This window comes from Zootoca vivipara, chromosome 6 (assembly GCF_963506605.1).
Source record: "Zootoca vivipara chromosome 6, rZooViv1.1, whole genome shotgun sequence".
NCBI lineage: Eukaryota > Metazoa > Chordata > Lepidosauria > Squamata > Lacertidae > Zootoca > Zootoca vivipara.
In genome coordinates, this window is record NC_083281.1 from 76,921,889 (window position 1) to 76,992,785 (window position 70,897).

General features: G+C 46.4%; 3 protein-coding genes across 3 annotated transcripts; all 3 read right to left on the reverse strand.

Moving 5' to 3' along the window:
• Window positions 1-20,218: 20,218 nt before the first annotated feature.
• C1QB (complement C1q B chain) lies at window positions 20,219-25,883 on the reverse strand. Its single transcript, XM_035119156.2, has 3 exons — window positions 25,730-25,883; window positions 24,149-24,321; window positions 20,219-22,239 (listed from the first exon to the last, which is right to left on the reverse strand). The coding sequence occupies exons 2-3, from the start codon at window positions 24,318-24,320 to the stop codon at window positions 21,668-21,670; spliced, it is 744 nt and encodes a 247-aa protein (XP_034975047.1). The 5' UTR covers window position 24,321; window positions 25,730-25,883; the 3' UTR covers window positions 20,219-21,667.
• A 3,481-nt stretch (window positions 25,884-29,364) lies between these two features.
• On the reverse strand, window positions 29,365-33,843 carry C1QC (complement C1q C chain). Its single transcript, XM_035119180.2, has 3 exons — window positions 33,691-33,843; window positions 31,850-32,034; window positions 29,365-30,341 (listed from the first exon to the last, which is right to left on the reverse strand). Exons 1-3 carry the CDS (start codon window positions 33,693-33,695, stop codon window positions 29,785-29,787), a joined length of 747 nt encoding a protein of 248 aa, XP_034975071.1. The 5' UTR covers window positions 33,696-33,843; the 3' UTR covers window positions 29,365-29,784.
• Window positions 33,844-38,379: 4,536 nt separating this feature from the next.
• On the reverse strand, window positions 38,380-43,565 carry C1QA (complement C1q A chain). The gene is made up of 3 exons (XM_035121086.2): window positions 43,437-43,565; window positions 42,106-42,275; window positions 38,380-39,937 (listed from the first exon to the last, which is right to left on the reverse strand). Exons 2-3 carry the CDS (start codon window positions 42,266-42,268, stop codon window positions 39,369-39,371), a joined length of 732 nt encoding a protein of 243 aa, XP_034976977.1. The 5' UTR covers window positions 42,269-42,275; window positions 43,437-43,565; the 3' UTR covers window positions 38,380-39,368.
• Between the last annotated feature and the right edge of the window lie 27,332 nt (window positions 43,566-70,897).

The window sequence follows — 70,897 nt, forward strand, 5'->3', positions numbered from 1 at the left end:
TTGTTGAGAAGAAGAAGAAGAAGAAGAAGAAGAAGAAGAAGAAGAAGAAGAAGAAGAAGAAGAAGAAGAACAACAACAACAACAACAACAACAACAACAACAACAACATAGCTCCCTTCATCACAATCTCTCAGGGCAGTTCACAGTATACCTTCTTATAGAAATTGGTTGTACCACTTGTATTGGAAAAGGAAAGGACACCTTCGGCGGTTGGTTCCCCTTGGGACTAATAGGCAGAAGAAGGCAGGAAGCCCAACAGTGGACAAAGGCATTGCCACCCCCTGATTGGTTATAAGTAAGAAGATAGTTTGCTGGGGTCTTCCAGAAGACAGATGGAGATGGGTGGGGCATTGCCCCATTCACCTCAATGGCTCTCCCTTCTGTCAGTCATCTTCTTGCACCCTCCAAACATTTGTTTAGAGCTTTGTTTCCAGAAGAACTGTGAGTAGGTGAAAGAGTCTGGGTTGCCCCCAACAGTGTTTTGCCCAGAGCAGACCCACTGCAGTTAATAGACAGAAGTGAGCCATGGCCATTCATTTCAATGGGTATACTCTGAGTAGGAGCAGCACTGGGTACACCCCCTCTGTGTTTGCCAGCAGTTTCCTCCTTCCTGCCCTGAAAACCCTTCACAAACGAACCGCTTCCAAAATATCTCCCAAAGTGGGTTTTCTGGCTTTTGAGGGTTGAGAATAAAATTTTGAAGGGGGCGGGGTGTTACTAGGTGGTAATGTCACCCACTTGGGGGCTTCATTTTGCTGAGAAGTTATTGGGTTGTATTTTTACCTGAGCTTTCTGCTCAGTTAAATCTTTGGTGTGTTAAATGAATGGTTCATTGTGGGTGTCTTACAGTGTTATATTGACACTGTACATGCATTTGATTCAGTTTATGAATTACTTCCTACAAAACAGCACAAGGCAATTTAATAATAAACAGACACATGTAGTACACACACACACACACACACACACACAGAGTGTCGTATAAAAACACAACTAAAACAATTTCAATATATATATATATATAATAACAAATCAAGTATAGAAATAGAATGGATTTGAGGTTTTTTAAGAAAAAAAATTCTCCACTTAAAAGGCTTGTTGAAAAAGTAGCCATGAGAAAATAAATTATACTCAGAGTAGGCCCATTGAAATTGATGAGCCTAAGTTAGTCATGTCCATTAACATCAGTGAGTCTACTCTAAGTAGAAATAGTATTGGATAGAACCCACGTTTTCAATAGGTGACATTTATATTAGTATTAGTAAAGGTAAAGGATCCCTGGACGGTTAAGTCCAGTCCAAGGCAACTGTGGGGTTGCGGTGCTCATCTTGCTTTCAGGCCAAGGGAGTCAACGTTTGTCCACAAAAAGCTTTCTGGGTCATGTGGCCAGCATGACTAAACTGCTTCTGGCACAATGGAACACTGTGACAGAAGCCAGAGCGCACGGAAACGCTGTTTACTTCCCGCCGGAGTAGTACCTACCAGTATTTATCTATTTGCACAGGTGTGTTTTCGAACTGCTAGGTTGGCAAGAGCTGGGACAGAGCAACGGGAGCTCACTCCATCGCAAGGATTCGAACCGCCGACTTTCCGATTGGGAAGCCCAAGAGGCTCAGTACTTTAGACCACAGTGCCACCCATGTGAGCTCTCTGACAACCCATTCATGGGCCTGTGTTGTCTAAGCATGCTCAGTAAGCCTTAGTTCCCAAAACCAATCTTTGGGATGGGGGGGGGGTTGGCTGGGCCACTGAAAGAAGCATAATTCCTTGACAGTGTGAACAACCTGCTAAGTGTCTGGCGACAGCAGTTGACATTTGTCCATTGCAAAGGCAGAGTCTCATCTCTTCCCCTGCCACATGCCCTCCAAGACTTTGCCGGGGTAGGCCCCCTTCTTGCACAGGGAGGGGTGCCCAAGGCTCCCCCATGGCATTCTTACACATTGCTGAAGGCTCTGCTCTGCCTGCTTTTATTCACTTGCTCCCCAATCTCCGCTCCTCTGGCAAATCGAAAGCCAAGAGAGTCTAATTGTTTCTCTGGGTTAAAGACATACTACAAGCAGACGGACAGGCAGACAGGCACAACATGTCTGATTCCAAACAAACAAACATAATATGCCTCGGCATATGTTTCTCACAGTTCAGAATGAAACGCACCAGCTCCGGGGTGTTCATTCTTGTGTATTTCTATGCGAATCTCGCTAAAGACAAGATGTGTTTCAGGTAGAGAGAGAGAGAGAGAGAGAGAGAGAGAGAGAGAGAGAGAGAGAGAGAGAGAGAGAGAGAGAGAAAGAGAGAGAGAGAGAGAGAGAGAGAGAGAGAGAGAGAGAGAGAGAGAGAGAGAGAGAGAGAGAGAGAGAGAGAGAGAGAAGGAGGCTCCTTCAGATTATCTGTTCTTAAGCATTCATCCTGATTTGCTTACCATACTTTTCCGTGTATAAGAGTAGGATTTTTTATTTAAAAATTATGTTCAAAATTGTGGGTCGTCTTATGCACAGATACAATTCCCCCCCCCACCATTTTCTCAATTTGGAGTCCCCCAAAATAGGGGGCGTCTTATACATGGGGACATGTTATACACAGAAATGAATGAAGCTAAGTTTGTTGTGGTCATTAAGTTTCAGTGAGTCTACCCTGAGTAAGGCTAAAATTGGCTACAACCCCCATGGTCTAAACACCGCATAAGCTTTGTGCAAGCAAATCAGGATGAACCCTCAAGCTTGTTTTTGGCATCTTCAGAGGGTAGAACCCAGATGAATGGATTCAAATTACAAGCAAGGAGATTCAGACCTAATGCTGGGAAGAGCTTTCTGGTGGTAAGAGCTGTTGGGCAGTGGAATGAACTCCTTCGGAAGGTGATAAACCTTCCATCTAAAGAGAAGCTGGATGGCCATTTACCAGGGACTTTTTTGGGCTCTGATTTCTGCATTGCTGGGGGTTGACCCTTGGTGCAACTTTCACCTCTAAAATTCAATGATTCTATGACCTGTGATCAAATAACTAAGAATTGAGTAAGCAAATTAGAATGAATGCTCATTAAAGACCAGGCATAGGATTGTATTCAACAAAGGTTTACAGTGGTACCTCGGGTTACAGACGCTTCAGGTTACAGACTCCGCTAACCCAGAAATAGTACCTCGGTTAAGAACTTTGCTTCCGGATGAGAACAGAAATTGTGTGGCAGCGGTGTGGCGGCGGCAGGAGGCTCCATTAGCTAAAGTGGTACCTCAGGTTAAGAACAGTTTCAGGTTAAGAACGGACCTCCAGAACGAATTAAGTTCTTAACCCGAGGTACCACTGTACTCAGAATAGATTCAATAAAATTAATGAACTTGTGTAGTAATGGAAGAATCTGTCCATTTTGGCCCTCTCACAATAAAATAAAAAACATAATTTTATCAATCTGGATTTCCAAGGTAGCCTACAAAAGAGAACCATAAAACAAATATAAAACAGTTCAAGAACACCAGACACAAAAACAGTTATCGTAGCAATAGTAAAAATACAAAAAAGCAATAGATATAAAATCAGTTAAATTCAGTTATCCACATTTTGCAGCATAAAAAAATCCCAATCAAAATCCATTAGCATTTTTGTGTGAATTTCTCCTATTAAACACATTTTTGTATGCACTTTTGATGTGTGATGCATTTTAACGCATTGGTTTTTTTTAACCGACATGCTCAATTTTATGCACATTTCTCCCGATTTTATGCCTTTAATAATTGTTGGGTTGGTGAACTGCATAGCAGAATTTGAATTTTGCTGTATGGATTTTGCGTTATAGCTGTGTTTCCGGTTTGAGTATTCTTTTGAAAAGTGTGAATTCGATAGATTGGGTTTTAAGTGAGTCCTGAATTGGATTTCATCCCTACCTCTGAGTAAAAACTTAGATACAACTAAATCTTCATTCAGTTAGATACCAAGTCCAGACTTCACTCAGCATCCATCCTAATTCAATTGTGGGGAGTTACTTTTCATTAATCCTTCTCTGAACCCACATTTTCCATTGCATTTCCCTACCACTTTCCAAACAAAAAAAGAGTCTACTTTTATAATGAACTCTTTCCAGACCACACCCCTCACCTGCCCTGCTTTGCAATGACCCCTGAGCATTTTTGCTTAGCTGGAATGTGTCCTTGAACTCTGATAGACTCTTGCTTGGCTGGAAAGGTAACATTTGTTTTCATTGCCCCGCCCACCTTTGCCTTTGATCCTGCCCATCATTGGCATGTGGCTCTTGAGAGGTTTCCCAGAAGGGAATCCGGCCCTCAGGCTGAAAGGGGTTCCCCACTCCTGGGCTGGAGTATTTTGACCTGGTCTAAGGCAATATCCTATATATTCATCTTGTACGGTATCTCCATCCTACAGGATTTCATGGGCCATTTCTCCCATTCCCTCCCGCGGAGCCACTTTAGCAAGGAGTGAACAGAATCACCTCTTCACGCAGAGGCCATCAATAATTACTGCGCTGACATCTTTAGGCACCTGCATTCTATCCTCCCTCATCTTACCGCCCCCCCTCACCCCTGTGAATGGTGCAAACTTGCCTGGAGCTTGGATCCAGTTCTGAGTGAGTGCACACAGCAAATCTTTTCAGCCAGAGGGAACAGTCTTAAGGAATTCCTCCTGCCTCCCCCACCCCCACCCCCGGTGCTCCCTGCATTCAATTGCCCAGAGGAAACTTACACAGAGACATGCACACATACACACTGAGAGAGAGAAAGGAAGATGGGGTGGGTGTTTGGTGACAGATCTCAGCTTAGCAGTGATCTGTGGCTGCTGCTTCTCAGCTGCTGTTAAGAATGTATGGAAACGAGGAATCTGCCTGACACCGCGTCAGACCATTCCAACATTCACAGTCCTACATGAAGATGTTGGGAATTAAACAACCTCCCACGGGAGGTTGTGGACTCTCCTCCTTTGGAAGTTTTTAAGCAGAGGTTGTTTGGCCATCTGTCATGGATGCTGTAGCTGAGATTCCTGCATTGCAGGGGGTTGGACTAAATGGTCTTTGGAGTCCCTTCCAACTCTACAAGTCTGCAAATCCATTGGTCCATCCAACTCAGCAATTCAGGCCAGGACAATCCCCATCCCCCAATGGAGATGCCAGGGATTAAACCTGGGACCTTCTGCAGATCCTCTGCCACTGAGTTACTTACTCACTGGTGTCTCCAGGTAGGGCTGGGAATGCCCAAAACATTGGTCAGCATAGTAGTAAATCATGCTGGAAATGTAAGGATAAAGATGGTGAATTTTATCATATGTGGTGCACATGCGGAAAAGTAAAAAAGATTTTGGGAAATGATATATCATGAACTGAAAAAGATTTTCAAGTATACCTTTCCCAAAAAAACATGAGGCTTTTCTATTGGGACTAATAGGAGAGGAGATTGCAAAAGGAGATCAAAAATTATTCATGTATGCTACAACCGCGGCTAGGACTTTATTAGCCCAAACATGGAAATTACAGGAGTTACCGACGATTGAGGAGTGGCAGACGAAAATGATTGACTATGGAACGTTAGCAAAGTTGACCCGTGGACTATATGGAGAAGAACTGTAGAAGCTTAAAGATACTTGCAGGACGGAAATAAATCCTATGAATTGATTAGGACTAAAAGGAACTGCGAGATAAGAGGGGGAAAGAAAACCGAATGATGGGAGGGAGGGAAGTCAAAGCTCGGCAGAGCAAAGTGAATTAAAATAGGTGAATAGAAGAGAAAATGGGAAAAAAATTGTTTGTTGTTTGCTGTTGTTATTTGTTGTTTTCATTGTTGTTTGATGTTGTTTATTTGAAAACTTAATAAAAATTATCTTTAAAAAAACAAAACATTGGTCAGCATAGACCAGGGGTCAGCAAACTTTTTCAGCAGGGGGCCGGTCCACTGTCCCTCAGACCTTGTGGGAGACCGGACTATATTAAAAAAAAGAAAAAAAAAGAATGAATTCCTATGCCCTACAAATAACCCAGAGATGCATTTTTAATAAAAGCACACATTCTACTCATGTAAAAACACCAGGCAGGCCCCACAAATAACCCAGAGATGCATTTTAAATAAAAAGACACATTCTACTCATGTCAAAACACGTTGATTCCCGGACCGTCTGTGGGCCGGATTTAGACGACGATTGGGCCGGATCCAGCCCCCGGGCCTTAGTTTGCCTACCCATGGCATAGACATTACTGAGGTAGAGGGACCAGTGGTTTGATTCATGAAGGCAACTTCCAACCCTCCTTTGTTAAGGGGGAGCTCTGTTACTTTCCCCACCGCCACCCAATACACACTAATTCACTTAGATCAGAGAACCTGCACCATTCTGATATTCAACATGGGAAGTTCGAGAGACAACGACTTTTTGTAATTGGCACCCATTGTAAGGAATGCCTGCCCCAGGGAAGCCCACCTGGCTCCATCACTGGTCACGGTTACCAGTCCCCTGGAATGCTGGGATAAATGGGTCTCAAATGAGTTCAGGATGACCTACCTGGCTCTCCCTCTGTATCCTCACAACTACCTTGTAGGGGAGATTAGTCTGGGAGGTAATAGTGACTGGCCCAAGTTTACCCTATGAACTTAAAGGTAGAGCAGGGATTTGAACCCAAGTTGCCTCAATCCAACACACCGCCACCATCATATTTTATTCCTAACTCTCTCCATATCAATTATCTCGGTGCCTGGAGTAAGGACTGATGAATCTGTCATTGTCAGCTTCTCCCAATTTCTCATCATCCCAGTCTTAAATTCCGGTCACCACATGCCTGCAAATGTCTGCAATTTCACAAAAAAATGATCAACATTTCAGTGTGCTTTTCTCTTAACAGGCAAGTGCTTTTGTCTACTACGTGCATTTTCCCCCCTTTTTTGCACACTTTCCCCTAATTATACGCAATTTGGTGCACCTTATCTGGCTGGAGAAATGCACTGCAAAAATCAGAGGACTGTGGATTTCAAAGAATAGCTGGTTCTTGCATTGTTTCTTCTCTTTTTCTTTTAAATAATTTTTATTAATTTTCTTTTCTCAAAACAAATATCCAGTATCATTGCTAAACATACATTTTCCAATTTCCCCCCTCCCTGTTGACTTCCCTCAACTACCATTTCTGGTTTATCATGTCAGATGATACATTTTGCTGTTTATATACAATATTATGTTATCACTTAGTTGTACTTCTTGTTCTCTGTAAATAAAATTGTAAATGTTTATTTAAATCCTGCCAGCGAAACCACTTCTTTCTGTTGTCTCTGCAAATATATTGTCAAGGGTTCCCATTCTTTTTTTCAAAGTCGCTATTGTCCTTTTCATGCAGTTTGTCCGTTATCTTTGCTAACTTTGCATAGTTCATCCACTTTTCTCGCCATTGTGCTTTCTATGGTACTTCTCCGGCCTTCCAATTTTGAGCTATTAAGATTCTTGCCGCTCTTATAGCATACATGATGGGTTCTTGCATTGTTTCAGGAAGTCCAACCTGGGTTGGTTCACCTTAAATTGTGAACCAGATCCTCCAGCCTGAGCCCACGATCCCTATGTCAGGAGTATGGGCAGGAGTCAGGCTCTGGGGCCTGTAGTGCTTTGCAGGACTGGGGCCTGTCTCAGCTTGTGCTGGAGAAGCAAGGAGGGGCCACTCAGATGAAGACCTCAGCTTGTGCTGGAGAGGCAAGGAGTGGTCACTCAGGTGAGGCCACTTGATACCTCACTGCACCTGGTGGCAGGAGCTGGGAGGGATAAAAGCTCAGTATTTCCCTTCAGCTCTTGGCCACAGCAACACTACCCCTGCCTGGTTGCCTCGGGCCTCTCACTCCTTGGACCCTTGCCTTGCCGATGCCTTGATCCTCGACCCTTGGACCTTGACCCTTGGACCTTTGCCTTCGCCTCTGCCTTGCTCCTTGACCCTGCGACTGCCTGCTGCTGGACCCTCAGCCCTGCACCTGTTCCTGCTTCTACATCACCATCTTGCCTCTGGTCCTGACGTCCTCAGTCAGGGCTTCAACCACCCTAAACACTCCATCCTCCCTACTATGGTAGTTCTCAGAGAAATGCAGTTACCTTTTTATATCCATCATGCATCCCCAAGTGGCATGCTCTGCCCCTGACTTTGGCAAGGTTGCTGTGACGTTTCCCTCCAGACCATGCGAGTAGGAGTTCTGGGCCCTGGGATCTTCACATGACCAGGTAATGCCGGCAGTGTTTCATGTGGGGTGGAGGCCTCTCTCTTCTGCGGGTCACCAGTTTGTCACTTCTGCCCTCTTGCCTCACTTCAGATGGACGGTGACTGAATGCAGCCTGACAGGTGAGCTGCTCTTCCATTCAGCCTGATGGATGGCAGGCCAGCTCTCCATCCCTAAGCTCACCTGCAGAGCAGCAGGGCTGTGGAAGCGGAGCATTTCGCAAAGCTGAATCGGGAGGGAGAGGTGGCAAGGCCGAAAGGTGAGGGCTGACATGTCAGATCCTCCAGTGGTCCGGGAAGAAAGGAAGGAAGAAAAATCCACATCAAAGCTGCCGCTGCCTCCCTCACCTCCAGCATCTTTTCTGAAAATCCAGGTGTGTCGGACCCACCTCCTCTGACATGCCAGGCTTAGCACTTCCAGGACCTTTTGGGTAGAATTAGAATTACTCTCATTGTAGTTTCTCTGCTTAAAACCACCGGTCATCATCACCTCTGTCATGAAAGCAGAGCACATCCTTCTTTTAAGTCCCTCGCCCCCTGAACATACATAAACAGCACAGAGATCTCCAAAATGAAAAGATCTCTAGAAGGAGATACAACCCCCCAGGCTGTGCAAATTTATGTGTGGGTTTGTGTATTTGTGTGTGTGTGTGTGTTTGCTGATGTTGCATTTTTAAAAGCCGTTTTATACGTTTTGTTTCATCTTGATCTGCTAAAGGAAAACAGATCTCATCAAAATAATTCCCGTCAGCAATCCTTTCCAGACTTTTAGCCAAAAAACTATTCCTGGTGGAGGTGGGGGAGGGAACGGGGATGGGTAACACAGTCTCTCTCTCTCTCTCTCTCTCTCTCTCTCTCTCTCTCTCTCTCTCTCTCTCTCTCTCTCTCTCTCTCTCTCTCTCTCTCTCTCTCTCCCTCTCTCCCTCTCTCCCATCTACCTGCTGTCTAAATATCTCATGGGCAATCCTTGGAAGGTGAGATTCCTCTACCCCTCAATATTGGAAAAACCCACCTCTTCTTTATGAGATTCCCAAGGATGCTTTCTCCATTTGTGATGGGGGATGAGGGAAGAAATTCAATTCAGTTCACACTTAGTGGAGCATCTACCCAAATCACACTTTCGGAAGCAATAGGAGAACTGAATTGTAGTTGTCCTTCAAAATTCAGACCTCTCCCAATTTTGCAACGACGTTGTCCAGGCAAGTAACCCACGCAAAACTGCATTCGCTAGCTAAAATGCATACAATATATTGGGAATGGCATGTGGAAATTCATTAGATAAATGAAAACTGCTTTGCATAAATACATCTAAACTAATTTGTATGTTAGGAGAACTTGGCACTAAAATGGCCTTTCAAAAAAAGAAGAATTTGCTAATTGATGCTGAAATGTGAAGGCTGGGGAAAATGAGAAACTGTGTGCTTTTTCCTTTGCCACACCAGCTCTTTAGAGCTAAATCAGAGCAAACAGCAATCCAGAGAAAACCCGATTGATGTTTGCTCCAATTCAGCAGTAAGCAGCAGGTTTTCCCAGGCCAGGGAGATGCAGCAGGGCAAACGGAAGTGTGGATGTGCCTGGAGAGCCAGTGTGGTGTAGTGGTTAAGAGTGGTAGACTCGTAATCTGGGGAACTGGGTTTGCGTCCCTGTTCCTCCACATGCAGCTGCTGGGTGACCTTGGGCTAGTCACACTTCTCTGAAGTCTCTCAGCCTCACTCACCTCACAGAGTGTTTGATGTGGGGGAGGAAGGGAAAGGAGATTGTTAGCTGCTTTGAGACTCCTTCGGCTAGTGATAAAGCAGGATATGAAATCCAAACTCCTCCTCCTCCTCCTCCTCTTCTTCTTCTTCTTTTTCTTTTTCTCTTTCTTTTTCTTCTTTTTCTTTTTCTTTTTCTTTTTTTCTTTTTCTTTTTCTTCTTTTTCTTTTTCTTCTTTTTCTTTTTCTTCTTTTTCTTTTTCTTCTTTTTCTTTTTCTTCTTTTTCTTTTTCTTCTTTTTCTTCTTTTTCTTTTTCTTCTTCAGAGGAAAGATGCCTCTGAATACTGGTTTCTGGGAATCACAGGTGGGGAGAGTTGCTGTTTCACTCAGCTGCTGTTTGCTGGCTCCTCTCGAGCACCTGCTTGGCCCCTGTGAGAACCGGATGCTGGACTAGATGGGCCACTGGCCTGATCCAGCATGACTCTTCATCTGTGCCAAAATTAATTTATTTTTTCTTGCTTAACGATGGAGTAGTGAATCAGAACCTGGCCTACCAAACAGCCAAATTGGGGGAGAATGTGGCCAAGACAAGAGAGATGAGCATCCCGAAGGCGAGGCATGTTAGATGTCATGCTCAGCTTTCCAAGATCTCTGGCCAAAAAGTGCTCCATGGTCTAAGACAGGCATCCCCAAACTGCGGCCCTCCAGATGTTTTGGCCTACAACTCCCATAGTCCCTACCTAACAGGACCAGTAGTTGGGGAAGATGGGAATAGTAGTCCAAAACATCTGTAGGGCCAAAGTTTGGGGATGCCTGGTCTAAGAGTTGAGATCTTGTAAACTGGAAAGAGCAGGAACTGAGCCATGGAGCCATGAGCCACACTAGCGTCCCCTCAAGTTCCATTTCTGACAGCTGTGAGCCATTGTAACTCAGGAGTGCGGAGCTCGTGGTCTTCCAGGTGCTGTTGAACCACAGCTCCAACAACTCCTGGTCCCAGCAGGGCTCTACTTATGACCTACCTGGACTGCAATGGGCCGCCATCTTTCAGTGTGCCTTTCACTGCTTCCCCTCCTTCCCGTCCAACTCTTTGCACTCTCCGCCTGTTAAAACAACCACTTCCCTCCATGGCTCGGCCTCCTCCCAGCCTGGCTTTCATTACTGCAATGTTTGCTTATCTAATGCCAGGATTGAACAGAGACACAGGAACTCACACACTTGAAATTACTCGATTGCTTCCTGGCAAGCAATCCAGGACATCCTCTGCAGCTACAGAGCCACCAGGAAGGTGTGTTTCCCCAGCCCGGTCTTGCCGAGCAGGGGTGGAATGAGCATCCTTAGGAAAAGAACACCAGAAGAGCCTGGCTGATGGAACAGGCCATTTTGTCCAGAATCTTGTTATCTCAGGGTCCAAGCAGATGCTCATGGAGAGCCTGCAAGCAGCACCTGACGGCAACAGCCCACTTGTAAAACCCAGCAAGTGGTATTCAGGGATATACTGCCTCTGACACTGGAGGGAAAGCATGGCAAGGAGCCACTGATAGCCTGATTCTCCATGAAGGGGGATAATGGCCATGGCTCAGTGAAATGGCACTTCATGCAGAAGGTCCATCAATTATCATCCACTAAATTGTCTAATCCCTCTCACAGAGCTACACTGCTCAGAGTGGCTTCACCCCTCTTCCAAGGGAACGCTATCTAAGGTAGGCTGGAGTCGGAGTCCAAAACAGCCTCCGGAGGGTTGCAGGATAACTACCCAAGCAGGAGCCAAGTCAGGATCCTTGGCAATATTTCAAAAGAAAGAAATGTGCTGGAGCCTTCTGAATTTGTAGCTGCTTTTCTGATATGCTGGGGGTTAGGTGTGTGCGTGTGTGCAAGCATCTCACTAGTTTTCTTTGAAGGAGTGGAAATGCTGGGGACGTGTTTCTGGGCACGCTTGTTGTTTCTGTAGCCCACCAGAGCGTTAAGCTGCTTGTTAGCTATCTTCAGTGCTTTTCTTCTTGGAAAAATTAAAGGTGCCAGTACTCACCATGAAGTTGCTACAGTAAATGAAACACTTTTTTTTTTGCCAAATCCTTTTTTAATTATTTTCCCAATTTTATCAAATCCACCACTAATAAAAACAAATTTAATACAATTTTTCAGAGAGAGAGAGAGAGAGAGAGAGAGAGAGAGAGAGAGAGAGAGAGAGAGAGAGAGAGAGAGAGAGAGAGAGAGAGAGGACTTCCCACCCTCTGTTTTCAACATGCCCATAATTTCATCTCGTTGCTGCATGGTTTTCCCAATTATTTCTAATTCACATTCTGCTCCCTATTATTAACCTTATATTGCAATCATTTTCCGTTATTAAGTGCCACCTTTTTAACCAGGGCTTTTCTTCTAGGAGAAAAAAGGTGCAGGTACTGCATACACTTGAGTACCCCCAGACAAAAAGCACTAGCTAACTTGATCTCGAGTTGTGGGGGGGGGCATGTTTGGGGGCAGCACCTCAGCTTTTCCTCTAGGACCAACCCAGTTTGGCAGTGTCCACCGCTTGGGCTTTGAGAAATAATTAAGATAAAATAAAATAAAAATAGTTTCTGCATCTGGTGGAAGGAGCATTTCTGTGCATGAGAGATTTACTGGCTTCCTGGCCATCTTTGTGAGCAAAAGGTGCAAAGAGACCGTCATCCCCACCATACCCTGAGCAGAGAACAGTGAAAAGCAATTTACACCCCAGGACCTATCTCTCCCCCTCCCCCTGCTTCCCTCAAAGGAACTTGGACTATTATGCCCCCCACCCCACCCCTTCCCCCAACACCCTCTCCACCCCCTGGGAGAACTGTATTTATTATTTACCCCTGGGATCAGCAGGGTGACGTGGGGTGCCCATTCTTCTCCTTCCAGCCCGCTTCAGTCCTTTGAATGCCCTGGGCTTGTTTTTTTGTTTCCCGTGGGCTGGGGAGGCGAGCTCCATTGCGCTGCTTCCCCCTCAGCCGGGACTCTCTCCCTCTCCCAGCAGATGGGCCGCAACAAGAATACGCATACAGTCAGACCCCTAAGAGGATTTGCTTCAGGCCCCCTTTGAGCGCAAACGGGGCCTTTTGTGAGGCTCTCGACGGCCGTGGGATGCCGCCGGAGCCGCGGGCTTTTCACTCTCCCGTCTTCCACTCCGAGAAGAAAAGAATGCTCCCATAAAGGCCGTGTTTGTTCAGCTTGTTTAAGGGGAGCTGTATGGCCGGGCTGAGGGACCAGGCTTGACAGGATCACCCCCTTTTGAGAAAGGAGATGGAGAGGGCCCTCCCGGGAGAGAGGGAGAGAGAGAGAGAGAGAGAGTCTGTGGCTGAGCTGAGCAGCTTAGATTGCTTGTGGGAAATAAGAAAAGGGTTTCAGTTGCCATTACAATGCTCACTGATCCCTGAATCCCAGCTACTGTCCCGGCATGCTAACCTCGCAGTGTGGGCTGGGGGCTCGAGATCTCCTGGGAGAGGGGAGAAGCAGCCGCAGAAAGCAGGGGTTGCCAAGTGTGTAAGGCCAGGTAAACATTGACACTTTGGTTTACTTCTGAGTAAACACACACACACTTGTGAGCTCTGGCCCTTAAGGGGTGATGTGCTGGGAACCTGGTGCAATGGTAGACGAGAAGTTCAGTTCAGTTGGCGTTGCAAAAAAAATTCCCCAACCCGCACTCCTCCGAAACGCAGCCATCCTTCAGTGTTTGAAATTATCTGAATTTTGCAATTCAGGTCTCGGGGCAAAGGAACACATACAGAAATGGCATGCTAGTGAAAATGGCATGCAAAAATGAATTCTATTGGGAGGGTGGGATGATTTGTCAAGAAAAGGTATTAGAAGAAACGGCGTACAAATGTACATGTTGGGAGAAGTTTGCAGAAAACCACAGGTGAATCTTCGAATGGACTTTTAAAAAATGGAATGTACAAACTGATGTGGAAATGTGGAGAACTGAACTTTTAATTGGAAAAACAGGAAACTGAGAGAGACCAAAAATTGCCTCTCTCTAACCCAAAATTGAAGGGAAGCACACTTGGGCCTTGCTGTTACCAATAATGGAACTCATCCATTGAAGATGGATGCTGGGAGATTCAAGACAGATGAAAGGAAGTGGTTTTCCACACAGTGCAGAGTTAAACTATGGAATACTCTCCCACAGGAGGCAATGATGACCACCAACTTGGTTGACTTCAAGTAGATTTGACAAATTCAAGGAAAATTAGGCTATCAGCAGCTACTTACAATGATAGCCACATTCTCCCTCTGCTGTTATAGGCAGGGTGCATCTGAATACTGAACATAGCTGCCAAGTTATCCCTTTTTTAAAGGGATTTTCCCTTATGCTGAATAGGCTTCCTCGCGAGAAAAGGGAAAACTTGGCAGCTATGATACTGAATCCCAGTTTGGGCGAACATGTTACACTCAGGTGCTGCTTCTGGTCGACCACTGTGAGAACAGGCTGCTGGACTTGATGGTTCTCCTTTACATGATCCAGCAGCCAGGCTCTCCTTACGTTCTTACAGGGGTGCCAACTTGAAAAACATATTGTGGGAGCCCAGGTAAGCTCCGGCCCACATAATTGATCACATGACACAGTGTACATGAACCATTTGAATGTGTGTGCCCATCAACTTTATTTGGGTGGGGCTCAGGCCCTCAAATATTTTATTGTGGTGGCCAATGCCCCCACGGCCCCTAGGAGTTGGCTCCTATGTGTACACCAGTGGGGTGTAGTGGTTAAGAGCAGTAGACTCGTAATCTGGGGAACCGGGTTCGCATCTCCGCTCCTCCACATGCAGCTGCTGGGTGACCTTGGGCTTGTCACACTTCTTTGAAGTCTCTCAGCCCCACTCACCTCACAGAGTGTTTGTTATGGGGGAGGAAGGGAAAGGAGAATGTTAGCCGCTTTGAGACTCCTTCGGGTAGTGAAGCGGGATATCAAATCCAAACTCTTCTTCTTCTTATCAATGAGGAGAGCAAAGAACAGTGGGATGATACACTACCTACCTCCGAGGGAGAACATAATGGGAAGGAGGAGATCATCCACCGGCTAAAGCAGGGGTAGCCCTCTACATTTCGCTGAACTTTGACTCCCGTCATTCCTGAGCATTGGCCACAATGGACAGGGCTGTTGATAGTTGGAGCTCAAAATCCCAAGGCAGCAGAAAAGACTATTTATGTATGTGATTATGGCTGCATGGATGTTATTGGCCCAGAGATGGGGGGGGGGGAGATAAAGTCCCTACCAGGGAAGAGTGGCAGATGAAGTTGATGGATTATGCTGAAATGGCTAAAATGACCGGAAGAATCAGAAACCAGGGAGACCCAAATTTTAATAAGGAATGGGGGGAATTTATAACCTATCTTAAAAACCATTGTAAACAGTTAAAATCGTTAGTAGGATTGGAAGATCACTTGTAGCTTAATGGTGAATTTTGGATACAATGGAGATGTAAAAGATTTGGATTATCATGAAAGACGCAGGAGGAAATGATTAACAATGGGACTCACCAAGGGGAGGGGGGAAGTCCAAGAGGAATCTTGGAATCTTGTTTTTATGTTGTATGTTCGATATGTGACTGTAAAATTTTTATCTGAAAAATGAGAGAGAGAGAGAGAGAGAGAGAGAGAGAGAGAGAGAGAGAGAGAGAGAGAGAGAGAGAGAGAGAGAGAGAGATGGACCTCAACAATATCTGGAAGGCACCACACTGGCGGCCTTGGGCTACGGAAGGAACAGCTGCAACCTAGGAGCAAAGGAAACTACATTATACTGAGTCAGACCGCAGGTCAATCTAGCTCAGTATTATCGACGCTGACTGGTTTTCAGGCAGGGCACATTTCCAGTCCTAACTGGGGATGCCACGGATTGAACCTGGAACCCTTTCCATGCAAAGCAGATGCTCTACCATTCCGCCAATGGCGTTTCTGCAGGGAGTTTGCTTCCTCCTTCCTTCCTGCTCCAAGCATCAGATACCGGGAACTTCAGAGGTGAAGGTGGACTATGCTCAGGCCCCAATCAGTCAGAGGGACAATGTGGGTGTGAACAATCATCAGCATCTTAGTGCAGATTTCTCCTAACATACAAACAATATTGCTGTATGCAGTTTTGCCCAATGAGCACATTTTTGTAAAGCACCTCCCCGCATCCCCCCACATAATGCAATTTTCACAAGTATATGCAGTTTTTATGCACACTTCTCCCTAGTACATGCATCACTTGGCTGGAGAAAGGCACTGAAAAATGCAGAGATGTGTGAATTTCAAAGGATGGCTGTGTTTCATTTTGCGTATAGTTTTGAAAAGCGTGAATTAGCTGTCAGGTTTGCCTTCGAGAGTGAATCAAATTCCTGCCCCATCCCTATCGACCAGGAAGAGGAAGTGGTAGCTCTGCTACAGGAAGTCCCTTCATTAACAATATGTAGGTGCCAGATAAAAAAACTTTTATATTTACTAAGGTTTTTAAGCAATGGTTGTGCAGCTTATTATTCAGGGATCAGTCAATTCATCTTCTTCTTGACTGTTTCCTCCTGTTAGTTGTTTTGAAATTGAATAATTGATATTAAGGGCTTTTAAGAACAAACGCTTTGTTTTAGTGGTGTGGTTATACGTCACTCTAGGTCAGTGGAGGTGGTAAATTGCTTCCATAAATGGAAATGAATGTCTCTATCTAGGGAAAAAAAGAAGGGAAATAAAAAATGATCTAACTGGACCCCCTTTAAATACAGGAAACCTGCTGCTACAGTATCCCCGATAAAACTTCTGATTCTATTCACAATGTACACAGGTACAAGCTGCCTCTAAACATGTGCAAGTGATTGTGTGAATGTGTGTACACTTACTTGTTTGCACGGCTCAGCTCCTTTGCAAGCATGTACACAGACTGCACATTCATTGACTGCTACATAGGAATAACTGTACGAGTGTACAGCTCAAGTATTCGTTTGTGTCACAAGCACACAGATTGTGCACTTGTTGAATGCAACATGTGAGCACCCCTCTGAAAAGCTCACACTACTCACAATCTTTCCCCATTATTGTTCCAGCAGGAAGTTCTAATGTTTGGCTGCTTTAAAAGTGGGATTATTAAAACTGTATTTCTGTGTTTGATTTTTCATTTGTAATGGGGAGATGATAGATAGATAGGTAGATAGGTAGATAGATAGATATATGTTGCTTTTCTGTTCATTGTGCTTCTTCACAAGCGAATCTTTACTGTATTTGATTTTTGTTTGTAATGGGTTTTTTATATTCTGTAACGTTACGTTTGATGTTTTAAGGATACAGGGTTTACAACTTTCTTTCATTTTAATGTGAAGCAGTGTTAGAAACGATTTAAATCAGGCATGGGTAACTGGATCTGGCTTGCTGGCTGCCTCCTTCCTTTCCCCACCCTTCAGAGCCAACTTTGACAGGTGAGAGTGGTCAGTCAGCTAATAACTTGGAGGGGGCTGGCTTTCAAAGTTGGTTTGCAAGCGGTTTCAAAACAAGCCACTTGCAAATAGGGTTGCCAGACTCAATAGAGGACAGGACTTCTGTGCCTTTAATTGCCCTGCTCTCTTTTGAGTCTGGAAACCTTAAAGAGAAACCAGTAGACCCTTTGTTTAATTTCCAAGCCTACTTGCATGCACACGAAAGCTCATACCAAAATAAAAACTTAGTTGGTCTTTAAGGTGCTACTGAAGGAATTTTTTTATTTAGTTTTCAAAGCAATCGCAGTCACGCCTTCACCTGTCTCACACCTGATGTCACAGGTGAGGCAGGTGGGTGGGTTTTGGGGAAAGTAGCCAAGCAAGCCAGATTAAGACCCCTGCTGGGCTGAATTACTTTTGTGGGCTGGGGGGGGTCCTGCTTTTGGTCTTCCTACAAGGCATTGGGTTTGCTCAGGCTTCGTCAACCTCGGCCCTCCAGATGTTTTGAGACTACAATTCCCATCATCCCTGACCACTGGTCCTGCTAGCTAGGGATCATGGGAGTTGTAGACCAAAAACATCTGGAGGGCCGAGGTTGAGGAAGCCTGGGTTGGCTGCCGTGAATCCATCGATTCAGATCCTACCCTCTGAAGCAGTAGAAAACAAGCTTGCTCCATCTTGCGTCTCTAGAAACCCTCATAGTTTAAGGGTGCTGGGAAGAGGGACTGGTTGTTAAATGGATCTGGGAAATGTAGCCATGTCTCCTAACATCTCTCAGCACCCTACATGGGATTGTCTTGATTGTTTAAAGCGGTACAACGCTGCTTCACAATGCGGATGGAGCCTCGGCAGCTGTGGTCTGGTCGACGAAGCACCGAGGCTCGGATTTCAACAGCGCCTCAAGATTCGAACCTCACTCCCACCTGTTTCCACTGTCATTGTTGGCCAACCCATCCCCGTCGCTGCAGCCCATCCGGCCGAGGGGAGGGCACATTTTGGGGGCCAGCCCCTCCTGCAAGGACAAAGGAGGCCATTTGTACGGAGAGGGAAAGGCAGCGTGGTGATGTGAAGGCCTCAAAGGAAACAGAGCGGAAGGAGTTGGGGCTGACAGCAAGGCATGCTGGGTAGGGATGCCTGGAGCTGAACGCAGGCCAGGCACGCTGCTCTCTGGCCGTCCCCATGGTAACCTCGGCCCAGGGAGAGCAGCCACCTTTTATCTCGCCTTGGCAGCCGTGGCAGATTCTAGGTCACAGATGGCCTCTGCCCGTGCAATGGGCCTCAGAGGCCCCCAGTTGGCGGTCAAAGCTCTGGCCAGTTAGCGATGCAACTGGGCAGCGTCAGGTGGTTTGTGTGTCTGTTGAAGGGCAACCTGATGATGAAGTTCTCCTGGTGGTCCTTGTTCCTCCACAAACAGAGAAGCAAATGTTCGGTGGCCTGGCAGGGCAGGCCTATCCACGCAAGCGATGGAGCAGTTGTGAAGGATGTCTGGCGTCACTCCCCTCCCCTTCTCCAAATACCCACACTGGAAGCTGATTTTGGCCAAGACCGGCTTTCCTTTTCAAAGATGTTGCTTTCAATTTGGCAGGATTGACCTCGGGGCAGGAGGTGACAGGCAGCAGCACGTCAGCAGCGGTGGCCGGCGAGGGCTGGCGAACCGCCTCAGGGACAGGACAAATATTTTATGAGTAATTTAATATCTGGAACACACAGGCGTGCTCGTTCCCAGAGAGACAACGCTCCTTAAGACCCACAAAGCCTGCTTTTCATAAGGAAGCGGCTTGGCGGGAGTGTGTGTGTGTGTGCGTGCAAGAGAGTGTGTCGTCCCTGGATTAACCCCTCCATGCCCGTCTTCGATTGGCATGCACAGGAAAATGGGAGATAATCATGGCTTTGGCCCCTCTCTTTGTCTCGTCCTGGAATCAAGGGATGACACTAGGTCGAAATACACCCCCCTGAACCCCATTGCAAGAGAGCCTCTTTCATTCAGCCCTTTTGAAAGGAAGGCTCCCCCAGGAACAAACAGCCTTGCATCCCCAGAAGTGAAATTCGGAAAGACTCTCCCAGTGAGGGGTTGATAAACCTGTCAATTTTTGTTTCTCTGCTTCTGTCCCCCCCCCCCCGGTCCCCTGAATCTCAACTTACATTTTTGCAACACTTTGTATTTTTTTTTTAAAAAAGTCTTTATGAATCTTAGTGTGTAGTTCCAAGATACATAATTTAGCACAATTTTAGAACTTCCACTAATATTTGCATTTTTGCATGTTATTCTTATTAATGAATGCCTTCTTATGCACACTTGCACACACACACACACACACACACACACACACACACACACACACACCATGCTTTGGTTGATGAACTAAATTACAAAATTCGGAGAGCTTTGGAATTCGAAGGAGAGATGAGTTTCGGTTTGCATGCTGCTTCAGGAAGTGGCAAGCAGGTAGGGCATAGCTGCCAAGTTATCCCTTTTTAAAAGGGATTTTCCCTTATGCTGAATAGGCTTCCTCGCGAGAAAAGGGAAAACTTGGCAGCTATGAGGTAGGGCTGCATGGAAATGTGAACCAAACCCAATTCCCCTCTCTCTCTCCCCCCCCCACCCCCTTCCCTACTGGTCCAGAGTGGAGCAGCTCTTTAGCCCTGATGACCAGAAGAACAATGATGTGAGAAAGGGGATTCATTGCAGGCAGTAGCGCAGAAAGAGGAAGGGAGATGAAGCGAGACCTAAGCCAGGAAAATGCCACCCCCAGCAACACCCCAAGGATGACAATGGTCCCATCTGCACCATACATTTAAAGCCGTATTGGATCAATTTAAACCAGGCATCCCCAACCTTCGGCCCTCCAGATGTTTTGGACTACAATTCCCATCATCCCTGACCACTAGTCCTGTTAGCTAGGGATCGTGGGAGTTGTAGGCCAAAACATCTGGAGGGCCACAGTTTGGGGATGCCTGCTTTAAACAGTCATGGATGCTTACCCCGAAGCATCCTGGGAACTGTAGTTTCTTAAGGGTTCTGAGAGTTGTTAGGAGCATCTCTGTTCCCCTCTGAGAGCTACCATTCCCAGAGTGGTTTATCGATCCCTCTTCCCAGGGAACTCTGGGAATTGTGGCTCTGCGAGGTGATTTCTAGGCCATGTGGAATGAGGAGAACCACGCACACTGCCTTGAGCTCCTTGGAGAAAAAAGTTGGCATAGAAATGCAATAAACAAATAAATAGATAATATGACATCAGGTATGGGGCCGGTGGGTGTGGTTTGAGAGAAATGGCCTTGTAAGCCAAATTGGAGAACCTTGGGGTGGGGCCTTGCCCAACAAACCAAACTACCCCCAAACTATACCCTCAAACTATAAGGAAAGGGGGAATAGGAAAATGTGAAGCCGCATTATATGGAGTAATACCTTTGGTTCATCTAGTTCAGCACCGTCTACACTGACCCGCAGCAGTTCTCCGGGATTTTAGGCACATTTCTCGCTCCACCTGGAGATGCTGGGGATCAAAGTTCGGACCTTCTGCATACAAAGTAGATGTTCTACCACGGAGGTACAATCTTTCCCTGAAGGGGAATGTGTTTGGGTCAGGAGCTTTGGAGGTGGGGTTTGTGCGCTGGGCCCGCTGTGGTCACTCCTCTGGTGCCAATCAATACCAAAGCCAGAAGTGATCTTAGTTGCTTGTCTAAGCTTCCCTTAGTTCTGAGGTCAATTTTAACAAACCTCTGAAAGTTGGTTTCCAAGCCCCGCTTGATTGAACTTTGCGGACGTCCTTATCTGGAATAACTTTGCATTCAGACCCTTCAGGGAAAGGAACTGCAAAAATGTGCTTCCCACGGAATTCACTGAGGCAGTGAATCTACGTGTGGGATCAGGGGTTTTTTTAGGAGTGGGTTTTGTGACAGCTCTAAAAGAAATAAAGGCTTTCCCCACCCCAGCCATAGTACTGTTTATGTCAGGATTCTAGAGTATATAAATTCCCTTTTCTTGGAAACTTTCTTCCTGGCCAAAGCTTGCTAGATACTGTAGCAAGTGGGGTCAGCTATCCCTAGGTATCTGCTGCCACCTTGTGGTGACTAACTAAACCATGTCTCTCATCCTTCTGATGCACTTGACAATAACTCTCCAAACCAAAGCACAAGTGATTGTTTAATTGTTTACAAAGTTACTCCAGAGACCTCTTGTGATGGGGTGGGGTGGGGTTTTTTTTTGAAAAAGGCTTAGTGGTTATTGAAAGAACCTATCAACGATCACCTATTAAGGCTGCACCATTTCAGAGAGGCAAGGGCATTGCAGTTCCCATACTTAGTGCTCCACCCAGGCCAGCAGTTTCCTAAGACCAGACCTGCAGCAGAGGGTGGAGTCTGGTGGAGAGAGCAAGCAGGAAATCAGGTCCCAGGGTTCCTCTAGCTAAACAGGGAAGAGTAAGAACCCGGAGAAAATGCTGTCTGCCCCTTCCGTGCCCCCAATGAGTGAGTTTTTCTCTGTGGGCTCTAACCAGACTGACTCGCCCCTTTGCACGCGGAGAACCACACCGCCCGTGGTGACCTGGAAGGCATTGTAGACGTAGTCACAGAAGGCTACGACCCTCTCACCCCGGCTGCCTTGGCCTTTCTTAATCTGGACACAGAGGTTGCCCCGGGAGGTTATGTGGTAGGTGAAGTAGTAAATCCCGGTGATGTTGGAGACAAAACGCCCGTAGCGGCTCTCGTAGTGGCCATTGACGTTGGTGAGGACGCGGTCAAAGCGGATGGGCTGCGCACGCCGCGGCAGCATGGAGATGCCTCGGGAGGCTGAGAAGGCGGATTTGAGCGAGGTCTTGTAGTCACCAGATTCTCCTTTGGCTCCTTGCGGGCCAGGAGATCCTGGGGGGCCTTTGAACCCTGCTGGTCCTCTGGGCCCAACTTTCCCAGGGTAACCAGGCTCCCCTGGCTCCCCTGGTTCCCCCGAATCCCTGTTTGCTTCAACACCCCCAGGAGGACCTATGAGAAGTAGGAAAGAAGAAGGCAGAGGTGTTAAGTCGAATTGTTTAATGTATGTTGAAATGGAAAACAAATCTATAATGTGCCTCTATAGCACTGTGAAGTATGGCTGGAAATTTACATTGAAGATGAAGAAGAGCCTGACAGGTTAATCAGAGTTTTAACATGGCACTGTAGCTTTGTGCTTAAAGTCACAGGAAAGAGAGAGTATTACAGGTCTATGCATATGCTAATCTGTAGGCATCCATCTCAGGTGGAGTGCTCTCTTTGTTCCAAGCTAGTGAAGAGAATGGACGTGTGAATCTCTGTCTCTCACAAACAGCCTGAGGCTAATGGAGGCTGCAATGGAGAAGAGATGGAGCTTTGATTTTAAACTCAAAATTCAAGATATTTGTAATCTACGATATTATGCCTTTTGCTGGGATCAGTATAAGAAATTATGAATGTAACTTTTATCATTTTAAATTGTTTGGTGTTAAGTTCTGCAAGTAAAGCTTTTGAACCATATTTTTGGACTGGATTTTTTTTTATTTCAACACAAGAGCCAGTTTTCATTCATCCAATGGCTTCCTGATGTACAATATTCACAATCCCAATAAGAGGTGTGGTGTGTGTGGACAAACCTGTGTTATCAACTTGGTCAGGCTTGGCCCAGCATTTGAATCCCCTCTCATCCACGAAGCTTGCTGGGTGACCTTGGGCCTGTTACTGGGCACCCTCAGCCTGACCAGCCTCATGGGTTTTTTGTGAGGATAAGATGGGGAAGGAGAAAATTGTACACACTGCCTTAGCCTCCTTGCAGGAAATGTGGGGTATTGATGTCATAAATAAGGGAACTGTTTCTATGTGGAACTGCCAACGCCACTAATCGATAAATTAGAGCTGAGCCGAGAGCTCTCAATTTTTTTTAGCCAATATTAATCCTACTCAGGGTAAACCCATTGAAATTAATTTGCATGGCTCACATAGGTTTCTTAATTGCAATGGGGTCTGCTCTGAGTAGGACTTGGTTGGATATAACTCTCTTTCTATCTCAAGCTGCTCCTGTGATGTTGAGAGAATGTGGCTCATGTCTTGGGAAATCACTATCAGCATGCCCTTACCCAGGCATCCCCAAACTCGGCCCTCCAGCTATTTTGGGACTACAACTCCCACCACCCCTAGCTAACAGGACCAGTGGTCAGGGATGATGGGAATTGTAGTCCCAAAACAGGTGGCGTGCCAAGTCTGGGGATGCCTGCCCTTACCAATAGACATACCACGTGGTTGCCGTGGAGAAATCCAGGATCGGCAGCCGTGCGACACTGGATGTTGCGTAGACGCAACTTCCGGTGTTGCTTTGCTCATCTATGGGCACCAAAAATGGCTGGCGCTAGCACCGGAAGTCACATCTACGCATGTATGGAAGTGCATAGACACAACTTCCGGTGTCGCTTTGCCCATCGATTGGCAACGAAAATGGCCGGCGCCAGCACCGGAAGTTGTGCCTACGCACTTCCGGATATGCATAGATGCGACTTCTGGCGCCGACCATTTTTGGTGCCCATCGATGGGCAAAGCGACACCAGAAAAATTGCCACCGACAGGAGCCAAAATAAGGGAGATTAACGGGAGAGGAGCTGGAACGGAAGACCGTCAGGAAACGGTAAGGAAAAACGGGGGTTTCCCGGGAAATACGGAGTACTTGGCAGCTATGCCAATAGACGGTTATTGGTAAGGACCCCTCCTCAAAACTCCATGCCAGCTCCCCACCACCCCACCTGCTGCTTCCCTGCCTCCCCGTCATGCAGTAGATTGGCTCCCTGATAGGTTGGGACAGATTTCCAGCTCAGGTGCTCACGTTGCACTGTGGACGAGAACCATAGTGAGAAAGAAACCATGCCTCCCGCCAAGTCAACCTGCCCCTTACCTCGTTCACCCTTACTCCCTGGAACTCCATCGTGGCCATCAGAGCCTGGGGCACCTGGCATGCCTGGAGTCCCTGGGATGAGCTGGGGCCCCCGGCAAGTGTCAGCACCAACCAGCCAGGCTGCATTCAGGCACATCAGCATTGCCCATGCCAACCTCTTGGGACTCAGCATCCTGGAAAGGTAAAGGGAGAAAGCAGGAGCACCCAGCTGGGAGACCAGCAACGCACAAAGGCAAGAATAACCAGAGGCACAAATATAGGATGGGGGATGCCTCCCTTGATGGCGGTGCATGTGAAAAGGATCTTAGGGGTCTTAGGATTAGCCTGGAAAAGAGGACATCTAATGGTCATCTTCAGACATCTGTCTGTCACACGGAAGATGGAGCAAGCTTGTTTTCTGTGGCTCCAGGGGGTAGGGAGCTGAACCAATGGTTTCAAATGGCAAGAAAGGATATTCCAACTTAACATCAAGAAGAGTACCCTCACATACCCTCCAACATTTCTCAGATGAAAATAGGGACGTTATAAGAAAAAGTGGGACATTCGGGGATCAAATCAGAAACGGGGATGGCTTCTGTAAATCTGGCGCGGTTGCTGGAGAATAGGGACTCTTGGAGGGTCTGCAGACGTGCTTCCTCCAACTAGCTCAGTACTCTGACTGGGAAAGGCTGCAACCTGGTGGCAGAGCATCTGCCTTGCATCCTGAAGGTCCCAGGTTCAATCCTTGGCATTTTCGGCTAGGGCTGGGAATGCCATGCGCCTGAAACCCTAGGGAGTGGCTTCCAGTCGGTGTGAACACTAATGGGCTTGATGGACTAATGCTCTCTGACTCAGTCTAAGGCAGCTTCCTGTGTTCCTATTATTTAGGACCCGGCATTGTCTGTAGAGCAAATCTCTTCCCATGCACATTAATTCTCTGGTGTCAACCCAGCTTTGCAAAACAAGCCTCTCCAGAGTCTCATCCCCTTTTCTTGACCACAGCAGTGACACCCCGAGGGCTATTGATGCTGCTGGATGAAATGAAGCATGGATCCTCACACAAGCTATCTGTCCTCTGTGTGAACTACCTTTCTCCTTTCTAAACTGGTGCTACCCTTTTAGACCATATCAATCCATCACCGAGAGAACCCTTCTGGTTGCCAATTTGCTTTGGGGCTAAATTCAGAGTGCTGGCATTTCCATGATAGAAAGCCATGCCTTATAGAAACCCTTTCCCTGTATGAACAAAACACAGAGAGAGATTCTAGCATGGTGCTGCTCTGTGTGATTTAGTGTAGTCATTGGTGGTAGACAATCTGCTTTACACGCAGAAGGTCCCAGGTTCAATCCCCTGCATTGCCGGGTTAGCGCTGGGAAAGACTCCTGGTCTGAAATCCTGGAGAGACGCTGCCAATCAGTGTAGACAATACTGAGCTAGATGGACTAGTCTTCTGACTTGGGGCAAGGGAGCTTCCTATCTACCAGTGCCCTCTTTGGATCTCCCTCTGGAGATGTTCTGGCCAGCAGCCATCAATTCCTCACCCCACCAAAGGCAGATCTCGAATGCAAGGGGAAATAATTCAATGAACGGCTTTCTCTTACCTTGCAGCGGCTCAAAGAATCTCTGGACAGCAAGACTCGCCACGCTCCAGGCCCACACTGAGGATGCTCACACAGCAGAGACAGGAAGAAGAAACACCTCCCCCCATGAGTTATGTGTTGTCTGCCTCCCTCCTATCTCCCAGGGTTTGCAACAAAAGGGAAACTGGAGTTTGCTTCCCTTTTTCCCCCATTTGGCTACCCTCCTTCTCCCTCCTTCCACAAACACACCAGAACTTTCACATCCACACAGTACGGGGAAGTGCGGTGCTATTTCTGGGGGTCCTTTGTGCAAGCTGCGCAAGAAATATGGGGAACCTGCCCCTGCCTGGTCAGGCGTTTTCCGAGCAAGGACATTTCCCCAATGGCTTGTGGTTTGGCGGAAACCCACAAGGGCACAGCTGGTGCTTCTGGGCTTGATGATGCTCTGTGCTAGTCTCCTGGGTGTCAGCACTCTTTTCAGCCATAAGACCGTAAGAAGAGTCGTGCTGGATTTGGCCAAAGGCCCAACTTGTACACTAAGCTGCTCAGAGTGGCCAACCGGGTGCCTCAATGGGAAGACAGCAAATAGGACCTGAGTGCAACAGCAACTCTCCCCACTGGTAATTCCCAACAACTGGTACTCAGAGGGGTAACATAGCCACTTTATATACCTCTTAACTGAGTTTTTATCTGCTAATCCAATTTAGAGACCATCACTGCCTCTTGTGGGAGACCACACCCTCCCTGTGTGAACATTCTTTTGTCTTACCTGAATCAGCCAACATTTGGCTTCATTGGGTGTTCTCAAGACCCAAGGTAGAATTGTAGAATGGGAAGGGGCCCCAGGATCATCTAACCCAATACAGGAACCACAGCTAAATAATCCCTGACAGGTGACCATCCAACTTCTGCTTAAAAACCTCCAATGGTTTGGGTCGTACCCTCAGGAGCAGCAGAAAACATGCTTGCTCCACCTTCCATGTGGGAACCCATCAGATATCAGGAGAAATCTGCTCTAAAATGCTGGTGAATTGTTACGAGGACATTTTTTAAAGAAAAGAAAAGAAAAAGGGATTGAAAGATGATGTGTAAATGTGGAGAACTGGATTTATTGGGGAAGAGAGGAACAAAACCAAAATAGACTTACCTCTCCCTCCTTCTAAGTAGACGCTGTTGTACGATAAACATAGTATTGTTAGGTTGCCAAACACCTGGGAAATTGCTTTTGTATTTTGTTTGTTTGTTTATTGAGAAACACCCTAAGGCAGGCACCCCCAAACTTCAGCCCTCCAGATGTTTCGGACTACAATTCCCATCTTCACCGACCACTGGTCCTGTTAGCTAGGGATCATGGGAGTTGTAGGCCAAAAAATCTGGAGGGCCGCAGTTTGGGAGTGCCTGCTCTAAAGCTATTTATTTAGTTTCTAGGCCCAATTCAAAGTGCTGGTTTTGACCTATAAAGCCTTAAACGGTTCAGGACTGCAATACCTCAAGGACCGCCTCTTTCCATATGAACCTACCCAGACCCTGAGATCATCTTCTGAGGCCCTTCTTTGTGTGCTTCCTCCTCAAGAGGTCTGGAGGGTGGCAACATAAGAACGGGCCTTCTCTGCAGTGGCTCCCCGCCTGTGGAATGCACCTTGTTCCTTTTTAACCAGGCCTTTGGTTGACCTGATTTACATCCTATGCCCTTTTAAAATGTGGTTTTTTTGTGGGGCGGAGCTATTGGGTTGTTGTTGTTATTTTTATCATGTATTTTGTGGTTTTATATCTTGATTTTACTTTGCAAACTGCCCTGAAATCCCTGGGTATAGGACGATATATAAATAAAATAAAATAAAGCTATGTCTATATTGTTGTTCTGTTGTGACCTGGATGGGCTTCTGCAGAAGTCACAGCTAAAGGATCCCGAACAGATGGTCACCCAACCTCTGTTTTTTTTAAAAAAAAAACAACAGAAGGAGAATCTACCACCTTCCACTGTCAAACAGCTCTTGCCGTCAGAAAGTTCCTCCTACTGTTTAGCGTGAATCTGACCTAAGCTTGATGGACTAAGGGTCTGTCTCTGTATAAAGCAGCTTCCTCTGTTCCTACGTGCTAACTGTTCTGATGATGAAAAATGAGGCAGTGTGGTTTGAAGGGGTAAAATCCTAGAATCTTAGGAACCCTCTAGTCCAAAGACCACCTAGTTCAACCGCCTGCAATGAAGGAATCACAGCTAAAGATTCCCCGACATATAGACATCCAACCTCTGTTTAAAAAACCTCCAGAGAAGAAGGAGAGCCCACCACCCACCATTATTCTACTGACAAATAGCTTTGTCAGAAAGTTCTCCTTAACGTTTAGTTGGAATCTTCTTTCTTGTAGCTTGAATCTATTGGTTCGGGTCCTACCCTCTGGAGCAGCAGAAAACAAGTTGGCTCCACCTTCCATGGGACAGCCCTTCAGATATTTGAAGATCGACATCATGCCACCTCTCAATCTTCTCTTCTCCATTCTAAATATACCCAGCTCCCAAACCTATACAGCTCACTAGCCCCCTTTCCTCTTAGCCAGTGCAGGGGATCCTCTTAGCCAGTGGATGGGATCACAGTGGGCTTTGCTTCAGCTCTGAAGTTCTAGTGCAACTGGCACTTAGAGCAAAGTTTTCCTTCTGGACAGGGTGATGGTGGAAGGAAGATCGCTGCAGCTGCTCCTTCCCTGGTTGATGGATAGGGCCAGACTGGTCTTCTCCTTGCCATGGTGTAACCTTATAGTGTACCTTTAGCTGTTGGCAGAGTCCAAAGCATGCTTCCCTTCCGCTCTGGAATGCCAGGACGCTTCGATTAGAGCTGCATCACACTTGCAGCAGGTTCAAACCAGTGACAGCCAACCGGTGGCCCTCCAGCTGCTTTCGGGTCCAAACTCCCATCAGCCCCTACCAACATGGCTCAGTGCTCAGGGATGAGTCACAGTCCAAAAGCACCTGCAGGCTGTCAGGCTGGGGAAGGCTGGTTCAAACCATTTCTCTTAACAACATTTCTCTTAACAACATCTCTTAACAACATTTTTTGGGAGAGGTGTTTCAACCCACCGCTAGTGTGGTGGTAGGTTTAGCATGTCAGACTAGGAGCTGGAAGACCAGAGTTCAAATCCCCCACTTGGCCATGAAGCTTATAGGGAGAAATTGGGCCAGTCGCTGCTTCTCAGCCTAACCTACCTCACAGGGTTGTTGTGGGGATTAAATTAGGAGTGTGGGAGACCCTAACCCTAACCCTGAGCTCTCTGGAGAAAAAGGTGGGATACAAATGCAATAAATAAACAAATTTTTGACCTAGGGGGCACTAGAAAGGTACTTATCCGGTAGTACAATCCTATCAATTAGGAAGCAAGCCCCATTGTGTTCAGTGTTAACTCCCTCTGGAAACTCCCAAACTGAAAAGGCAAAGCTGTGATTTGGTTGTGGCTGTTTCTGTGGCTGATTCCTCATTTTCATTTTCATTTCTTTTTATTTCAGTGGCATGCTTTGAGTCTTTGGGGAAAGCAGCCAGAAGATAATAGAGACCTGTTTTGAATTAATAAGCCTTTGTTTCCAAAGCAGACACAAACCTTTTAGATCCATTTTGAATCCTGCTGACTGTTTTAGACTGGTTTAAAAATTCACACATTCCTAAATATGAAGCCAAAAAAAGGGTTGCTTTATTGAGCATGATTTCACAATAGCTAACACATGGTGGAACAAGGATGAAGAATAAGAATGATAAAAGTAGCTGCATCTCAAAGCTTGGGGAAGACTCATAGCATTGAAGATTTGGAAAGTATCCAACCTAGTCCCTCTACAATGTGTTGTAGCTTGTGATGGGGAAGCAATGAGATGAACATTCTGGAGAGAAGCGGAGGACCTGGAAAGGGTTAAGCACTCAAATAATTTGGATGTTGGGAACCGGCTGGCCCAGAAAGGGTTAAGCAAATCCCCCGGCCATGCTGAATTTAAGGCTGGAAAAATGAGACATCTAGAAACAAACAAACAAAAAATGTGTCCATCCCAAGCTTGAAGGCATGGAAAGAAAGCTGTGCTCATCTGCTCCACCAAGGATCTAGTCTGGGAAGAGCAGGAAGCCCGAGAAGACACTGTCAGATCCCCCGATGCCCACCATGCCATTGTAGTCGTTGACTGCAAGCCACACCTGGTGCCCCTGCTTCATCTGAAGCAGGATGCCACCTGAGCTGACTTGCTTGTCGTTGGACATGTGGTCACAGAAGCTGGCCACCTTGTCCCGGTTCAGGTACATGTTGACACAGAGGTTGGCCGTCTGGGACGTGTGGTAGGTGAAGTAGTAGAGGCCAGGGATACGACATGTGAACTTGCCATTGTTGAGGTCGTAGTCCTGGTTAATGTTGGTGATGGCCCTGTTGAAGACGACGGGGGCGTTCTTGGCAGGGTACTGAGCCGTCTGACGCATCACTGTGAAGGCCGACTGGTGGTTCCTCTTGTAGCCGCCTGGCTCCCCTGGTCCACCCCTGTCCCCCTTGGGGCCGGGCTCCCCCGGAGCTCCAGCAGCGCCCCGAGGCCCATTCTTCCCCACATGGCCAGGAGCTCCAGGTTCTCCTTCCTCTCCTTTGGGACCTCGACTTCCAGGAATGGCTGGTGGGCCTACAGGGGACCAAGGGAGTGAAGGTCATGATTGGAGAAAGGAAAGAAAGGATGAATGAATGAGGAGGATGGGGATGAAGGACACAATCATTCCTTCCACCACACTGCTTCCTCCTGTCTGTGCCAAATCTGGGGCTGCCATACACACTCAGCTTCTTATGGAGCAAAATGTACTTTCAAAGCTCCCTAGCTGGAGAACTACCCAGGGATGTTCCAACTAGTGAGGATAAAAGGAAGATGCATGGGCTGCTTGATCTGATCATGGGCTGCCTTTTCCTCGTGGAGGGCTACTATTATTTTTAATTGCATTTATATCCCACCTTTTTCTCTAAGGGTCCCTGTTCCTCATTTAATCTCCACAACAACCCTGTGAGGTAGGTTAGGCTGAGAGGCCCAAAATCACACCCAGTGAGCTTCTTGGCCAAGTGACGATTTGAACCCTGGTTCTAATCCAACACTCTAACCACTACACCACACTGGCTCTTACTGGCTCACTGAGCATACTGTTACAGAAGTTGGTACACAGCGGAGCTTGCCATGTCACCCTCTTATGGGCAATATCCTCTCCCTCTCCCATCTTGACTTGAAGTTAAGGTGATTGAATGATGTCTTAAATAGCTATTTCTCCTCTTTATGGCAGTCCCATGGAATAGGGTGGGGAGCTAGATCCAGCCTGACAACGTTATGAAGTCTAGTGACAACTTCTGGTTGTCGCACTTGCAAGTGGAGAAAAAAGAGCCTTGCTCTTAGTGCCAATCAGCTGATTGCATGCTGACAGTGAGCCCTGCTTTGTCCATTTGCAGTTGTGACTTGGAGTCAAACCATCCCTGCAAATGGATGTTTCTTCCCCTCTACAAAGCTGCCTGCAAAGGAAAATAAGTTTCTTTGCAGGTGCAATTTGAATCCAAACTCCCATCTGCAGATAGGTAAAGGTACCCCTGACCATTAAGTCCAGTCACAGATGACTCTGGGGTTGCAGCGCTCATCTCACTCTATAGGCCGAGGGAGCCGGCGTTTGTCCGCAGACAGCTTCCGGGTCATGTGGCCAGCATGACTAAGCCGCTTCTGGCGAAACCAGATCAGCGCATAGAAATGCCGTTTACCTTCCTGCCGGAGCGGTACCCATTTATCTACTTGCACTTGACGTGCTTTTGAACTGCTAGGTTGGCAGGAGCTGGGACTGAACAACATGGGATTCGAACCGCTGACCTTCTGACCGGCAAGCCCTGGGCTCTGTTGTCAGCACCGATCAGCTGATCAACTCTGTCAGCAAGCAATGCTTGCCAAGGAACAACCAGGAGTGCACATGAAGCTCCTAATTGTTTCTTCTCAGCAGAGTCTTTACCTTCCAAACACCTGCCAATATATATGGCTCAGGGTGTGGGGCCAGTGAAAGTGTTTTAAAGAAAAGGAGCTCGTGGTCCAAATCAAGAACCCTGGCTTGCCTTATTCAGGCCCATAGGCCATGGGAGGAGGAGGAAGGGGAGGAGAAGGAAGAAGATGCTTACCTGGCTCTCCCTTAGATCCTTTCAGCCCATCTCTGCCATCTTTTCCTGGAGGGCCAGGCACACCAGGAAGTCCTGGTGCTCCGTAGCAGAAGTGTGGAGGATCAGCCCCTGTAGATGATTCCGTCAGTATCAAGAAAAGGAGGAGGCACCCCCAGCTGAAGAATCTTCCTGTGTCCATCTTTGTTCTGCAGAGACAAGCAAAGGAAGCAGAAGGAGGCGAAGGGTTAGAGTCACAGATGCCTCACCCGGCTGGATAAGAAGGAAAGAAGTGGTCCCTTGGCAGTGGAACATCCTTTAAAGTTTCATAAAAAGAAAAAAAGAACTGTCCCTGTTATCTCCAGCAGACCTCACCCAGGGGGTAGTGAACATCAGATTTAGGCAGGAGGAAGGTGGGGGAATGGGGCCATTCAAGCAGTTCTATCTGACCCTTAATACTCTGCCCAAGGCATGCATCCCTCTCTCTCTCTCAGGCAACATCCTTCCCTGGTTGTGCTCTGCAGCCTGCTCTATTGGCTATACCTGACTGAATGTATCATTGAAGTGTGATATTGCCTCTTGCTTTCCTGGATGGAGGATGGTGTGTGTGTGTGTGTGTGTGTGTGTGTGTGTGTGTGTGTACGTGTGACTACACCCACCACTGGTGTGCAGCCCCCATAAACCTGTCATTGAGAGAATGTGGCCCAGGGACTGAAAAAGGCTCTCTCCACTCCTGCCTTACCCAGCCGCTCAGCAAAAGATGCAAGCAGCTTGTTCATCATACCAATTAATTATCTATTGTGCCTTGTATTTTCAACAGAAACAATTACCGGGGGGGGGATGGGTCAAAGCAGGCTAGTGGAAGGAGCTTCTCTCTCCCCCCCCCTTTCCTCCTCTCATGGAATCCAAAATAAAGTGGCCAAATGACTGGGAAAAGCCAGGCTGACCTGCTCTTGTTTTCTCAGCTTCAGCCTGATCTTTAGAAATGTGCCGGACAACGATGTTTAGAATCATAGAATCATAGAGTTGGAAGAGACCACAAGGGCCATCCAGTCCAACCCCCTGCCAAGCAGGAAACACCATCAAAGCATTCTTGACATATGCCTGTCAAGCCTCTGCTTAAAGACCTCCAAAGAAGGAGACTCCACCACACTCCTTGGTAGCAAATTCCACTGCCGAACAGCTCTTACTGTCAGGAAGTTCTTCCTAATGTTTAGGTGGAATCTTCTTTCTTGTAGTTTGAATCCATTGCTCCGTGTCTGCTTCTTTGGAGCAGCATGCAACAGAAGAACTTTATTTCCATCATGCAACAGAAGAACTTTTGCCTGTTTGCTCCTGTATATCAAACTGCTTTTGGAGACAGAGCTACTGTATCCAACTCAGAAGCTGGCCCCTCTGCACCCCAAAAATGGAAGGAGGCTGGCAAGCTGGCTGGCTAGCTAGAGGAAAGGTCTTCTCACTCTCATCTCCTCTCCTTTGGCTGAGCTTGAGATCTTGTTAACTCTCTGCAGACTGCCTGTGTTTTCATTTTATCTAACTGCTTCAGGAGTTGGAGCGCAGAAGGGGAGGCATGTTTAACCCTTTCCAGGCCTGCAGCTTCTCCCCCTCAAGTCTTTTCAGCTGCTCTCCAAGATCTTCATTCAAGAACTTCCCCATCTCTTGCTGTTAGGGCTGCGTGGATCTGGCCATTTTGGTTTCTCCCAGTCTCTCATTTTCCCAATTCTAAATCCACTTCTCCTTCTCTGTCTGGACCTCCCTAGCCCTTCCAGTGCCCAATGCTTTCCTCTGGGAGTCCCCCAGCCCTCCAAGGACATCCCAGGGGGTCAATGCTGTTGGTGGAGAAGCCCTGAAAAGACCACTCTTACCTCATTGGATTCCAGCCAGACTCTCGCAGCCTGAAGGCAACTTGGAGGTGCCAGAGAACTGCAGGCCAACTCGGTGTGGAGTAGAGCACTCTGTTTGCAACATCACTACCCTCAACAGGGAAGTTGGTGGCCTGGGAGAATTAGGAAGTAGACCATCCCCTTTCCTGGTTTCATGGCATTCATCTGCAAACTCTCTGGTCAACAATTCTTTTTTTTTTATAAAAAAACCAACTCAAAACACAGATCAAGCATTTTTTTTAAAATTAAGAGTCCTATTTTCCTTTAGAGAGGAACATAAGAATCTCCATTATGCCCACTTAGTCCCTTTGTCCATCTAGCCCAGAATTGTCTACACTGACAGTCGTTTCAGGTGGATACCCAGCCCTGGTCATTCTGTTTGCAAAGTCCATGCTTTACCACTAACCCACAACCCTTTCATTAAGACACGGGAGGGAACCTCAGGTCCAGGAACCCAAGGTGACCTTCCAGGTCTCTCTACCTGATCCTCAGAACTCTCTCCAGACCACAAGCCCTCTCCCTAGGCTTTAGCCCACACTTGTCCTGCTTTGTACCCTAATTGTTTCCCCTGCTTGAAAGGTGGTCAAGGTGTGCTTGAGAGTGTCCTTTGCTTCATCCTATAAAATGATAATGCCTCTTGTTTGCATGAGTGTTGGGGTGTGTGAGTGTGTGAACAAATTAGCCTAATGTGCAAAGTAACACACACACACACACACACACACACACACACACACACTGTATTTGTTCCGCTCACATTTGCCTCTGGCCCTGCCCACCAATGGCATGTGGACTCCAGAAGGTTGCCCAGAAAGGAACCCACCCTTGGGCTTAAAAGGGTTCTCCATTGCTGCATGAAGACATAGTCCTCTCTAGCCCAGCTTGGTAGACTGTGGTGCTGATAAAGCCAGGGCTGCAGGTTTCATCCCCATAAGGGACAGCTGCATATCCTCTGGGTCCCTTCCAACCCAATTCTACAATTCTGTGATTTCTATGAATACAAGAAGCTGCCTTAACAGTGTGTGTGTGTGTGTGTGTGTGCGCGCGCACACAGGGATACTCTTTATATAAATTTGAATAATAGAACCATGGAATTATAAAGTTGGAAGGGATTACAAAAGTAATTTAGTCCAACCCACTGTAATGCAAGAATCTTTTGCCCAACAGGGGGCTTGAAACGATGACCCCGAGATTAAGTGTTCCATGCTCCACCAACTGAGCTTAGTGGCACCTCTCCAGGGTTTCAGACAGGAGCTCCCGCTCCGCCGAAAATTGCTCCCACTTTTCTCCTGCAAGCATTCTCCATCCATTTTCGAATTAAGAAATTGCATTCAGAAATTATGAAAAGAGAGAGGAAATGTCAGTGACATTCTCAGGGGCAGAGGATAGAAAGAGGAAGAGAAATGGATGCCTCTTTTGCGGGAGAAGAAAACTGCTGAGAAATTGAAGGACAGGTTTCAGCAGAAAGCAGCCCCCATGGCCATACCTGGAGATGCTGGGGATTGTGGCATGCAGTGTATGACAGCCCCTTCCCTAAATAAAGTGGTTAAAAACACCCCCAAAAACTTTACAGTGAATTGTGGGTGGGGAAGCTGTTGGACTCCAGATCTTGGACCCTGACCCTCGTCGGACCCAGCAAGCATGGCCAGCAGTCAAGGATGGTGTTGGGAGTTTTAATCCTACACCATCTGCAGGGCCACAGGTTGCCCACACCAACATGTCATTATTCATTGATGGACGGATGGACTATATATCTCTATCTCTGTCATCTTGTCACTCCTTAACACAAGTTTTGTGGGTATCTCTCAAAGGCCCGCACAAAGGTCTGTGGTCCATCTAACTTCAAATGTGCAAAATGGTTGTTTGATGTTTCCCCAATGAATCATGAGAAGATTTCCTGACCCTTCCAGGGGCAGCCTTGCTCTTGGATGAGAGAGCGCTGGAGACTGATGCTGCCTTTGTAATTTTTGCTTTGTTTTCAAATATGCAAGCAAAGCATTAAGCAGAAGCAAAGCAGTGGATCCACCAGAGAGAAGATCTTGCACCCTCAATTGCCTCTGGCCCTTAACAGGAGAGGTGGGGAACCACCTTCAGCCTGAAGGCCACATTCTCTTCTTGTCAACCTTCCAGAGGCCACATTCTAGTGGTGGAAGCAAAAGATGTAAATTTTGCTGCACTCATACGCCCCTCTCTGTTATCAACCCAGGCAAGTCAGAGGCACGATTAGAATTCATGGACACATTCCAGCCAGATAAAAATATTCAGACAGATTACAGAGTAGGACCACAGAGGGACGTGATGTGGGGAGATGATGAGTGGCCTGGACACAATTCTGAGGGCCACATTGGGGTATGTGAAGATTCCCCACATCTCTCCACATCTAACTCTGTTTCCTCCAAATTTAGGAATGGAGGTTCGGGGCTACCATTCATCCTAGAGCTGTGCTCAAGTGGCACGTTGCAATTCCCCACTCTATCTGTTGGCAAATAAATTAGGCGATCACCAAATTTCTCCATTTTTGCGGGGGTGGGGCTTGCCCAGGGCCAGCCCAATACACTTTGGTCCCTCAGGCAAAAACCACAAATGGAGCCACCCTCCCTGCAAGGGCTGTGTGAAGATCTACATTAGGAGCAAGTGGGGAATGAAGATCTAAAATCAGGATCTGCTGCCTGGTGGGTCCTACTGCCTGAGGTGGTTGCCTCAGTTTGCCTCCTGGGTGGGCCAGTCCTGGGCTTGCCATTAAGCAGTGACAATAGCACAGCCTTTCTTTCCTTTTTTCCTTTCCCTTTCCCTTTTCCTTTTCCTTTTCCTTTTCCTTCCTTCCTTCCTTCCTTCCTTCCTTCCTTCCTTCCTTCCTTCCTTCCTTCCTTCCTTCCTTCCTTCCTTCCTTTCTCTCTCTCTCTTTTTCTTTCTTTCTTTCTTTCTTTCTTTCTTTCTTTCTTTCTTTCTTTCTTTCTTTCTTTTGCTGATGCTGCAAAGTTGCATCCTCCACAGTCCCTAACCTAGCACTGAGTGGGGCAGTGTGTGTGTGTGTGTGTGTGTGTGTGTGTGTGTGTGTGTGTGCATGGGACAGGAAGTAGTGACTACTTTAAAAATTGATCAAAATTAGCCAGAGGAAGTTCTGCAAAAATGGACCTTTTTTTTGACTGGCTGCTATGAGAAGAAGATGCAGGACTAGATGGGCCACTGGCTGAATCCAGCAGGGTTCATTTTACATTCTTGTGTTCTGTTTTTAACAGATGAAATAAAGAAGAAGATGAAAACCAGACTCAGAAATTTTCAACAGCAACAACGCCTTGTGAGAAATTTTGACTCAGTTGTAGTTCACACACAAAACTACTCAGAGTAGACCCATTGTTCTTTTGTCATTTCTATTTGTGATTCAGCTATTGCAAGCAGCTTGAAAAGCAGCACAGAAGCAATTCAAATAAAAAAATAAATCGTAATTATTCCTAGAAAGCCCCATCGTCCACCAATGTGCTTCGAAATTTACAAAGCAAACATGCATTCTCAAGAGGTCCAAACAATTAAGCAAAAAACTCATCCGTATTAAGTGATCCCAAAAATGCAGCTTGGCTTAAGGATGCTAGAAATGTGTGGCTGAAACAGGCCAGAACAAGGTGTGCCTAGCCCATTATTCTTATTTACAACAGGGATGGGGAAAAATTGCAGCCTGAGGGTCACATTCCCTTCTGGGCAACATCCCAGGAGCCTTGTGCCATTGGCCAGAATCAAAAGGAGATGGAACAATGAATGGAACTTTGTATATTAGACTTGCTTCTACATACAATTACACACACCTCTATTCTCCATCCAGGCATTATCAGAGTTCAAGACATCAAAAAACCCAAGAAGAATGCAAAGCAGGGCCATGGAGGAATATGACCTGGGGAGAGTCCTGAGGGCCTGGTAGAAAGGTCTGGAGGGCCACATCTGGCACCTATGTCCCGAGGTTCCCTATCCATTCTTTGCAGGGGGTTGTCCCCAACCCTACACAGAATAGACCAGGTACCCCCAAACTGCGGCCCTCCAGATGTTTTGGCCTACAACTCCCATGATCCCTAGCTAACAGGACCAGTGGTCAGGGAAGATGGGAATTGTAGTCCAAAACATCTGGAGGGCTGAAGTTTGGGGATGCCTGGAATAGACCAACTGAAGGTCACACTCATGGCTGACTTGGGCTGTTGAATTCCAGTGGTTTACTCTGGGTAAGACTTCCTTGCAGTCAACCCAATGTCCTCAGCCATCCAGTTGATGCAGATCTACAACCTCCATCATCTTTGGCCATCGGCCATCCTTCCTGCTTAGGATATGAGGCAGTTCAATTCACCTGTTATCTCGGCAACCACCAAGGATGTCCAAGTTGTCCACTGATCACTTGCTTGCATTTTCTTCTCGGGGCAGCACCACCCTGAGGGACACTCTACCTGACTACCCAGTTTCCCTGTCTGGATTCTCAGGAAGTGCTATTGCCTCCATCCATGTCCACGAAGAATCAGGAAGGCAGATGTCAGGAAGCCCCAGCTTTGGGCATTTCCCCTTTTGAGTTGCTTATGCAAAGTATTTTTGGTTACATTTATTTATATATATATATATATATATATATATATATATATATATATATATATATATATAAATAGTGTCTCAGCACAAAGAAACTCACTGAACAGCCAGTTTCAAAATTCTGAATATTTATTCATTGCCAAGTAGGAACAAGACTGAATGTCCCAGGCTGTGTGGTCTGGGAACACATGAGGTCATCACTTTGCTGAAGCTGAGCAGGTCTGGGTCTCGTCAGTGTTGGGATGGGTTGGGTTGGGTTGGGTTGGGTTGGGTTGAGAAACCTGTTTGGAGCCACCTCTTCAGCCACTTTGGGTGCCATGATGGAAGGAAGGTGGGAATCTCAATGTATTGGGCGGGGGAATGCAGAAGCGGGCTAGCAATGGATAAATCTGTTTTAATTCCCCTCACTTTCTCATTTTTCAATACATAAGTTTCGTTCAACCCCTTTCCCCACAGATTGCAAACTTAAAAAAAAAATCAACATCAAAAAGTCCTCATGAAGGTTTGTACACATTTTTTTGTACATTCCTTAGATATGCCCATTTTTGCAAGCACATGTATCCTAATATAATGCAGTTGTGTACATTACATTTCCACTAATGGTCTTCAGTTCTCCTAATATACAGCTTTTCGCATTCAACTTTGCTAAATATACCCCTTTTTGCAAGCAAATTTTCCTCGTTATAATGCTATCATCTACATCATTTTCACTTGTGTGCAGAGTTTCCATTCTGCTGTTTGGGGCACATTTTCTTTTCAGGGAATGGCAAAGCAAAATCTGCCGGAGTGAGAATTTCAGAGGCTAACTGAGTTTCCATATTGGGGTGTGTGTGTGTGTGTGAGAGAGAGAGGAGAGAGAGAGAGAGAGAGAGAGAGAGAGAGAGAGAGAGAGAGAGAGAGAGAGAGAGAGAGAGAGAGAATTGGGCGGCTTCCCCTCAAATTTCAAACTCTGTGGCTTTCTCCTCCAATCCCCAGGAAGCAGACATATGTATATATGCAGTTACACTGATCTGGAAAAAGCGTCCTTGTGGTTGTAGCTTTGTAGCAAGAGGGAGGTGGGTTTGGAGAAGAAGGGGTGTCTTTGTCTTCTTCCCTGTCCCTCAGGCGCCCGACGGGAACAGCAAGAAGCCACTGAACACGCTGTCTGCATCGCTGCTGACGTTGATGTTGTTCCCACCCTGCGGGTCGGTCTCCAGCCATACGCTCTCACCCGTAGCCAGGTACAGGACGCTCCCTCCTGAGTTGACCTGCAGGAGGCCTTGCTTGTTGTTGTCACAGAAGGTGGCTACTTGGTTGCCTTGATGCATGAGCCGAAGGCATAGGTTGCCATTGGAAATCACCTGGAAGGAGAAGTAGTAGTGCCCAGCATCCTTGCAGGTAAATTTGCCCGTCTGGAGGTCGTAACCATCGTCCTGGTTGGTGATGACATTGTCAAATACCACTACGTTGCCAATAGGCTTGTGGTTCTTCAGAGAGGCTGAGAAGGCGGCTCGGGGCTGCTTCATGCTGTCACCAACCTGCCCCTTCTGGCCTTTGTCTCCTTCTTCACCAGGAGGGCCTGGGGGGCCATCGGGGCCTCGGTAGCCCTGGTTACCTGGCGTGCCTGGTGGGCCTGGCTGCCCTGGGTCACCTTTGGGTCCCTGTATGCCTGTGCTCCTTGATGCCCTCCCTGAAAGGGAAGCAGAAAAGCGTGTGTGTTTCTTGTCACAGCTCAAGGAAATAAGGCCAGCCCAGGCATTGCCAAGGCTTGTCTCCAATGTTACTCAGAAAAGACCCATTGAAATAAATGAACACAACTAACTGAGGTTCATTAATTTCAATGGGTCTACTATGGGTAAATGTAAGTTGGACAGAATGGGCTACAGTCATACCTCAGTTTAAGTATGCCTCGCTCTGAGTATTTTCAGTTTAAGTACTCCGCGGACCTGCCTGGAACGGATTAATCCACTTTCCATTACTTTCAATGGGAAAGTTTGCTTCAGGTTAAGTACGCTTCAGGTTAAGTACGGACTTCCGGAACCAATTACACTCATAGTTCGGGTTACGCACACATCAGGTTGAGTACTCCGTGGACCCGTCTGGAACAGATTACTCCACTTTCCATTACTTTCAATGGGAAATTTCGCTTCAGGTTAAGTACGCTTCAGTTTAAGTACTCCACGGACCGTCTGGAACAGATTAATCCACTTTCCATTATTTTCAATGGGAAAGTTCACTTCAGGTTAAGTACGCTTCAGGTTAAGTATAGACTTCCGGAACCAATTGTGTTTGTAAACCAAGGTACCACTGTATGCTGGATCAGCAAAGGTAACAGCTAAAATAAGAGAACTTAATGACAGCTGTTTTATGGAAGAATGGAAGCCTTTTTCAGACTATTTAAATAAATATTATTACTGTATATTCCTGCATATAAGACTACTTTTTAACCCAGGAAAATCTTCTCAAAGGCCAGGGGTCGTCTTATATGCCGGGTCGTCTTATACGCTGGAATATACAGGTATATGAATTCGTGAGCAGGATTTGAACTATGAGCAACAGAAATAATTAGAGATTATTGTATTATGGTTATGATATAAAAGAGTGAAGATAGGGTGCAGCAATGAGATAGAATATATAAAAAACCAGCATGGAAAATGTGGTGGGAAGCCAATAAAAATAAAGAAATATCATGTATTGGAATTTTATGTGAAATTGTGGGGATATATAGTTAGTTAGTTAGTTAGTTAGTTAGTTAGTTAGTTAGTTAGTTAGTTAGTGTCAGGATGCTGTCAGCGACTCCTGGCTGGTTGCCCAGGAAAATATAAAGACAAGGAAAAGTTTCTTACTGTCCTTTTTTATTCCAATCTTTACAGAGAGAGAGACTGTAGAACCCAGCCTCTTGGATAATGGTGTTGCCCTGAGTGAATCTCCACTCCCCGTCTCTCCTACTTCCTCATTCATCGTCTGCTCTACAGGTGCCACTAAGCGCCCTCTGTCTTTGAGCTCTTTGCTCTCCTACTTTTAAGGCTCGCCAGGTTCTGGGAGATAAAGGGTCAGGAATGCTTTCTAATGACAATGTGTCAGCCAGGTGTTGTCCCGGCTCTCTCATGATTTCCCAAGTTTCCACTCTGAGCTGCAACCTCCCTCAAACCCTTGTTGTAAATCTATACTGTCTTCCTCTTCTTCCTCCCTGGAAGGGTCAGGATGGGGAGGCAGTCTCCACCATTCCTCCTCTGCCCAGTCCCTGACAGTTAGTTAGTTAGTTAGTTAGTTAGTTAGTTAGTTAGTTAGACAGACAGACAGACAGACACAAACTTAGGTCTTGCAGCCATATCTGCTCTTCTCTCTCCCATTCAGGGTATTACTACTACTACTGCTACAACAAATAGAAGAGAAGAAGAAGAAGAGTTTGGATTTGATATCCTGCTTTATCACTACCCGAAGGAGTCTCAAAGTGGCTAACATTCTCCTTTCCCTTCCTCCCCCAAAACAAACACTCTGGGAGGTGAGTGGGGCTGAGAGACTTCAAAGAAGTGTGACTAGCCCAAGGTCACCCAGCAGCTGCATATGGAGGAGCAGAGACGTGAACCCGGTTCCCCAGATTACGAGTCTACCACTCTTAACCACTACACCACACTGGCTCTCAGTGTGTAATTTCCATTCATCAATTGCCTTAACAAAATGACCTACAATGATAGTGCAAAACATGAAAATGAAAAACACAACCGCGGTGAAACAATTCAACAAGCAAACTAAAGATCACCCTAGCAACAATTTGACAGTGAAATTTCTTAGAAGGCTGTTTCCTCTCTTCCTATGAAGGCACTTGCTTCTCCAGTCTCTCCAGTGGCATCTTACCTGGCTCGCCAAGATCTCCTTTCTGTCCTGGGCGACCAGCCCTGCCTGGAGTCCCTGGGTGTCCATCTCTGCCAGCAGCTGCTTGGCACACCGTGTCCTGAGGAGCCGCGGCATCCAGAATCAGAGCCAGCGCACAAGCCACCAGCCACAATCTGCTCGCCATCCTGCCTCTGTGGACATAAGCACAGGACCATAAGATAATTCTTTCACCACCACCACCACTCCACTCCTCACCCTCTTCTTACTTCTCAGTGGGACTTACCTGACCCCCCAAACCCCGACTTTTCTGAGGCTTTTCTTACATTCTGAAGGAAGGAACTATCACCCAGTGGAAGAGCAAGTGCATTCTTCAGCACCTCCACTTTAAAGGATAAGGCAGCATGGGACCAAAAGCTCCTGAAGAGCTGCTGACAGTCAGAGTAAACAATGCTCTGCTAGATAGAGAACTGATCTAATTCAGGGGTAGGGGGACCCCTGTGGCCCTCCAGATGTTGCTGGACAACAACTCCAGTCTCTCCAGCAGCCAGGGAATAGAGGGGAAAGCCTCAGATGCAAACTCTAGATAATATTTTAGAGACTAAGACCTAAACCACATTTCTAATGACTGTCATATTCATATTGCTTATTGTCATATTCGATTGTTAATTCAAACTTAATTCTATTGTATTTTATGTTTGCTTAGTACGGTATGTGAATCTGGTCTGGGACCGTAATACATTTCATTCATTTCATTCAACTACTGGCTTTTTCTCCCCCCTTTTGCACAGAATAGTCAAGCTGCATTGTGGACTGTGCAGACAGCAGAATAAAAAAATCAAGAATAAAAGTTACTTAAGGAAGATTGGAAAATGTTTGTAGAATATCTGATGAACAGAGGGAGGGAGCAGTACCAACGAAGGAGGAGTGGCAGGTGAAAATGACGGAATATGCAGAATTGGCAAATCTAAACAGCAGAATAAGAGATCAAGAAGAAGTGGTATTTTTTTTAAAAAAGATTGGGAAATGCTTGTAGAATACCTGACGAAACCTTGCAAACAGGTTGAGACATTAGCAGGATGAGAATAAATTCAGCAGTTATAATTACATTGAGATGGAAATGAGAAAGTGGAGGAAAGGAGTAACTAGACTATGCAGCAGTAAGGGGTAATCAGAAGGAAAAATGGAAGGGAGGAAGGGAAGTCGATGTTTAATTTAATGTTTTGTTTGTTTATGTGATTATGAAAGGTTATAAATAAAATTCATAAAAAATAAAAAATGAATTTAGAGGAATCAAATTGGAATATTATCAAGCAGTTAGTTATAAGAAAAATGTCCCAGGGAGGGTCACTTACCTCCTTGAAAGAGATCCCTCTCCACCAGCTTCTTTGGGAAGCAGAATGTCTCTTTTTGCCCCCACACAGAAAGGAGGAAGAACGGGGAGGGTGGGGAGGGGACTGGGTTTGGCTGAGTCACAGAAAATGTAGTTTCCCTTCCTCCTTTTGATTGCTTCCTCTTGTTCTGTCCACTCTCTGAGCTCAGAACAAGCCCTGATGCCCAAAGAGCTTCAGTATCTTTCCCACTATTTCATAGAATCATAGAATTGTAGAGTTGGAAGGGATCCTGTGGGTCATCTATTCTAGCCCCCTGCAATGCGGGAATCTTTTGCCCAGCTTGGGGCTTGAACCCATGGCCCTGAGGTTAAGAGTCTCATGCTCTACTGACTGAGCTATCTTGGAAGGGCCATCTAGTCCAACCCCCTGCTATGCAGGAATCACAGCTGAAGAATCCCTGACTAATGGTCACCCAACCTCCTTTTACAAACTTCCAATTAAGGAGAGTCCACTGCCCAGTCCACTGTCGAACAGCTCTTACTGTCAGAAACATCTAGGGGGATGAGGCTGGGAGTTGCTCACTCCTAAAGTTCACTCCAAACTAATCCCCTACATCATTTCCCTCTGATTTCTGCTGGAGGGCCTGAGATCAAGCTGCCAGAGACTGCCCCATTACTGCCCCCCTCCCAAACAGCTTCCTCCTCCTGTTCTGCATTGGTTAATTTCCCTTAGTGTTCCTGGCCCAAACAGGCTGATCACACACTGGTACATATGACTGCTGTAGATTCAGCATTCTCTGCATTCTGGGAAAAGCGAGTGAGAGAGAAATTGAGCAGCCCTGCCTAATGGTCAGAGTACCACAGCCTGGTTATGTATTTGCTGAGATTCTTCTTCTTCTTCTTCTTCTTCTTCTTCTTCTTCTTCTTCTTCTTCTTCTTCTTCTTCTTCTTCTTCTTCTTCTTCTTCTTCTTCTTCTTTTTCTTCTTCTTCTTCTTTTTCTTCTTCTTCTTCTTCTTCTTCTTCTTCTTCTTCTTCTTCTTCTTCTTCTTCTTCTGCAGACTGCGTGGAGAACTTGCCCTATGGCACAATTCAGATGTCAAAAGAAGAAGAATCTTTGGGTGGGGGGCAGCCCAGTGCAGCCTGCACATGTTAGGCTATGAAGTGCCCTGAGATCTTTGGGTGAATGGTGGTATACAAATTTAATAAATAAAATGAAATAAATATGACAGAGTGCAAATGCTGACACAGCAACTGCGTCCAGCTGCAGCACAGAATGGAGGATTCGGCTTACGTCCGGGACAGCCAATGGAGTACCCTCCAGTTCACAGAAGCGCCAGACAATCTTCTGAAATGAAGTGAGTTGGAGCCTAGCAACATCTGTAGATCCCCACATTGGCTCTCCTTGTCCTGCACTATAAGGGTGGGTGTCCTTTTCACTCCCGAGGGCCACCTTCCCTTGTGGGAAATTGGTCAGGAGCTTCACAGCAAGGATGGTGGGCAGATCCAAAAAAGAAAGTAATAGGGCCCAAAAAGCATGGACATAAACACACATTCATTCCGTGCTCTCTCTCTCTCTCTCTCTCTCTCTCTCTCTCTCTCTCTCTCTCTCTCTCTCTCTCTCTCCACTGCTGGATCAGGCCACAGATTCAACTAATCCAGTAGCCCCTTCTCACAGTGGCCACAAAGGGAAGTCTGTATGCAGTACCTTAGTGCAATGTAGGGTTGCCATATTTCAAAAAGTATAATTCCTGACACCCACAAAGTTATTGAGCTTTATTAGAAACCCGCCATAATTGTTAAGCTTTTGGGGGGAGACCTAACCCTCAAATAGTGATTTTAAGCTTTTTGAGCTGTTTTTGGTGCTTTCCCCAGTGCGTTGCCATACATCCCAGTTTTCCATGACATTTAGCCAATTAGGTAAAATTACCCCAGACACCATTTTTACACCCCAGAACCAAGACATGTCAGGAATTTCCCTGACATGGCAAGCCTAGTGCAATAGCAACTTGCCTCACTTTTGATTTCCACCCCACTGGCTCTGATACCAGAGATAAGTAGCCATTGATGATATTATTCTCCTTCCCTTCATCCTCCTTCCCTCTCTTTCCTTCATTGGCCTGTAATTCCTCCAACACCTCCTCTCTCTCTCTCTCTCTCTCTCTCTCTCTCTCTCTCTCTCTCTCTCACACACACACACACACACACACAAACTGTGCAGTAGTCATAGGAGAGGACTAGGCACTAGATGGCACCATCACACAAAAGATGCTCCTTCCTTTCACATTGAATGATGGACAAATGGTTTACTGTTGCGTGGATTCACGATCCAGTGTAGTCTCTGAGGTCCAGCCAAACATAGCCGTGGTTCTGTTCATGTGTCAGGAACCAACAGAGCTGGCAGACAGGACCCTACAAAACTGGATTCAGGACCCTCTTGAGTACCTTCCCCTGAGTCTTCTGCACAGCCATGGTCAAACGCACAGGGAGTAATCCAGGTGGCAGGTCACAGGGAAGACAATAAGCAGTCTTTAAGCTAGGGAACTGACTTTGAGAATCTCCAAGAGCTCAGGAGGGGCTGCCTAAACTGGAAGAAGAGGCTCATAAGGTATAAGTCAGGCATCCCCAAACTTCAGCCCTCCAGATGTTTTGGACTACAGTTACCATCTTCCCCAACCACTACTCCTGTTAGCTAGGGATCATGGGAGTTGTAGGCCAAAACATCTGGAGGGCCGCAGTTTGGGGATGCCTGGTATAAGTTCACCTTCAGTCATTGCTGGAGCAAGAAGCTCACTAGGAGCTGTCCATAGTGCTGAAACCTACAGCTACCCTTGCCACTGTCCCTTCTGGGTCCCAGCTACAGACAGATCAGAAGAGGAGTTTCCTCCTAAGGGAAGCCCATCCGAGTTCATTGATGACCTTTGGTTAACAGGCAAAAGGTCTCTTTATTTAGACAGGACCTTGGACAAATGGCCAGTTAAAAGTAACTTTGTAGCTTTTAACAGGCCTTAACTGGTTGCTGCTCCGTTTTAGTGTGAAATATTATATGAGACTGTTTTCAGAGTCTTTGATGTGTTGCTTAACATTGTTCTTGTTTTATTGCATTCCCTTTTTATTTTTTCTGAGCTGCATTCAGCATTAGTTCCATTCAGAGAAGAATTATTGAAACGAATGGGCATAACTAAGTAAGGTCCTTTTGTTTCAGTGGGTCTGCTCTGAGTAGTACCAATGTTGAATACAACCCATTAGTTACACACACACACACACACACACACACACCTGGTGCTGGTGCTAATGTAAAAGAGATGTGTGTTATGAGTCCCAAAGTGTTGCAGGCTCAGTCATGGAGTGGCTGCTGGAGACGGACAAGGAAGGAGGAGAAGAGTTTTTGTGGTCTGAGTGGGAACCAGGAGACTGTGGCCCTGCAGAAGTTGTTAGACTCCAGCTCCAATAAGCCCCAGTCACCATTGGTTAATGAATGAGAGATGGTGATAGTTGAGGTTCAGCATCACGTGGGGAGCCACTGCTTGCCCACCCCTAATTTATTCTCTCTTGCATTTCCAAGGTGGGAGTCCTTAACTGCAGCAGCCAAAGTCCAACTGCGGCAAAACTCACTTTTAGAAAACAGCAGGGTGCAAATTGTCTGTCTAGAGGTGGGAAGCATCTGCTTTTGTCCCCCCCCCTTTTTTAGTAGTGATCCAACAAGATAACACATGTCATTTAGCTATTCCAGACTTGTAAACAATGTGGTTCAAATCATTAAGATACAGGTTATTAAAAATTTATCTTCCCTGCCGGCAAATGCAGACTGATTTGGAATTCCTATGTTTTGTGTCCTGTTTCTGAACAGATTAAAGGTGTTGTTGTTGTTTTGAGTCATAAAGTCTCCTCCGCCTCACATTTCTCCTTCAAGCACTTTCTCTCCATCCATAGCATTCCTTCTTGCATTCAGAGCTTCTGTGCTGACAACAGCCTCATCTCTCGGTTCTTGATCTGTTTGTCTCCTTTTGATTCCCTCTTGTCTCTTCATCTCCCTTTACTGGGTGTCTGCACTGTCACAGAGCCAGAACTCACTCACTCACCTTTCATTATATATTTATTGTTGCATTTATATTCCACGTTCCTCCCTCCCCCTTCCCCCACAGCCTCTGGAGGTCAAGGTGGTGCACATGGTTCTCCCCCTCCTCATTTAATCCCCACAATAGGTGTCAACTCCCTTGGGCCTTAGGTGTCCGGCACCCACAAAATTCCCCACGAAGGGGCCGGGCAGCCACAAATTTTGGTGCCAGGGATGCATGGCACCCACAGCCCTGGGCACCCATGGTTGCAGGGCCAAGCTTGCACTCCTGACACCCAGTGAACTTCACGGTTGAGTTGAGATTCGAAACCTGGTCTCTGGGGTCCTAGTTCAACACTCGAATTGCTATGTCACACTGGTTCCTTTCTTCTGGGGTTCCTTCCACCTATTCTTTCCTCACTTCTCTTGTGTGGAGGAAGCCAGAAATAACATGGCAAAACAAAGGGGTGAAAGGAAAACGGGGGGGGGGAGCATCCTGGTCCATTCAAATTGAAATCAAGACCACATTTGTCAAAAGATGTTGGCTTATAGCCAACTAAGTTTCAATCTTAATAAGGTAAAGGTAAAGGGACCCCTGACCATTAGGTCCAGTCGTGGCCGACTCTGGGGTTGCGCGCTCATCTCACATTATTGGCCGAGGGAGCCGGCGTATAGCTTCCAGGTCATGTGGCCAGCATGACAAAGCCGCTTCTGGCAAACCAGAGCAGCACATGGAAACGCCGTTTACCTTCCTGCTGTAGCGGTTCCTATTTATCTACTTGCATTTTGATGTGCTTTCGAACTGCTAGGTTGGCAGGAGCTGGGACCAAGCAACGGGAGCTCACCCCGTCACAGGGATTCGAACCGCCGACCTTCTGATCAGCAAGCCCTAGGCTCAGTGGTTTAACCACAGCGCCACCTGAGTCCCTTCAATCTTAATAGACCCACTGAATTAATGTGTTTAAATCAGTCATTACCATTACTTAAAAGATGTCTACTCTGATTAGAACTAGCATTGGAAACAATCTATTGTTTCTTGAGATTCCTTCCTCTTTCCCTGGTAAAAAGGGCACTTTGTGAAATTTTATGCACACACACCCTTGCAATTTCCCACTCACCAAAATATTAGGAATTTGCCTTATGCTCTACCCATGAACTATGGCTCTTCTTCCATTGATCTATGGATATTCTGGAATGAAGCTATCCCAGCGCATAGTAGAAGGTGCTAAATGGTTGGCAGTTGCTCTGTACTTTGACTGTGCTACTAGCCCTGAGAAGTCATTGGAGAATTTCTACTTCCCCCAATGAAATGTGCAACATATAGTTTGACCCTGCTATTCTCCTGCTTCTTGTTCCCAGTCTCAACTTCCGGCTTATCCTCAGCCCATTACATTTTCCAGCAAACAGAGGGAGCCATTTCCCTAATCTAGCCAGCACTGAAGCATTCTGAACAGTTCCAAGCCATTTTTTTTAAAAAAATGTTCTGTTTCTAGGGAGTTTTCCCCCCTCCCCTTGTGGATTCCCTGCAGGATTCCATAATGGGGAATCGTTAGATTCAGAATTAAAATATCCTCAAAGAGGGGCATTAGGCAGAGAAAGGCTGGCCTCCGACCTCCTTTGCAAAGCATGTTCTCTTTTCATAATTAGCCACATTCCTGCCCAGCTAAATGCAAAGTTTGCTGGGTTGTAGCGGGGAGGTGGAACACGTCTGCTCCACAGCAGAGGGTGCTGGCACCCTGGGGAACAAAGAGACGTGGCTAAGCCCCGCAAGCTGCTTTAGAGAACTCTCTATCCTCCATCCAGGCAAGCAAAAGGCATTGTCAGAGTTCAAGGATGCGTTTTCCAAGCAGGCAAATTGCATCCAAGGAGAGAGCAAAGCAAGGTCATTGAGGAGTGTGGCTCGGGGATAAGGAGTGATATTCCCAAGGGTCAGATAGAGATGCTTTTTGGTGGGGGGTGCTTTTGGCCCTGGGCTCCAGGTTCCCCACCCCTGGTGTATGCAGTTATTTCTATTGTTTCCTGTAGCTGACCTTAGCTTCCCAAAGACCTGGTTGACTTTGAGAGGAGATTGGCCAATTTTTGTGGTCCTGCAGAAAGTTATGCCATTGGCAAAGTGTCAGTATGAGGCTATAAAAGTAGCCTTCTAATCTTTCCAGGATATTGAAAAGACAGAAAGAAATAGGAGGATGGGTAGCTAGGGATGTCAAATAACATGAGAGAAGACTACTGCAAGACTTTTGCTTTAGGCAAAACCCCCAGGTCTTCTCTCCAGGTGAGACTTTGCAAATTCAATTGATGTCTGGCCATTCAGTCAATTGCAGGTTTCTTTCTGCATTAGTATGCATTGGCATGGACCATCTTTGCTTTTAACTGGGGTGGGGGAGGACAGACATTTCCCCTCATTATGAGAAAACCTGCCCCCCAAACAAAAGGATGAGCTGTGCCAGCTCAGAAATATGGGGGAGAGTGGCAGGTGTCTTTTCAAAAGCATGCATATGCTGTGGTGTCCTTTTGGTTGTCAGGGGCCCGGGGCAGCAGATGCCAGTCAATGCCTGTAGACCAGAGGTGGCTACTCTGTGGATCTCCAGATGTTAGGCCAATGGACACTATCAGCCCTTGCCAATATGACCCATGGTCAGGGAAGATGGGATTTGTCATTCAGCAACATCTGAAGGGCCATAACTTCCCCAACCCTGGTGTAGTCAGTACTAAGATAGCTAGAGCAATATTCTTGATACATAGGAACTCAAGCGGTGCATGAGATTCAACTGAAATCAGAATCTTGAACCCAACTGGACTCATTCAAGGTGTATTCAGAGATGAGGAATATTGCATGCTAGGGCTTCTGTCCTGTTTTCTAACATTCCTTTCACACTGCAGCACCTGTTGAAATATGGATCTGTCAGAGCTATTGGCATGTCATGCTAAATTTCATTCACACCAGTGGGTGCAATGTGGCATGACAATGAATGTCATTGGACAATGTCACTTCTCCCACACCCTTTCTGCACACGCCTGCTTCTGTTTGACCCCCACAACTCACCCATGAAAATGTTAGGAAATAACTGTACACCTGAAAAGCTTCCCAAATTTTGTCACTTTATACATGCAACTAAGGGGACTGCAAACAGATTTTGGCTGGAATCAGATAACATGGAAATGAGTGCTAAACATGCACCGTATTCCACCGTTTTCCAGAAGTGGCTTTTATATCATGTGAAATTTCAAAAATAACTCAGAAATTTAGAGAAATGTCATGAACGGCAGCATGAATGTGGCCTTGGGGAGATCTGGGCTTTGGGGTGAGTCTAGTGGAGACAACTCTGAATTGGATCAGGCTGCCTAGAGTGATCCAGGGATGTGAGGGGGCAGGACATACAGTTGAAAGGAGCAGCAGCCCCTCCTGCAGAGTATTTTCTGCAGAGAACATGCTGGGGAGCAGACAAACCCAACAGGGGGTTGGTCTAGATGACTCTTATGTACCTTCCAACTCTACAATTCTGTGATTCCAGCTGGTGAGTGGAAGGTGCAATCCTGCTGGCTGCAGGGTACTCTTCCACAAGGGCCTCCTTCTGCAGGGAAGATACTTGCAAAGAAGCACCCCACAGGATTGAACCCTCCTGCTCACAGAGAATTTCAGAGTGTATCTCTGACACTGCATCTCCTTGTTCCCCCATCACCCTCCCAAACATATGTTTAAGTAAGGTCCTCCCTTGATTCGGGACCATATCTGAGTCAGGTTGGTTGCTCCCTAGGTTGGTTCAGAGTGGGGTGGTGAGCTGTGCACAGCCTAATAGCAAGCGTCCAACACGGAGTCAGAACATAGACCCAATTCACTTGGTATGATTTACACCAGGGCTGAGGTCCACCAGTTCCTGGATCTCAAAATTTCAGAATTGACCACTGCATAATTGACGGTGCTCAGGCCATCACTTCAGAACCAGAACCAGCTTTGAGTTCCCCAAAAACTCACTGTTTCTAGAAGACATCCCCTTGCTCCACAGTGTGATAAAGAATTCCCCCAGTTTCTGAGCTTCTAAAGTCACAGACACCCAATCCTAGCAGATACAATTGATGGTGGGGTGATGGCTAGGGATGGATGCTTCTGAATTTCCCCTTGTCCCAAAGTCTCCAGGCCAGAGCAGGGAAATCACAAACCAGGGAATCATTAAAACCCACACCATGTAATATTTATACTGGTGTCTTAAGTACACTAATGATATGATGAAATACTTGCAGTCTTCTTAATGGAAAGAAAGAGGCAAACAAGGTTTCCTTGGCTGAGCTGGTTCCTTTTCTTTGCTCATTGCTTTTTCCAAGCCATATTTGCTGAAGGATTGCAGTAACCCCCTACTTTCTTAGAATCCTAGAATTGTAGAGTTGGAAGGAGAAATGAGGGTCATCATGCCCAGCCACCTGCAATGCAGGAAGTTCAACACCCAGTGCTTGAAAGGTTGAAAGAGCAAGAAAGAAGGGGCTTTCACAACTGCAGGCAGAACCAGAGATGGATATCTGGTTACGTCAAAAGGTGAGCAGAATCCCACAGTCAGAATGGCCCTTTCCTGTCACCCCCAGTCTGCTCACCCCCCCACCCCCACCCCACCGGAAATGCTGATGACTAAGTGTACATAGCATGGTAATGTATGAATTGACAAAGAATTGGAAGAGCATTTTTTAAAATTAATCTTTATTGAAATTTCAAACAAAATCATACAAATAAAATGGATACAGACAATAAAATATGTAGGCAAAACAAACAAATCATACATACCTATTTTTGCATAAATCTACCAACAAATATCAAAATCATATATTTAAATCAAATAAGCCTGTATTAATGTTAATGGCTTTTATTAATTTTAGGTAGATTATTCACATCGACTTCCACTCGTCACCCTCCTGGGCTGATGAATTTACTTCTTTTTGGACTGCTTTCTATTAATTTTCATCTTGGGATCTTTACAGAATATTTGACGTAAGTCCAAGCCTTTTCAAATAATCTGCGAATTTTCCCCAATTATTTGTAAGCTTTTGAATACTGCCCCCTCTAATAGAATTTGTTAATTAATTTGTTAAGAATTGTTAATTTGTTAAGAATTGGAAAAGCATTACTGGAGTGGGGAAATAGATTTGCATGCAATATGCATAGGCTGATTTTTTAAATATATATATACATAAGATTTCTTAGTTTACAAAAATACACACCTTGTCACTTTTCTCAAGTTGTGTAGTGAGATTTGTTTGTGTGTGTGTGTGTGTGTGTGTGTGTGTGTGTTTGGATCAGGTTAGCCAAATTGATTTGTATGCTTTCGGTGGATTCTTCTTGTTGTCTTGTTGGGCTGTGCATGTGATAAAGGGGAACCATACCGGGGTGAAGGCGTCTTCTTCTATTAGTTCTGACAGGATTTACACTGACCAAAAATATTTAAGGCTTGAGAAAAGGCATTCATAAACAGAAAATAAAAAACCTAATTTACTTTGAAATGTCAATTTTTTAATGTGCAATGCTTACGCATTAACAAGATATGGGACAAAGAACATAGACAAAAACAAGTTTGTAAGAAGCAAAAACACACTTCCAAACCTTTCTTAGGCATCTGAAAGCAGCTTTGTCCCCCCTTTAATGGGTCTTGCCCTCAAATGAACTTCCTGAGCTCTCCCAAAGGAGACGAGCAGAAGTTTAAATTGGAATGATAAGGAACTTTCCTAGCCCAAATGCCAGGGAGGTGGTGATCGAGGTAACTCATTTACTCAATGGATTTATAGAGACTTCTGATGGAATTATTTATCATGGCTAACAGTGAAATACAGCCAGCATCCCTTAACAAACTATTGATTTTATCCAAATTCTCAGCTGTGATCTGGAAATAACATTTATTTCGCAGCTGCTTCCAAGCGACAGATTTATTTTGATATTCCAAAACAAAATACTGAACTTGTTTAGATTACAGTTGCGTTCCCTTCCTTTGATCCCCTTTGTCTTTGGTGCAGCCTAACCATGAACTACTTTAAATGTTGTTTCCTCCTATAAATACTATCTCATCTCCATTCATTTTTGTCACCTGCTGGAAACCTTATTTAGATAAATCTTCCCAGAGGGATGATCTCAGACATGCTGCTTACTAATTCTCAGGTTTTTAAAAAAATGTGTGCCTTGCATTGTTCTTTCCTGGAAAACCTTTCATACATTCCTTTGAAATTATTTGGAATACGAAGTGAGTAATGAATCCCATTCAAAATATTCACAGTACTATCTTTACCAACTAATCAGAGAGATTTCCTCTAAACTCCTTATCTAAGAACAGGAGAGGAGCCTTGCAGCATCCGGCCAGTGGCCCATCCAGTCCAAGCATCCTGTTCTCACAGAGGCCAATCAGAAGCCTGTGGGAAACCAGAAAGCAGGATCCGAGCACAACAACACTCTCCTCTTTCTGCGGTTCACAGCAACTGCTATTCAGAAGCATTATTGCATCTGACCCTAGAGGCAGAGCATAACCATTGTGACCAGTAGCCATCAATAGCCATGTCCTACATAAATTTGTCCAGTTCTCTTTTCAAGCCATCCAAGTCAGTGACCATCTTTGCCTCCCACGATGCAGTGTGTCATTCAAGGGAGGTCCTCATCTTCCCAAGTTACATTGCCCTGTTACAAAAGTTGCCTTGAAGCAACGCAGGGGCTTCCTCAACTTTCAAGGAGTTTTGTGATCATTGCTATGAAAAACTTTGTCCATAAACTGCAGGAAATGAGACTGGGTTGACTGGGGAAATGTGCAGAGCTCAAGAACGGATGGGGAGATTTTGGAGGTGGTGGTGTCTTCCAGTTTGACAGACAGGTTTAGCTTTTAACCACGGTAAACAATTTCTCCAGGGTACTCCAATCGGAGTGGTTTGAAGGGAGTGGTTCAAAACTACACTTTCTCTGTGGGCAAGAGATTTCCATTGTATTCCAAAAATCCCCCTGGGGGACAGCAACCCCTCCTCAACCAAGGACCCTTGGGGTAGCTAGGTCTTAGTTGGAGTGGTAACATTCACTCCCCTCCCCATTCCAGTCTTTCCTGGGAATATCTTCTATTTCCCCAACACCATCCCCACCTATGTAAGTCAATGGAGAGAGATCTCCTGGGGATAGAGTCTGTATCCCCAGAATCCATGGTCGGAAGAAGTCCACGACAACCAATAACTCTTGGGGTAACAGCGCCTTTGCTTGGGGATGATATTTTACCCACCTCAGACTTCCCTATAGATTTATGCTATCCTTCCAACCCACTCCTTTCCCCTATGCAGGTCAATGGAGAGAATATTCTCTCTCAGGGAGAAGAGGTTGCTCCCCCCCAAAATCAATGGGGTGCAGAAACTCGCTCCACCACTGTGGTGATTGGTTCCCAGTGGGGCTGGTAGGGAAGAAGGCAGGGAGACCAACAATAGGTGAAGCCAGAACAAATGACCAGCAGAGTCACCCCCTAACTGGTTGTATGCAAGAAGGCAGGAAGAAGGGGGCTGGCTGGGGTTAGATAGCAGTTGTTGGGGTAGCACTCCATTCACCCCAGTTGGAGCAGCCTCCACTGGGTATACAGACTAATAAAGTTCTGGTGCTGACAGTTAAAAAACAAAGTGAAAAGGGCATATATGGAGTTGGGGGAAGAATCATAAGATTGAATTGGGCTTATAGCCAAGAATAAATCCACCCCATCTTTGCATACTTTCTTCTAGGCAAATAATAATAAGGCGGGCTGTTTACATATCCCATCTTGCAAGATTCAGACTTGCACAAGATGGCATCGTTTGAATTCCTGAACAAGAAGGCAAAGGCTTCTGTGGCTGAAATGAATATATTTTCCTCTAATATCCAAAACATTTTGTTACTGCCCCCACTCCAGAGCCCCTAGCAAAAGCACCCAGCACCCCATGCCTGACCAGTAAATCTTGCCATAGGGCTTAGACACCCCCACCCTCAGAATCCTACCTGGTCAATCCAAACCTGGCTGTTAAGCCTATCAAATTATATCCCCCTGGTTCCTCCTCTTAAATAGAACGGGGAGAAAAAGGAGCGTCAGCAGTGCCTTTGAAGGACCCAGCAGCCGGCCGCCGAGGCAATCAGGGCTGCCTAAATGACAAGGCGATGCCTTCCAAATTGAGCCGACGTGAGGAGTGAGATGCAACTTGGTATCGATCAAGCTGCCAAGGTCACTTGGAGGGAAGGAGGAAACCCGTCGGGAAGCACGTGGCCACTATCATCTCCAGCCAGGGCTGACTTCCAACTGCTCCTGTGACCCAGTTACTGCCGGAGCTTGAGGTTGCAAAACATGAAATGAAATAAAAGCAAGGAGGGGGGGGGGATCCTGCCGTTCGCTTGAAACTTGGCTCAGAGGAAAAGCAGCCCTCTGGCATAGAATCAGTCTGAGGCAGTGTAGACAGTGTGCCATACATTTTAAAACACATTTGTTCCCCCAAAGGATCCTGGGAGTTGTAGTTTACCCCCTCACAGAGCTACCATTCCCAGCACCCTTAGCAATTATTGGCGAGGCGTCGTGTGCTGTAATAAATTTTTATTTTAGATGTGTGCTCTCAATGCATATGCAGTCAGGAGGAAATGACAACACTTCTTGCCTTGCTTCTCCCCAACCTCTGCCATGCCATGACTCTGCCCAATCATTATGCACACCTCCACCATGCCTTGCCTAACATGGTGCCCTTCCGTTGCTTTTGACCACACCTCCCATTATCCTTGATAATTCGCAGTGTTGGCTGGGACTGATGGGAGTCAGAGTCCAAAGCATCTGGGGAGGGGCAGGTTGGGGAAGGTCTGCTTCGCTGTTCCCCTGGGTCTTTCTTCAATCCTGTTCTAAATCCTGCTTTCAGACAATTTCTAAAACTAATTCCTAAACTAGAACATGGCCCAGTTTTGTAGAGGTGTTAGACCCACTGGTTTTCTTCTAGGGCGGAGCTGAAATTTCTCTGGGGTTTCAGGTAGGGGATATTCCTAGCCTTACTTGGAGAGAGAGGTCATCAGGAATTGGACTTGGGACTTACATGCAAAGCAGGTAGAGGGTCTTAACTACTGAGCTATGGCTCATTCCCTTTCTTGCCCTTGCAAGAAAACCACCATTTTCAGAAGCTATCCTTAAATTTGCCAAGATTCATACCATCAGAAGAGGTGGCCTTGACACCCCAAGTTGTAGATGACAGACACACACACACGAGAGAGAGAGAGAGAGAGAGAGAGAGAGAGAGAGAGAGAGAGAGAGAGAGAGAGAACAAAACCTGCAGGACCTATGTTATGGTGTTATGTACTGAGCTGAATCCTAGAACAATAGGATTCAGAAACAGCGGGAGCTACCCAATCCAACTCCAGGTGGAAGTGAATCCGCAACCTGATTGGCCTGCTGGAGCAGCCAATCAGGCGGCTGGCAGAAGTGAATCTGCTACCTGATTGGCCTGTAGGAGCAGCCAATCAGGCTGCAGGCAGAAGTCAATCCACAATATAATTGGCCCACAGGTGTAGCCCTGAAGTAGCCAATCACGCAAGGCCCATTGTGTAAATAATGTATATAAGCAGATGGTTTTGGGAAAAGAGCCATTCTTCTTCTCCTCTTCTCCTTGATGACTATGAGCTGAATAAAGAGCATGAAATTCACTCTCGACTCCGAGTACATTTCAACCTATTTGCCTGTATTTTAGGTAGGCTATATTACTATGGAGGGGCTACCATGCCTGCAAATATCATCCACTTCTGCCAGCATATTCATCCAATTTTCACAGTGGCCAATGAGACACTTATGAGAAGCCCCCAGACAAAGTCGGGGTGCCTAGGTGCCAACTCCCTGAGGACCCACAAAATTCCCCATGAAGGGGCTGGGCACCCACAAATTCTGGTGCCAGGGCCATATATGCTGCACGACACCCACGGCCCTGGGCACCCACGGTTGCAGGGCCAAGCTGGCACTCCTACCAGGGTGCAACAGCACCCTCACCATTTGTAATGCCCAGGAACTGGCATTCAGAGGCATACTGGTTTTGAAAGTGATGGGAGAGTGTAGCCATTGTGGCTAGTAGCCACCAAGAGCTCTATCAGGTTAGGCCCCACCTTGCTGGGCATGCAGTTGCGAGGACTTGCAGGCTCAGAGCTACCCTTCCTGGGCAAATCGCCTTTGTGAGGCACTCCTGTTTCTGGATCCTCATTGAGCATTCACACTCCATGCTGCCTGCTTGCCTGCCTCACGACAGGCTGATGGGAACCAAAGCAGCACACAGAGGTGGAGAGGGTGGGGAGAGGGGAGAGCCGCTTGCCTTTCATGCCCGCTTCTCTCTTCTGCAGTTTCCTTTGCACTCGCCTCCTCCTCCTCCTCCTCGGCTCTCCCCACCCACCCCATCCGCTGCGGTATTACGGGCCCAGTGGGATATGCAACCCATCAAGTTGCTTAAGTATCAAAATAGCAAATTACAAAGACGCAGATTAATAAGAGGGTTTGAAATCTTTCTGATGGGCACTTCGCACACACTCTGTGTGGAATTCCCAAGCATGATGAGAATGTAAATGTTCACTCCCCGGCATGCCAACGTGTCCCAGTTGCCGGATTCAAAAGTTCACACCAGCTCTCCTGGTAACGGTGACAATAAAAATCACTGGGGAAATGGGATGGAAGTCCTCTCTCCTCCTGCTCTCTGGCACCTTAGGAACATGTGAAGTCACCTTCTGCTGAGTTTTCCCCACCCCTGTATCTATGGTTCCGTTTCTTGGAATTAAACTGAGGACCCCACAACGCCCCATGGAAGGTCTCTCCCAGCCCTACCTGGAGGTGCCAGGGAATGAACCCGAGACCTTCTGCATGCCAAGCAGATGCTCAGCCACTGAGCTGTGGCTATGTCTTTACTTCTGCTGACCTAAAGGAGTAGCTTTGCTACCTGGCAAGACTCCTCTAGGGAAGCTGACGATCCAGGAGTGAAAAAAGAAAGCTGAGATATCAGAAATGAGTTCCAGAACTTGGAGCTCAATGGAATAGCCCATAGGGGACGGGTGGGGAACCCGTGACTCTCAATACGTTGTTGGACTCCATCTCCCATCAGCCTCAACTAGCAAGGGTGATGGAAGCAATGGTCCACTAGCACTTCCCACGGCACCCACAAAATATAAGGAAATATCCCCACAAAAATGCACATGTGGAAGGTCACAGGTTGAATCCCTAGCATCTCTAGGGATTTCCAACAGGCTCCCTGTTGGAAATGCAGGAGAGCTGCTGCCAGCCAGTGTAGGCATCACTGAGTTAGAGGAACCAAAGGTCTAACGAGACTAAAGCAGCTTCCTATGGAAAAAAAAACCAAGTGTGGAGTGTATGATCATGTGCTTTCTGGACAAAACAACTCTTTGCCTCTGCTCACAGCTCCCCCTAGAACTGCCTGCGCAAATGGCCTTCATTTACCAATGCAATTCAGGCTGGTCCAGCAAAATTCTGCCCACTCCCCCCACAGCCAAACAATGTCGACCTCGCTCCCCTTTTTGCTTTGCCTTGCATGCCGCAGCAATCTTTCTTGCCTGCCCGCCGCCCAGCCCATGAGTGCATTCAGGTGTTGCTGGAGAATTCGGGTGCTGTGAGATTGTGTTCACTGCTGGGCCAGATGAACAGATAATGCAGCCACCCGACCGTTTGTGCCAGCAACTAATTTAGTGGAAAGGCCCCCCACTAGGATGCATTGGCAGGTTTTGCCACTAAAAGCCCAGCTCCTTGAGTCAGAGGGAAAAAGGCACAGACAGAAGCTGGGACCTTGCCCTGTGCTCAGCTACAGAATGGAAGACCACCAGCCCACAAAAGAACACAGGCCAGGAGCAGAACTCCACAGAAGCAGCCCTGGGAGGGTCAAAGCCACATTGGGAGCAGATGAAAAAACAAAACAAAACTTGTTATCTAGGATATGGGATGGGTAAGTAACAGCTTTGTTTTCCTTGCATGCATGTTTTCTATTCTCTGGAATTTTTCCTAGTTTCAGCACCCTGTGTGTGGAAACATACAGGCAGGGCAGCCTTGGGATTTCTCAGGCCATTCCATTCCAGCTTGTCATGTGACTGGTCACAGAAGTCACATGGCTGTTTCTTGCAGCAGTGCAGTTAGGCAGTTTTAGCCTCTGGACTTACGGGTTGGGGGACTACCCTCTTGAGATGCCTTTGGGTTGTATCCAACTAAACTCTGTGCAGAGTTTAGTCCCACTGAAATTATTGGGCTTAAGTGAGTCACAGAACATGTGCAGAGGAAGGAGACCAAGAAGATCGAGTGCCTGGAAACCAAGACTTATGAGGAATGCTTGAAGGAGTTGGGTATGTTTAGCCTGGAGAAGAGAAGATTGAGATTTGATATGACAGCCATCTTCAAATACTTGAAAGGGCGTCCCAGGGAAGATAGAGCAAGCTTGTATCCTGCTGCTACAGAGGGCAGGACTTGAACCAATGGATTCAAATAACAAGAAAGAAGATTCCGATGAAACATTTGGAAGAACTTTCTGATGGTAGGAGCTGTTTGATGGTGGAACGGACTACCTCAGAAGGTGGTGGGACTTCCTTCACAGGAGGTTTCGAAGTAGAGGTCGGATGGGCATCTATCAGGGATCCTTAACTGTGATTCCTGGACTGCTGAGGGTTGGATTAGATTATTCTTGGGGTTCCTTCCAACTATACAACTCTATGACTCCATGAACTTAGTCGAATACAACCCAGGGATCCCAAGATGTTGATGTCCTCCTAAGAAACCAACCTATCCATGAGGCCATGGGAAATGCCTCTTGGTTTGTGTTGGCTTGGAACAGGTAAATGACATCTGCATGCACAAAGCTTCCCCAGCTCACAGCAGGCTTGTCCAGCAGAGACAGGAATCAGGGAGATGGGAAAGGTTTATTATACCTGCGATTAGGGAAGTGTTTGACAACTGCTCGCTGTAAGCTGATCAGAGGGAAGGAAGCGAGCGTTGCTCTGCATGCTGATGAGGCTTTGATGGAAGCAAGCAGGTGAGAGCAGGAACAGCAGCAAGATTGTGGGGCCCCACCCCCTTCGCACTCACCATTTTCCCGGCCTCCCTTCACCACCACCCATGACATTTGTCTTTCAGTTTTCTGCCTATTTGCTGCAGGATGCATTCAAATAATCACATGGAAGGAAAATGCACCTTGGTCAGCCGCCACCCAATGTTTCATAAAGCAGTAACATGTTGAGAATCTAGCAAGAAACACAAGTGCTGAGTTATTATAGCTAGCCGTCAATCATAGATTTGTAGGGTTGGAAGGTACCCCAAGGCTTGGACAATGCAGAAATCGCAACTAAAGAAATACCGATCAAGCTTGATTTGGGAGTAGGGATGGGTGAATCTGTCTATTTTGGTTTCTCTCAGTTTCTCCTATCTTAAAACCGGTTCTCCATGTTTCCTCATCCATTTGTGATTTTTTTTTTAAAAAAAAGTATTCTCGTGGAAATTCATCATCATTTTGGTGTGAACTAATATAAACTTTTCATATGTATCCGTTGCTTAAAATATTGGTATTGCTCAGTTAACACATGGTCATTTGCCTCACACGTCGTGGGAATGTCAGGTGGCTTGTAATTTTTGGAAGCAAATAAGATAAGCAGTAATAGCAAGGACAGAGTTCACACTGAGACTTATTCCACTCTTTGTTTTGTTCTATGCAATCAAGGAGAATCTCTAGTAATCCTACAGAACAGCCATGTTAACAGCTACAAAGGTTGCCTGGATAGACAGGTGGAAATGCTGACAAGTCCCATCTATATGGGACTGAAGATTTGGAGCTGGCATTAATGTGTAAGTTGGACTGGAACCGATTCACAGAGAAACAGCAGTCTTCAAAAGGTTAATTTTGCAGAGAGATAGACTCGCTTTGTTAATTACGGCAATGTAAATTACAGAAATATAAGGCCTGGAAGGGTTTTCTTTTTTCTTTTTCCTTTCTGGTAAACAATGGATTATTTTGTTTGTCATCCTGAATAATAATAAAAGTGCTCGGGGCAAGAAAAAGAATCTTAAAGTAATTATATGTATGTACACATCAAGATTGCTTTTGTCCTTATCATTGTGTACATGAGCTGGGATAGAGCAGAGCAGGAAAAATTGATGCGAGCGAAATAAAAAGAAGAAGAATAAAAGTGGATGGCCTCCAATTCCATAGTATTATTTATTTATTTATTTATTTATTTATTTATTTATTTATTTATTTATTTATTTATTTGGGTTAAAATATACTTTATTGGAATTATAATCATTGATCAAACAAAAAACAGACATATCAATTATTATTCCAAACAATACATACAGAATCCAGATCCTACACAATTTGCCCCCCTCTCCCCTTCCCTCCCCCCTCTGACTTCCCTCCAATACCTTATCAACTTCTGTCCGAAAGCATTATTTCAATATGCATTTCATATTCTCATCTGTTATTTTGTACCCTTTTATACCTTTTTGTCTAATCCTCATACTTTCCTTCTACCTTCTATCATATCCCTTAATCTAGGCACGCAAGCATATCATCTTTCGAGCAGTATTTTGCCAAATAGACTTCGTAACATTTCCAATCGTTTTTCAAATTTTGCTTCGATTGATTCCTTATTATTGCCGTTAGTTTTGCCATCAATAGGTATTCATTTAGAAGAGTGAAATGCAGGGCATAGCAAACCAAAAAACCTTTAATTCATTGCAGTTTTATTACTTGGTTTAAATTGGGCTACAAGTTGCCTCAAAGCACCCTATGCTGTGCAGATAACTCCAGTCCTGTCACCTGATCTTACACTATAGGGAGGGAATGTTTTTTTCAGCCTGGGGGCCTTATTCCCTTCCTGGCAATGTCCTGAGGGCCGCATGTCAGTTGTGGTTGGGGTCAGAGGCTAACGTAGGCAGAGTGGCAAATATATCTTCCATCCAGGCGAGCAAGTGGCATTGTCAGAGTTCAAGGGCAAAGTCCAGCCAGGCAAAAACACTCAAGGAGGCGTCCAAATAAGCCAAGGAAGTCTTGTGTGGGGAAAACTCCTGAGGGCCAGATAGGGGGGCTTGGAGGGCCACATTTGTTCCTTGAGCCTGGGATTCCTCTATCCTGCTATGAAAGGGGGAGCAGGCTAGTTTCCCATTACAGTGGTACCTCGGTTTATGAACACAATTGGTTCCGGAAGTCTGTTCATAAACTGAAGCGTTCATAAACTGAAGCGAACTTTCCCATTGAAAGTAATGGAAAGTGGATTAATCCGTTCCAGACGGGTCCGCGAAGTACTTAAACTGAAGCGTTCATAAACTGAGACATGGGTGTAATTGGTTCCGGAAGTCTGTTCATAAACTGAAGCGTTCATAAACTGAAGCGAACTTTCCCATTAAAAGTAATGGAAAGTGAATTAATCCGTTCCAGATGGGTCCGCGGCGTTCATAAACCGAAAATTCATAAACCGAGGTGTTCATAAACCGAGGTTCCACTGTAAAAAGAAAATTAGTATAGTGCCTGTATAGTTTGCCTAGTATGTCTGGTTCTGCTAATGCTAGAAACTTACTCTTTAATTAAAACGAAAGCTGGAAACTGTGGATTATGTCTGATCTGCGATAGCAGCTGGCTCTCACTTCCCTGAGGAAACCCATATGCTTTTGGCTTGCCCATAGGAGGTAGGGCTGGAGGGCTAGCATCACTGGGCATCCTGGGGATGCCAAGCTTTCACACAGAGCTGTCCCAGGTACCGGGGAAGAGGGGGGGGGAATCTCGCCCATTTATGCAGCTCTCTCCTTTGCCGGGGATGTGACAGGTACCTGCCTAGCGCCCCATTGCTATTCCTTGCACATCCTACATTTCTGCAACTTCAGCAGCCTCGCCTGAAAAAAGCGCCAGCGTTTTCTCCACCTTTTCAAATCCAGCTTCCAAGAGTCTGTGATCTGCTCCCACAAGAAAATACCCCCCCCCCCTTCTCTCTCCTTCTTTATTATTACAGCAGGCAACCTCTCTTGGGTTCAAGTGGGTTCTTCAAGATTGTGATTCAATTTGCAGGTCCAGAAGGAGTCTGAACAAGGACCAAACACACTAGGTTGTATCCAGCTAATAGGACTCTGCACCACCCAAATTCCCAGATCAACCTAGACTGGTTTGGTGTTCTCAGGCCACCCCAAGGGTCCTCCAGTTGTCTCTTTTATTGTGCAATCATGATTTGGAGAGCAGCTTGTGATGGTATCACGGCGGTTAGATGTGACCTTGCTTTCAATGCTGTTTTTACCTGCAAAAGTTTCAGGGTGGTCACATGGCTCCATTTCCAAAGTGTCTGGTAGCTTCCTGCTGAAATCTTGTAACTTTTTTATACTGCCAGTGTTCTTGGTGAGGTGTGTGTGCACCTGTCCTGTATTCACTGGCCCAAGAGTGGCAATAATGCAGTGACACTGGGGGAGCGTTGCAGAACAGCTAACAAAGCAGAATGGTGTGGATGGCCCAGGATAACTCCACCACTATTGTGTCAAGGACATGTTGCAGAATAAAACCACCAGTCTGAAGGGGCCCCAAATCGTACATGAATGGCACTGGCACTCTTCCTCCTATCAATTATCAAAACCTCCTATACAGAGCCATCTTAAGTATATTTGGCGCCCTGGTGCGGCGGATCCCTCCGGCACCCCCGCCCTGCCCCGTTTCGCAGCGCGGCGGGCGGGCGGAGCTGCGTGGCTGAAGCTGCGCAGGCAGGCGCAGCTCCGCGGTGGGTGGGCAGGCGCCCTGGTGCCCTGCGCCACCCAGCCTGGCTGTAGGGCCGGCCCTGCTCCTATATCCAGGGCTGTTGTAAAATGCTCCTGGCCCACCCCTGATTTACCACTCTCTTCACGCACAGATAATTTGCGATTCACAGTTCATCTCCGACATGCAGTGCTATCTGAGCCATGGAAGAATCCCACTTCTTCTACCCATCTGCTCCTGCCATCAGCTTGAAGCGTTGAAGGGTAGGAGTTGAACGGGGTAAGACAAAGGCATAGTTCCTTGTGGTGTTCACACTCATCTCAGCATTGCCGCTCTTCAGAGGTTTGGCAGTTGTTGTTTTTTGTATGTAATGCTTGAAAAATCTGCACAAGCCGTCTGACCAGAGATGACAGGGGACAAAAGAAAGTAGGACTTTACACCAGGGGGAAATGATGCCTCTATTATCCACCCACCCCCTTCAGCTGTCATCTCTCCAGTCTGAGGAAGGTGAAAGCTGTCATCCCTCTTCTAGCAAAAGGAAATAGATGAAATGGGGCAGGGGGAGATCCTAGCTCAGTGGTGGAGCATCTGCTTTGAATGCAGAAGGTCCATGATTCAATCCCTGGTGCCTTCAGCTAGGGCTGGGGAAAGTTCCTATCTGAAATCTTGAGGAGCCACTGTTGTTGATCCCAGCAGACACGGAGAGGGAAATCTTTTCTGGCTGGCAGGCCAGGTCCATGCCTCCTCACTCCTGGAGGGCCAAATTTGTCGTGTGGGTGATGCCACCAGTCAATTGGTGTCATAGCTCTTTGAAGCACTGTCTCTTTTAACCTCCAGTGTGCACAGTTTGTGAGAGCTGTGTCCCTTCTCTTACAGCAGTGGTGGCTATCCTGTGGATCTACAAATGCTATTGGATTCCAACTCTCATCATCCCTGACTTTTGGCCATACTGGATGGAGATGTCCAGGGATGGAGCCCATCAACATCTGGAGGGCCACAGGTTCCCTATCCCTGGACTCAATGGGCCCTTGTCCTGGCCCAGCAGGGCTTTCCCGACATCCCTATCACCTGCCACATCCATTCATCGTATTCTCCGACTAGCCGAGGATCGTTTGCACAGCAACACGGCGCTCTCGTTTGGTCACAAATAGCCTGGCAGCCTCGTCGTTTGCAAAGGGAGCGAGGGAAATCTTGAAAAGCAAATGAACGTATGTTTTATGCTTTTTAAGATGTCGAGCAGAGTACAAAAGTTCATCTTTAATAGGAGGGCAACACTGAATGCTTAGAGCTTCAGTTTGACACAGATAGGGAGCTCTAACGCCTTTGAAGTTGCTTCTGATTTTTCATGCTGCCTGAAGTAACTTTCTTATTTATGCGGCATCAGGGAGATGGTCCCTGGCTGCCTAGCTCTCTTTTTCCAGCGCTGGCTCTGAAGCTGAATGCCCGGCTGCAACCCCCACACTTTAAAAAGCTATTAGACAGTGTCTTGCTCTTCTGGGGCTTCTAGCCCTGCAATCCATATACTTCCCTGTGTGTTTTTTTTTCACCCCCTCTGTAAAATTATTCCTGCTAAGTCCAATGTAGTGTTACAATCTTCATAGGAAAAAGTGCCCAGGAGTTTTCTCATTGCAGTGAAAGGTGCATCATTCAGATTTGTTTGAAAAACCATTGTGACCGTCTTTGTAGAGAAGGACTTGAAGGGGTTTGCGTTTCATAGAACCACAGGATTGTGAGTTGGAAGGGACCCCAAGGGTCATCTAGTCCAACCCCCTGCAATGCAGGCATCTCAGCTAAAGCATCCGTGACAGATGACTACCCAACCTCTGCTTTAAAAACCTGCAAGGAAGGAGAATCCACAACCTCCCGAGTTCTTCCTGATGTTTAGTTGGAATCTCCTTTGTTGTAATTTGAAGCCATTGGTTCGAGTCCTACCCTCCAGAGCGGGAGGAAACAAGCTTGTTCCCTCTTCCATGTGACAACCCTTGAGAGAGTTGAACTGCTGAACTCAGTTTCCTTGGAGTCAAACAAGATTTCATATTTCATATTTTCCATTATTTCATATTTTCCATTATTAATTACTTAGATAGGGTCATCAGTTCTGGCACAGTTTTCTTTACTGTTCTGGTCACCTCGCCTCAAAAAGGATATTGCAGAGTTGGGAGAAATTCAGAAATGGGCAACTGAAAAGATCAAGGCATTGGAGCAACTCTCCCTAGTTTCTCCTAGGTTACAACAGTTGGGGCTTTTTAGCTTGGAAGAAGGGTAATTTGATGTGGGACACTGCAAAGGTGTATAGGATTATGCACAAGGTGGAAAGAGGGGATAGAGAAACATTTCTCTCTCAGACAATATCAGAACTCTGCTATAGCTAACATCACTTGCTGTGTATGTTTCTGAGCACAATTCAAAGTGTTGGTGTGGCCTTTAAATCCCTAAATGTCCTCAGTCCAGTATACCTGAAGGTGCGTCTCCACCCCCATCATTCAGCCCAGGCACTGAGGTCCAGCTCCAAGGGCCTTCTGGTGGTTCCCTCACTGCGAGAAGTGAGTTTACAGGGAACCAGGCAGAGGGTCTTCTGGGTAGTGGTGCCCGCCCTGTGTAATGCCCTCCAACTAGATGTCAAGGATATAAACAACTATCTGACTTTAAGAGGGCATCTGAAGGCAGCCCTGTTTTGGGAAGTTTTTTATGTTTCATGCTTTACCGTGTTTTTAATATTCTGTTGGGAGCCGCCCAGAGTGGCTGGGCAAACCCAGCCAGATGCACGGGGTATAAATTTATTATTATTATTATTATTATTATTATTATTATTATTATTATTCAGGTCAGATGAAAGGAAGCAGTTTTTACACACACACACACACACACACACACACACACACACACACACACACACAGATAAGCTATGGAATTTGCTTCCACCAAAGATAGAGATGGACACCAACTTGGATGGCTTTAAAAGAGAATCAAGCAACTTTTCGAAGGAGAAGGCTAGCCGTGTCTAAGGTGTCTATGCTCTTCAAGAGACATTGAGGGGATGTCTCTGAATGGCAGTTGCTGAGAACCACAGGAGGGGAGAGTGCTGCTGTGCTCAGGTCCTGCTTGCAGTCGTCCCAGAGGCATCTGTGAGAACGAGATGCTGGGTTACATGACCTGTTACATGACCTGTTACATGACCTCTTCTTACGTGGGAGAACATGGCATTCTCCAGCGGCTTGGGTGCAGTGGAAGAGCAAAAACAAAACAAAACCTGCCCTGGAAACTTTTTTCCTGGGGCAATTAAGCTCAATTAATGTTGAAAGAAGCATCCTTGCCAGTTCAGACTGGGAGATGAAGGAAGTCCCTTGGCTTTAAAACAGGAGGACTGGAAGGAGTTGAGATCAACACTTATGCTTCTTCTTAAATGGGTTAAATTATATTGAGTTGTATCTAGGGGCAGATCATCCCATTTAAAAGGGGAGTGCTGCCTTGCCTTGTCACTGCTGCTGTTCCTGCCCCCTCTTCCTGCTCCTGCTGCCACCTGCTCTACTGCCCCCATGCAACCTGCTGCTTCTGCTGTTGATGGAGAAGCACCACCGCCAACGGCACCAATTCCAAGCAAAACCAAGCTGATTTGGGGTGAGATCTTGCTCAAAATGGATGTGGTCTTGCCGCAAATCAGCACCGCTTCTCCGCCACTGGTGGATGTGGTGGGGCAAGCGGGGCACCCACGGGTGTGCCATCTGAGAGGCTTCTGTCACCCGAGGGAGCAGCTTCACCCTGCCTAATGACTGAGCCTGCTCTGGTTGTATCCAAAGCACAGAGCAAGGTTCCCTAGCCTATGCCCCAGTGAAGGAGTTGGCACGGCTACTCTGCTAAATAGTCTCCAGAGGGGCTTGGAATTCTCAAACAGTTTATAGGGGGAGGGAGCTCAGATAATTCTTCACAAACTTCTTTTCTGAGAAATTTGGGCTGTGCCCTAGCTGATTCCTTTCAGGGCGCCAGCCTGCTCTTTCCTGTAAGTATACAAGCCACTTTCTGCCTGGCTACCTGGCCAGGTGAGCAGACTGTTCTGCACAGAGCCTCCCAGTTGCTAAGGCAACAAGGACTGAAGTTTTTCACGTTGCCATGCTGAACTGCAAAGCAGGGAGGTTCAGCTGGGGAAGGGGAGGAATCTGTTTGGTCTGCTTTTTTCAGTGGACCAACCCAATTTGATGTTCCCAAAGGTGTTTGTGGATCAGAATGCAACTGTAATTCGGGTGACACACTTCCTGTGATTTTGCAGTGCAGTTTTGTTTCCAAAGTGTGTGCACAGTAAATCCATATTTTATGTTAAAAATGCATGATATGGTGTGTATGGAACACATTGCAAAGCATTACAAAAAAAAATGCGTATTTTATGGAAGAGTGTGTGCAAAATGCATAACATTTGCAAGGTGTGTGTGTGTGTGTGTGTGTGTGTGTGTGTGTGTGTGTGTTCTTTCAGAAAGTCCACCCAAAACAGGACTGGTGTATGACTGAGTACCAGACAAACTGACATGGAATAGACTTAGGCTTTTCCAATCCTCTTGTTATCCCATTTGCCTTTGGCTCCAGGGAAATTCCATATTAAGACAAAACCACTTATTTCATTTCCATTCACTGTCATGGAACCCCTCAAATCCACCAGGAATTGTTATAATTTTGCAGCCCCAGATGCAGAAGGAGGAGGGAGCTGATGGGGGCAGGGACAAGAGCACTCTGGGATGGAGAAGAGAGATCCACCCCTTGTGACTCCAGATGTCATAGAGCAGGCTTCCTCAACTTCGGCCCTCCAGATGTTTTGAAACTACAATTCCCATCATCCCTGACCACTGGTCCTGCTAGCTAGGGATCATGGGAGTTGTAGGTCAAAAACATCTGGAGGGCCAAGGTTGAGGAAGCCTGCCATAGAGGAAGAAGCAGATTTGCCCCTCCAGTGGGTAGAATGGCGGGGGGGGCTTTGACCTGCCAGAAGAAGGAGTAGAACTGGAGGAGGTGGCGTCAGAGCTGGAGGCAGTAAGGCATTGCATGTGGAGCAGGTTCATAGGGTTTAAAATAAAAATTGACAGGAGTCACCTGCTGGGACATCTTCAAAGCTTCCATTCTGTTATGAACCTCATGCCTTGCTAATGTACCCTGGAGTCTTGACTTCTGGACCCTGTGCTTGCTGCTGAGCTGGTACTGTTATTAGCTCAAATAAGTGAGGCTTCCTTAATTGCAAGTATGAGCCACTGCCATTGTGTTTCGGAACAGGAGCCAGACACCCACTAACATCACCAGGTAGCTAGACCTGACTAGCTCTGTGAAATTGATGCACCTGTTAAGTGATCCCTGGTTGGCTGGGATTTGAAAAGAGGAACTATGTGGTGTCTACAAGCTGTGCACACAGACCTTAGCAAGTTGAACTAATAGGTCTGACTCAGTATAAAGCAGCCTCCTATGTTCCTATGGAAGAGGCAGGGAGGACTGGGCAGAGGAGTCAACCATACAGTGCGGGGTCCCAACTTCAAACCTAAGGGCCTCTCCTTTAAGGATTTCTACTCCTTATATATTTGAACATGATAGCCATGTTCAAATATATAAAAAGATGTCATATAGAAGAGGGTGAAAGGTTGTCTTCTGCTGCTCCAGAGAAGCGGACACGGAGCAATGGATTCAAGCTACAAGAAAGAAGATTCCACCTAAACATTAGGAAGAACTTCCTGACAGTAAGAGCTGTTCGACAGTGGAATTTGCTGCCAAGGAGTGTGGTGGAGTCTCCTTCTTTGGAGGTCTTTAAGCCATCTGTCAGGAATGCTTTGATGGCGTTTCCTGCTTGGCAGGGGGTTGGACTGGATGGCCCTTGTGGTCTCTTCCAACTCTATGATTCTATGATTCCTCAGCAATGGGAGCCATTTGGAACAGGAAGCCTGTTGGAGGACATCTCCTAGTGAGCTGTCTGTGGTCCTGAAGTCTTTTTTTCCCTGGTCATTATTCTCAAGGTTCTGGGCTTGTGTTTGTTATCTCTATATATGGCAGGCCTTGACCTCTAGCTTTGTGCACACCATTCCAAGCAACTTAGCTTCTTGATCCTCATTCTGCCCAGCCTCTCCAACTAGTGGCTAGCTCTTCTGTCCCCTCTGGATGCCCATTGGCTCTGTGTGACACCCCCCCCAAAAAAAAACCTAGGACACATAGCTGCAGTCACAAAGCAAGCATTATCTGAAGCATGATAGCAGCCATGGGAAATGTTGTTCCTACCAGAGGTTCTCCTGCATTGCCGGTCATCACCACACTCCACTGCTGTTGTGTCATCCATATGGGTTTGGAAAAGGAAGGCGAGTCAGACCCAGACTTAAAGATTGCAACCGAAAGCTGAGCTGCGGATTGAACTTCACAGCCACCTACAAGCACATTTTCCCTGAAAGAACAGCCACTCTAGTCCTCCAATCCCATACTGGGAACTGAGACACAATGAGGTGGGGCCAGTTCCAGCAGCCTTTTGTCTCGTCCTTTGCAATGATATGCTAATTATTTCTCCCAATTGAGTGTCTGGCTGCTGCAAGCGGTAATGGATGTTAGCTTTGAAGTTCTCCCTGCTGACAAGATACCCACAGTGTGAAGAGTTCATCCCCAAGCCTGCTGGGTATTCTTCCCCAGATACCATGGCACCCTCCCTTCAGACCACAATAACAGTCTCCTGTCATTGGATGCAGGCGGGCGAGTAAAAAGAGTGGAAGCAGATGCCAATGGGATCTTAAAGAACATT

What these genes read in the sequence shown, in the direction of transcription:
- C1QB (XM_035119156.2), bottom strand. Translation starts at nt 24,320, where the DNA reads ATGCTGAGTCCCAAGAGGTTGGCATGGGCAATGCTGATGTGCCTGAAT. An exon ending in AGGGAGTAAGGGTGAACGAG is followed by an intron (nt 22,240 to 24,148) that starts GTAAGGGGCAGG and finishes TACTTCTCATAG; the next exon opens with GTCCTCCTGGGGGTGTTGAA.
- C1QC (XM_035119180.2), bottom strand. An exon ending in AGGATCTAAGGGAGAGCCAG is followed by an intron (nt 30,342 to 31,849) that starts GTAAGCATCTTC and finishes GGTCCCCTGTAG; the next exon opens with GCCCACCAGCCATTCCTGGA.
- C1QA (XM_035121086.2), bottom strand. Translation starts at nt 42,268, where the DNA reads ATGGCGAGCAGATTGTGGCTGGTGGCTTGTGCGCTGGCTCTGATTCTG. An exon ending in AGGAGATCTTGGCGAGCCAG is followed by an intron (nt 39,938 to 42,105) that starts GTAAGATGCCAC and finishes CTTCCCTTTCAG; the next exon opens with GGAGGGCATCAAGGAGCACA.